This window comes from Stegostoma tigrinum, chromosome 13 (genome assembly GCF_030684315.1).
Source record: "Stegostoma tigrinum isolate sSteTig4 chromosome 13, sSteTig4.hap1, whole genome shotgun sequence".
Lineage (NCBI taxonomy): Eukaryota > Metazoa > Chordata > Chondrichthyes > Orectolobiformes > Stegostomatidae > Stegostoma > Stegostoma tigrinum.
In genome coordinates, this window is record NC_081366.1 from 10153475 (window position 1) to 10225563 (window position 72089).

Consider the following 72089-nt stretch of genomic DNA (forward strand, 5'->3'; position numbering starts at 1 on the left):
GTATAGACCTGGGGTTTCAAATGATAAGTTTATTTTGTGGACACACCCCATGGAACTGGAACCCTATGGAGTTCCAAGTAAGATATTGTCTCTAACCTATCCTCTGTATAGATATTTTCTAATCAACCTGTTCAAACATGCCATTACACATCTCAAGAGCAGCTGGGACTTAAACCCAGGTCTCCTGCAACTCCCCCAAAACTCAACAACCAGTTTAACACAGTCTATCCGTGACATTCAGCGTTCCCTACCGTCCCCTCCGACACTCAGTAGCAGCAGTGTGTACCATCGACAAGGGGTACTGTAGAAACTCCTTAAGCCTCCATAGCCAGTACCTTCCAAACCTCTGACCTGAACCATCTAGAAGGATAATGGCAACGAGTACATGAAAATACCATGATTTATGAGTCTCCCTCCGAACCACACAACATCCTGACTTGGAAATATATCACTGTTTCTTCAATGTTACTGGGTCAAAGTCTGGAAACCTTCTCCCAACAGCACTGTGGCTGCACCATCCCCTCAAGACCTGCATTGGTTCAAGAAAACATTTCCTCACCGCCTTCTGAAGGGAATTAAGGATGGGCAATAAATGCTGATTTTGGCAGTGACGCCAAAATCCCATGAACAAATACATTTGAAATCATGATTCAAAGAAAGTATGTGCTTGTTTCTGAGTCCATCTTCCTGGATCAACAGACAATAGACAATAGGTGCTGGAGTAGGCCATTCGGCCCTTCGAGCCAGCACCACCATTCATTATGATCATGGTTGATCATTCACAATCAGTATCCTGTTCCTGCCTTATCACCATAACCCTTGATTCGACTATATTTAAGAGCTCTATCCATCTCTTTCTTGAAAGTATCCAGAGAGTTGGCCTCCACTGCCTTCTGGGGCAGAGCATTCCATATATCCACCACTCTCTGGGTGGAGAAGTTTTTCCTCAACTCTGTTCTAAATGGCCTACCCCTTATTTTTAAACTGTGTCCTCTGGTTCTGGATTCCCCCATCAGCGGAAACATGCTTCCTGTCTCCAGAGTGCCCAATCCCTTAATAATTTTATACGCCTCAATCAGATCCCCTCTCATCCTCCTAAACTCAAGTGTATACAAGCCCAGTCGGTCCAATCTTTCAACATATGATAGTCCCACCATTCTGGGAATTGACCTCGTGAACCTATGCTGCACTCCCTCAATAGCAAGAGTGCCCTTCCTCAAATTTGGAGACCAAAACTGCACACAATACAATGATCAACATGAAGTGGTTTTTTATCTACAGTATCGGCTGATAAAACACCAACAATTCATACACATACCAGATCCTGAGGGGATTTGATAGCTGCCAAAGGGCAAATAGGACATACTGGTGTCACTTGTATGCTTCAGAATGGAACTCCAGTCCCACCAATAAATTCATTCCCCCATATTACTGGTTTCTTAGTGGCAGTTCTGCCTGCCAGTCTTGTGGGAGTAAATAGAATTAGGGTTACTAGTTTGAAATAAGACAGAGATGTGGATGGTTTCTTTTTCATTGGGTCTTTGGAACTTTTTCCCTTAAAAGGCAGTGGAAACATTGTCTTGAAATGATTTGCTTTGAGGCAGAGGGAGATTGATTATTGATGAGCAAAGTGTTCTCAGGGTATTCTGAAAATGGCCCAAATCCCTTTTGAAAACCACGTTCAAATCCACCCCCACCACATTCACAGGAGCTACGATCCACATTCTAACTACTTACTACCTAGAGTGTGTTTCCGGCATTAGAGAGGGGCATGCGAGTGTAGATGGTACTCCCAAGTAGGAAACTCAGCAGCCATAATACATTTGAAATCATGGGATTTTGGGGTCACTGCCAAAAACAGCATTTATTGCCCATCCTTAATCCCCTTCAGAAGGCGGTGAGGAAATGTCTTCTTGAACCAAACGTACTCCCATGTAGGAAACTCAGCAGCCAACTTCTGCACAGCAAGCTCCCACAATTAGCAATTGGATAAATGACCACATCAATAAAAAAAAGGAAATCTGAAACTAACACAGAGAATATGGCTGGAGAAACTCCTGAAGAGCAGTCACTCTGGACTTGAGATAATAGGAACTGTCCATGCTAGAGTCAGAGACAACACCTACACAGCGGGTCAGGCAGCATCAGAGGAGCAGGAAAGCTGACATTTCAGGTCTGGACCCTTCTTCAGAAAAAAAAGTAGCTTCAGAAATTCTTCAAGGATGCAGACCCGAAACCTCAGCTTTCTTGCTCCTCTGATGCTGCCTGGCCTGCTGTGTTCATCCAGCTCCACACCTTGCGACCACTGAGCTTGAAACGTTATCTGTTTCCCTCTCTCCACAAAAGGTCAGCAATCAGACTGGCCATGGTCTGTATTGAATGGCAGAGCAGGGTGGGGGCAGCGTGGCCGACTCCTGTCCCCATCCGGCTGGCTGGTGTGTCGAATTTGACACAAAACTGTGTTGACACAGCTGAGAGCGAACAGGCCTGCTCGGGGAGCGAATGAATGAATGAATGAATGAAGGGCCGACACTGACTGGCAGCTCCACTGCTCAATAGGAGAGGAGTCAGGCAGGGCCCGCCCATGCCCCTGAGCCAACTAGAGAGGAGAGGGCAGGGGGTCGGAGGCGGTTGTGTTCCAGGAGACTGGGAGGCAGAACTGGCAGGCAGGCATATTGCAGTGCACTTTAAGACTGGGTTCAACTAGCTGAGCCAGCACTGGGTTAACTCCAGCATCTTTTTGGTGCCGAGGAAATTTGAAGCAAGCCAGGGAAAGAAAAAGAAACTTTCAGTTTTTGGGGGAGGTGGAAAAGTTTGTAAAAAGTTGTTGAAAGTTTGCCCCAGCTGCGATGTTGGGATTGTGAGTGTCTTTGTTTTTTTTGGGGGGGGGGGAGGTTTGAGGGTGGGTGCTTGTTGGAGAGGTGTGTGGACATTATGGCTGTGTATACTCTGACCGGCTTCTCCTTGCTGAGTTTATTGTCTTTCGGTTATTTGTCCTGGGATTGGATGAAACCGGGTTTAAACGGGAAGAAAGTGCCCAGCCTGGATATGGGCAGTGCCAGGGCGAAGCCTCATATTGTCTTCATTCTGGCGGATGACCAGGGTTTTCATGATATCGGGTACCACGGTTCAGACATCCACACTCCGACCATGGACCGACTGGCCGCCGAGGGGGTGAAACTGGAGAATTACTACATCCAGCCCATCTGTACCCCGTCCAGGAGTCAACTCATTACTGGGAGGTGAGTTTCACCGCGGTCCTCCAATCCGCCTCCCTGCCTGCAACTATCGAGACGAAACGATTTGTCTAGCGCCTGCCGCCGCCTCAGGGCTTGCCAAACCCCTTCACAGCCCAAGAGACGGTGCCTGACCGCGGGCCGCTCGGCCAGGTGCCCGTGCTAGCGCTCTGCAAGGGCTCACCGGCACTACTCCCTTTTCTGTAAGTGGAGTGCAGGGGCTCCGGGGAAAAGGCCATGAGACTGGTTCTAATCATAGAAATCATTGGCGTCCCTACATTGTGGATGAAGGCCATTCAGCCTATCAATGCTGCACCAGTACCCTGAAGAGCATGCTATCCCCCACCCCGCCGATCTCAGGAGCCCCACATTTCCCATGGCTAGCCCACCTTGTCTGCACATCCGTGGAAGCTGTGCTCAATTTAACATGACCAATCCACCTAACCTGCATAGCTTAGGCACAGTGGTTAGCACTGCTGCCTCACAGTGCCAGGGATCTGGGTTTGATTCCACCCTTGGGCGACTATCTGTGTGGAGTTTGCACATTTTCCTACTGACTGTGTGGGTTTCCTCCAGGTGCTCTGGTTTTCTCCCACACTCCAAAGATGTGCAGGTTAGGGTGAGTTGACCATGCTTAATTGTCCCGTAGTGTCCAGGGACATGCAGGCTGGGTGGGTTGACTGCAGGAAATGTAGGGTATTAGGTATAGGGTAGGGGGTGGGTCTCGGTAGGATGCTGTTCGGAGGGTCAATGCATATTTGATAGCCCAAAAGGCCTCTTTCCACACTTTGGCATTCTGTAATTCTCGGTAATAGAATTGGTGCAGGCTTGATGGAGCAAATGGTCATCTTCTGCAATATAACAATCCTGTGATTCTTCTTCAGAAAATCATCTAATTTCCTATTGAAAACCATGGTCGAATCTATCCACCTAACTGTCCTCTGGGCAAACGCTGCCGAGCCAGTGAAACTCTCATCCTCTGAATGAGTAATTCATAGGCAGTGCATTCTAAATCCTACCCGCTCGCTGCTCTGCCTGCATTTCCTACATTACAGCTGAGGTTGTGAGTGTAGACAGTGGTCCAATGTAGGAAACTCAGCAGCAAGTTTTTACACAGCAAGCTCCCACAGTCAGCAGCTGTCAGCAAATGACCATGTCAATACAAAAACAGGAAATACTCAGCAAAGGCAGGCAAACTCCCTGAGCCAGGATGACAAGTTGATCTTTCAGGTGATTAATTGTGTCGACTGATCTTTGCTGTCTGAGGGAATTGAGGACGAGTCGCGCTGAAACCCAACATTCGGCCTGATCTTATTGAGTGGTGATGCAGGCTCAATAGGCCGAATGGTCTACTCCAGCTATTATTTCTGGTGAGATTTAATAGAGCCGTTCGAACTCCCGAAGGATGCAGACAAAGTATGTAGGAAAGAACTGTTCCCATTGACAAAATCGTTGAGAAGGAGAGGGCTTTCATTTAACATGATTGGCAAACGAACCAAAGATGACATGAAGAAATAATTTGTTTCATGCTGCAACTGGTTATGGTCTGGAATTAAGATCAGGCATTCCTGAAAGGCTTTTGAAAGGGAATAAGAAACATTTGTAGGGCTACAGGAAAAAAGTGGGACTTACTGAGTCACTCCTGCTGGCAAAGAGCCAGTATGTGTGTGATGGGCTGAATAGTCTCTTTCTGTGCTGTGGTTACTCTGTGAGTCTCCGATTCTCTACTCATGTAATCTGCTTTAATATTGATTGTGGTGGTTTGGAAAGATAAATGGAGCCCCAGATCAGCAGAGGGAAATCCCATTCCTCATCATTGCTCTGCCCATTATCTTTAAAGTAGCAGATCTACTTTAGACGGTAGTTGGAGTAATATCTAATTGTGGCACCGCACCAGGGGCATCAAGCTAGACTTTCTGCTTAAATCTCTGGTCTGAGACTCAAACACTCAATAATGTGCTGACCAGAAAGCCATGGATAAAGCTGATAAAAAGGGGAAATATTTTCATTCTGTTTATAAATATTTTGTAAATTTATGCCAGTGTATTGCTAAGTTTTATCTATTATTTGCCAATATTTCTCATGATAGATTCCTATTAATACTTTGACAAGAAAATTCTAGAGGTGCAGTTGTGCAGACAGTGCAAAAAATTTAGTCTGATAAGTTTGTACAGATGGCCTCCGTAATAAACGTGGGCACAGACAATTGTATTGGAAATCTGTTTGAAAGTAAATACATATAACATTTAAGTAGAGCTAAAATGTCTTCTGCAAGCAATTCAGTTATTCCTTGCAATCACCACAATGTTGTAGGTCAAATGACAGATGTATATGAATAATTTTGTCTGGCTATCTTCCACCTTTTCCCTTTGAAGGTTCCACAACTTACTTTTATAATGTAAACCTGCCACATTGTAATTACACCTTCCCTCCACCGGAGACAGTGCAATATCTCCAGTAGCAATAAGCAGCAACTACAAGATAACAAAGTGTGAAGCTGGACGAACACAGCAGGCCAAGCAGCATCTCAGGAGCACAAAAGCTGACGTTTCCGGCCTAGACCCTTCATCAGAGAGGGGGATGGGGGGAGGGAACTGGAATAAATAGGGAGAGAGGGGGAGGCAGACCGAAGATGGAGAGTAAAGAAGATAGGTGGAGAGAGTGTAGGTGGGGAGGTAGGGAGGGGATAGGTCAGTCCAGGGAAGATGGACAGGTCAAGGAGGTGGGATGAGGTTAGTAGGTAGGAAATGGAGGTGCGGCTTGAGGTGGGAGGAAGGGATGGGTGAGAGGAAGAACAGTTTAGGGAGGCAGAGACAGGCTGGACTGGTTTTGGGATGCAGTGGGTGGAGGGGAAGAGCTGGGCTGGTTGTGTGATGCAGTGGGGGGAGGGGACGAACTGGGCTGGTTTTGGGATGCGGTGGAGGAAGGGGAGATTTTGAAGCTGGTAAAGTCCACATTGATACCATTGGGCTGCAGGGTTCCCAAGCGGAATATGAGTTGCTGTTCCTGCAACCTCCGGTGGCGTCATTGTGGCACTGCAGGAGGCCCATGATGGACATGTCGTCTGAAAAATGGGAGGGGGAGTTAAAATGGTTCATGAATGGGAGGTGCAGTTGTTTATTGCGAACCGAGCGGAGGTGTTCTGCAAAGCGGTCCCCAAGCCCCCACTTGGTTTCCCCAATGTAGGGGAAGCCACACGGGGTACAATGGATACAGTCTACCACATTGGCAGATGTGCAGGTGAACCTCTGCTTAATGTGGAAAGTCATCTTGGGGCCTTGGATGGGGGTGAGGGAGGAGGTGTGGGGGCAAGCGTAGCATTTCCTGCGGTTGCAGGGGAAGGTGCCGGGTGTGGTGGGGTTGGAGGGCAGTGTGGAGCGAACAAGGGAGTCACGGAGAGAGTTCACCTGGGCCATCTCCAACACATCCCTCGCCTTCCTGGACCTCTCAGTCTCCATCTCAGGGAACCAGCTAGCAACTGATGTCCATTTCAAGCCCACCGACTCCCACAGCTACCTGGAATACACCACCTCCCACCCACCCTCCTGCAAAAATTCCATCCCCTATTTCCAATTCCTCTGCCTCCGCCGCATCTGCTCCCAGGATGTGGCATTCCACTGCCGCACATCCCAGATGTCCAAGTTCTTCAAGGACCGCAACTTTCCCCCCGCAGTGGTCAAGAACGCCCTTGACCGCGTTTCCCGCATTTCCCGCAACAAATCCCTCACACCCCACCCCCGCCACAACCGCTCTAAGAGGATCCCCCTCGTTCTCACACACCACCCCACCAAGCTCCGGATACAATGCATCATCCTCTGACACTTCCGCCATCTACAATCCGACCCCACCACCCAAGACATTTTTCCATCCCCACCCTTGTCTGCCTTCTGGAGAGACCACTCTCTCCCCAAGGATGCCACCCGAAGGTTGTAGGAACAGCAACTCATATTCCGCTTGGGAACCCTGCAGCCCAATGGTATCAATCTCCCCTTCCCCCACCGCATCCCAAAACCAGCACAGTTCGTCCCCTCCCCCCATTGCATCACACAACCTGCCCAGCTCTTCCCCTCCCCCCAGTGCATCCCAAAACCAGCCCAGCCTATCTCTGCCTCCCTCACCTGTTCTTCCTCTCACCCATCCCTTCCTCCCACCCCAAGCCGCACCTCCATTTCCTACCTACTAACCTCATCCCACCTCCTTGACCTGTCCGTCTTCCCTGGACTGACCTATCCCCTCCCTACCTCCCCACCTCTTCTCTCCTGTCCACCTATCTTCTTTTCTCTTCATCTTCGGTCCGCCTCCCCCTCTCTCCCTATTTATTCCAGAACCCTCACCCCATCCCCCTCTCTGATGAAGGGTCCAGGCCCAAAACGTCAGCTTTTGTGCTCCTGAGATGCTGCTGGGCCTGCTGTGTTCATCCAGCCTCACATTTTATTATCTCGGATTCTCCAGCATCTGCAGTTCCCATTATCTCTGAAGCAACTACAACATGATCAGTGAAGGCAGTCCCCAGACTGAAGAATGTTCTGTTCTTCAGTCCATTCACACATTGATTTGTAAGCAGGTTGGAACACAGTATAAAGCAGCCATTCATAAGCACAGCAAATGTTTGTACATTGGATCTTTACGATTCCCCTATAGGATCGCATTCATAATTATGAGCATTTAAAGTCAAACATTCATAAATCAGCAACCCGATGTAGACTGATATTTCCCATTATAAGTATGGCCATTGTATGATACAACATAAAATTATACTATACAACTTCAAACTAAGAATTTATATATATCTGTTCTTTGGGCTAGCGGTTACCTGGTCATTAATTTGACCCATCACCATAAAACGCCCATCGCCATAGCATGAGGTGGTCGCCCTAGTGGTAGTATCCCGAGGCTATTAATCTGAACGGAAAAGAACTGCAGACACTGGAAATCAAAAATCGCTGAGAAAACTCAGCATGTCTGACAGCAGCTGTGGAGAGAAAACAGAGTGAACTTTTTTCAGATCTAGTGAAGGAGGCTCAGTTTTCTGACTTTGTTATTAACCCAGAGACCCAGGTAGTGCAGGATAACAAGGTGTAGAGCTGGAGGAACACAGCAGGCCAAGCAGCATCAGAGGAGCAGGAAAGCTGACATTTCAGATCTGGACCCTTCTACAGAAAAAGAATGTTTTTTTCTGAAGAATGGTCCAAACCCGAAACGTCAGCCTTCCTGCTCCTCTGATGCTGCTTGGCCTGCTGTGTTCCTCCAGCTCTACACCTTGTTATCTTCGATTCTCCAGCATTGGCAGTTCCTATTATCTCTGACCGAAGCAGTGCATTGGGTTCAAATCTTGCTATGACAGATCTTGGAATTTGAATTCAATTTGTGAAAATAAAAAGAGATTAAGAATCTGACGATGACTGTGAAACCATAATGATCATTGCGGGGGAAGTCTCTTCTGGTTCACTAATGAAGTCTATCATCCTCACCTGGTCTAGCCTGCATGTGACTCCAGGCCCACTGCAATGTGGCCGACTCTCGATTATCCTCTGGGCAGGTAGGGATTGGCAATAATACTGGCCTGGCCAGTGATGTCCACATCCCATAAATTAATGAAAATCAGCAAAAGTTTAGAGGGAGATAGTAAGAACTGCCGATGTTGGAATCAGAGATAACACAGTGTGGAGCTGAATGAGCACAGCAGGCCAGGCAGCATCAGAGGAGCAGGAAAGTTGATGGTTCAGGTCAGGGCCCTTCTTCAGGAGAAAACTTAGCTTCAGAAATTATTCAGAAAAATTTTTCAGGAGAAGGATCCTGACCCGAAATGTCAATTTTCCTGCTCCTCCGAAGCAGCCTGGCCTGCAGTGTTCATCCAACTCAACACTGTTAACCCAGGGTTTAAAGGGATGTGAGCAAAATTCTGAAAAATAGGACTAGATTAATTTATGATATTTGGTCAGCATGGAGGAGTTGGACCAAGGGGCCTGTTTCCATACTGTAAATCTCTATGACTCTATGATTCTAATAATAAATGAATTAAAACAAAAATCAAAAACCAGCCATTTGATTTAAAATTCGCTTAATAAAATACTGCAGCTATTTATTTAAAGGATGAAAGTGGTTTTTAATTTTAATTCTGGTAGAAGCTTGAACTCCTCTATGGGGAGTTGTCTGATATCTGACCTGGTAAAAATCAAAGAATTGCAGATGCTGGAGATCTAAAACAAACATAAAACAGAAATTACTGGAACAAATCGTCAGATCTAGCAGTTTCTGAGGGGAGAAAACTGTTCACCTTTCGAGTGTCTTCCCGTCTTCAGAACAAAGTTGTGGGGTAGGAAATATTATGGAAGAATAAGTTTAAAAAAAACATATGGAATGGGAGATAATGGGAACTGCAGATGCTGGAGAATCTGAGATAACAAAGTGTGGAGCTGGGTGAACACAACAGCATCTTAGGAGTAGGAAAGCTGACGTTTCGAATCTGATGAAGAGTCTAGACTCGAAATGTCAGCTTTTATGTTCCTAAGATGCAGCTTGACCTGCTGTATTCATCCAGCTCCACACTTTGTTGTCTCGTATGGAATGGGATAAGGCTATGTCATAACCTACCTTAAGCCTGCTCCATTATTCAGAAAGATCACAACCGAGCTATCTCAATTCCATTTCACCGCCTGGTCCTCATATCCCTCGATTTTTGTGACGTCTAGTGATTTCTTTCCCGAATGAGAGCCCACAGCCCTCTGGGGTAGAGTAATTCAAAAGTTCACAACTCTCCAAGTGAACAACTGTCTCCCCATCTTCATTCCAAATGCTTCTGTCACTGGAGTACGAAACAGCCTCTCAGACGCGACCTTGTTCAATTCTTTGATAAATTTTATGCATTTTATGAACTTAACTCACTTCATGCTTCTGAAGGTGTGGCAGAACCCCATTTTGAGGTCATACATTAAATTGTAAATTTAAATTTTAAATTGTTTGATAAATTTCTGTGTCCACATCAGTTTTGTGCCAACTCTCATCGGAAGACAAAACCTTCCTGTAGCCATCAGTCCAATGCTTTCAAAGTAATGTCCTCCCGAAGGTGTGTGTCCTTCCCAGTGGGAGTGTAGTGGGTAGCATCCCCCTTGTTAAATCAGATGCTCCAGGCTCAAGTGGAGAGGTAATGGCCTACTGGTATTACCTCTAGACTATTAATCCAAAGACCCAGATAATGTTCTGCGGATCTGGGTTCAAATCCCATGGCAGACAGTGAATTTGAATTCAACAAAAGTATCTGGAATTAAGAATCTAATGATGACCATGAATCCTTTGTCGATTGTTGGAAAAACCCACCTGGTGCATTAATGGCCTTTAGGGAAGGAAACTGCCATCCTTACCTGGTCTGGCCTACATGTGACTCTAGCCTCGCAGCAATGTGGTTGACTCTTGACTGCCCTCTGGGCAATTAGGGATGGGTTCCCAGCCAGCAATGCCCTCATCTCGTGAATGAATCAAGGAGAAAAAAAGTCCAACTGCAAAGGTAAGAAAGATGTGTTCATAACCTGACAAAATAGCTTGAGTATTGTAAGAGGATGTCACATATTGTGGATTCTGTGGGAGGAGACTGAGGGTTATAATTGCTACAATTACCCAGGAGTTCCAGTGCAAGCACAGGGTGTAGAAGAGAAACAGGCCATGCGCTTCAAGAACCGGGCCGGTGCACCCATGTTGGGGTACAACACAAAGTAAAGACAGTGGTCCCAGAGTGCAGTCAATAAGGTGACCCACATTTCAAAGTTGGATACAGACAAATTGGAATGTTGGCCCTATGCAACTAAAGTGCTGTCATTGACTCTGTGTTTCTCATTGAGTTAGGACTTTGGACGCCATTGATGTTTGGTGTAGCTAAGAGTTGAGGCTCAGTGTAACTGAGGAACCGAGGTGCCAGAGAGCTGGAATCATACCAGTAGCTAGATGCTGGGGTGCGGCTTTGTGAATCTAGTGGGATCAAGTTTTGGAAGAAGAGATTGCGCAACTGGGAGATGATCAGCATTTGAGGAAGTATGAGGTGTGGGATCACAGCAATGTTTACCTGCAAATCTTCCCGATACACATCAATAGCAGGAGGGTAAAGAGTGAGAGAGGTTCCTGGTCAGCCCCGTGTTGAAACCTCTGATTTGATTTAATTTGATTTATTGTAGTTACATTTACCGAAGTATAGTGAAAAGTTTTGTTTTGTGTGCAGTACAGGCAGATTATAGCAAACAAGGAGTACAGATCATAGCGTGCCTGGAGAACGAAGCATACAAGGTTATGCTGCACCAGAGATGTGCAAAGCAGAAACAACATTAGATTTGAAGTTGGGGGGTGGGGGTCCATTCAGCAGTCTAATTACAACAGGGAAGAAGCTGTTCTTGAACCTGTTGGTGCGTGTGTTCTAGCTTCTGTATCTTCTGCCTGACGGAAGAGTTTGGAAGACTGTTTTACCGGGCTTGGAGGGGTCTTTGATGATGTTGGCAGCCTTTCTGTGGCAATGAGAAGTGTAAACGGAGTCCATTAATGGGAGGTTGGCTTTCCTGATGGTCTGGGCACAACTTTCCGTGGTTTCTTATGGCCCTGGGCAGAGCAGTTGGTGTACCAAGCGATTATGTACCCAGACAGTAGAAGTTGGTGAAAATCCTTATGGACATGTTGGATTTCCTAAGCCGTCTGAGAAAGAGGAGGCATTATTGTGCCTTCTTAACTGTCACATTTATGTGGGAAGCCCAGGACAGGCTGTTGGGTATCGTCACTCATAGGAACTTGACATTCTTAACCCGTTCTACCTCAGGTCCATTGATGTAGATAGGGGTGTCCCCTTAGAGATAGTAGGAACTGCCGATGCTGGAGTCTGAGATAACAAGGTGTGGAGCTGAGGGAACACAGCAGGCTGGGCAGCATCAGAGGAGCAGGAAAGCTGCTTTCCCGCTTCCCTGATGCTGCCTGGCCTGCTGTGTTCCTCCAACTCCACACCTTGTTATCTTGGGGGAAAACTTCCTCCTTTTTCTTTACTGAAGTCAATGATCAGTTCTTTTGTTTTGCTGACATTGAGAGAGAGATTGTTACCACTATCTATAGATCTACAGTATGATATGCAGGTATAAGCATGTGCTTTCAGTCAGTTGTAACTGTAATATCAGGAGTCTAAGCTGTACACTATACTCCAGGTGCCATTCCACTGAAGTTGTATGTAGCTTCAGTAAGACTGCTTTGCCTTTATATTCCATTAACACTTTGTAATAAGGTTTGAATGTTATTTATTTTCCTAATTGCTTACTATACCTGCATGTTCACGTTCTGTGGTTTATGTACAGGATGCTGCTCAATATCCATATTTCTGAGTCAGCATGGATAGGTATATTCTCCCCCTCTATTTTCCTTACCCAGGTGGATAGCTTCACACTCCCTAATGTTACATTCCATCCGTCGTACAGTCATACAGCCATACAGGCCTTTGGTCTAACCAGTACACTCCGCTTACACTCCTCATTGCCATGGAAAGGCTGCCAACATCATCAAAGACCCCTCCAAGCCCGGTAAAACACTCTTCCAAACTCTTCCATCAGGCAGAAGATACAGAAGCTAGAACACACGCACCAACCAGTTCAAGAACAGCTTCTTCCCTGTTGTAATTAGACTGCTGAATGGTTGGAAACAGACCTTTTCGTCTAACCAGTACAGGCTGGCCAAGTTTCCCAAACCTAACTTGGGTTGGCACGGTGGCTCAGTGGTTAGCACTGCTGCCTAACAGCACCAGGACATGGGTTCAATTCCATCCTGGGCCGACTGTCTGTGTGGATTTTGCATATTCTCCCTGTGTCTGCATGGGTTTCCTCCCACAGTCCAAAGATGTGCAGGCTAGGTAGATTGGCCATGATAAATTGCCCTGGGGTGTGTCGATTAGGTGGGTTTATAGGTGAATGGGTCTGAGTGGGACGCTCTCTGGGTTGGTGTGGACTTGTTGGGCTGAAGGGCTTGTTCCACACTGTAGGGATTCTATGATTGAACTAGCCCCATTTGCCTGCACTGGACCCATATTCCTCCAAACCTCTCCTATTCATGTATCCATCTTTTAAATGTGGTAGCTGTGCCAGCATCTACCACTTCCTCAGGCAGTTCATTCCACACATGAGCCACCCTCTCTCTAAAAAGGTTGCCCCTCAGGTACCTTTTAAATCTGCCTCCTCTCACCTTAAAAATACGCCGTCCAGCTTTGAACCCGAGGGAAAAGACCTTTGCTATTCACCTTATCTATGCCCCCATGATTGTAAGGTCACTTTCCAACCTCCTACTCTCCAGTGGGAAAAATCCCAGCCTATCCAGCCTTTCCTTTGCCAAATCACTTAACATCTTTTTTGGTATTCATTTCAAATGAGCGTCATTAGCTCGGCCAACACTCGTTGCTGTAATTGCCCCGAGAAATTGGTAGTGAGCTGCCTCCTTGAACCACTACAGACTGCATGGTGTAGGTGGACCCACAAATATTGACAAGGTTTTGAGGGGAGAGTTCCAGGATTTTGACCTATCCCATGCATCTGCTGCCCTTACCCTTCTGGATGGTTGGGGTGGTCTATCCGTTTGCAGCCTCTTCAATCTAGCTTACTTCCCCACTGAGCTTTGAAATGTCAGTAAACCTGAACCTCAATTCCATCCAGTAGTCTGATCTAAGTGATCCGGAATATGGCTTGAAACTAAATTACAGGATGAAAGGACCAAAGCTTCAAAGTAAATTAGGGCACTTGATGTTCAGAGTTATTTAGTCCAAGTGCAACAAAAAAGTGAAATGATTCAATAATATGAACAAAAAGTACATTTGGAATCATTTAAGAAATCTGTCTGACGCTTGATGGGTAAATGGTACGGTAATTCTGCGTTACCTTCCTGACATGTCTAATTCTATTTGTTCAGAATTAAAGTCTTTGGATCAGGAGCTCTGTTGGTCCTTGATGAATACATCTCAAATGAGATTTTCTTTGGAACAGGGGAGGTTACAAAGAGATTTGTTGGAGGTTCCTAACATCCCAGGGTTTGTTTTTTGATAAAGCAAAGATGGAGAAATTGTGTTTCAGTCAGTAACCAGAGGATATAGGTTTAGGAAATTTTGCAAAGTGACCTCAGAGAAATCAGGCGAATGTTTTTCACACAACGATTATTGCTGCTTTGGACCATGTTGTCAGTGGAAGTAGTTTGAAATATAGCTTTCAAAAGGGGAATTGGATTAACACTTGAAGGAGAACATCTGCAGGGCTACTAGGGAAGATCAATTGGATAAGCCAGCAGAGGCAGAAAGGCCTCCTTTTTTGATTTCTCTGAGAAATATAGAGAGAAAAATTCTGAAGTGCCAAGGGAACAGTTTGTTTTTGTTAACAAATTTTTAAAAATTTTAATTAATTGAAAAAAAACATACATACTTTATCTGGTGGCGCTGCATCTGAAAATAGAATTGGGAAGAATTCAGGGTGCCCAATCCATGATCACTGCTTCGTAGATATGATTTGACATCACATCTTATTATCAACCACAAACACTCAGTAATCTGAGGTGATTTAGTACTGCAGTCAAGAGTCAAATGGTTGGGTCTGTCGTTGTATGAAACTCAATAATCATGGCTCAGGGAGAAACAAACTGGCTCAAAAGTTTAGGGGAGGATTCAAGTATAGAGATGTGAAGGATTGTTCCTGAGCACCATGGAGTTGAATGCATACTCTCTTGATGCCATGTAATCCAAACCATTTTGATTTTTTCTTTGTTGAAACTGATAGATTTGCTTGGCCATTTCAAAGGGTAGTGCTCAAGAATCAACCGTTTTGTTGTGGGACCTTCTATAGATCAGATGGCGCCTTGATAAATAAGTTTATGTTTCCTTGTTAAATGGTGAAACCCACTGCGAGCTTATTTCATGTTAGATTGTGGTCACAGGCAGATATTAACAACCCTAGCGATTAAATTGGTCATTTTCACATTTGTGACAATCTGTGAAAACTGGGGACCTGATTTCCAGCACACTCTACACCTCAGGATCATGACACTCAACAGCAAGACAGATCATATGGGGCCACTCAGGACCCACTGACTTGCAGGAAAACCCTTAACTGCAAAGATTTAAATGGCTGTATTTTGACAGGGAAGCATCTGTCAGCATGTCCGTTGTTTTGCTGAGAGTTCCATGAAAATAAAAGGAGAAAAAAATCTATTCCTGCCCTTTCCTCTCATCTTAGTTTTAACGGCTGCAGTTAAATTAGGTCTGCCCCATCTACCTTCTCAGGTAAATATGAAAGATCCCATGGAGAAAAGAGCAAGGGCATTTTCCCTGATGTTCTGGCCAATATCTATTGAATGACTGCAAGATTCTGAGGTGCAGGGGGATCTGGGAGTTCTGGTGCATGACTCACAAAATGTTAGTTTATAGGTACAGCATGGAATCAAGAAGGGTAATAGAATATTACCCTTCATTATGAGAGGAATTAAACATAAAACTAAGGATGTTATGCTCCAGGGCACTGCTGAGATCAAATCTGAAATACTATTTGCAGTTTTGGTCTCCTTATTTCAGGAAAGTGGTAATTACATCAGAGGGAACTCTGAGGAGGTTTACTGGAATGATACCTGGAATGAGTGGGTTGTCTTCTGAGGAGAGGTTGGACAGATTGAGTTCAGAAGAGTGAGGGGAGATTTGATTGAAATGTTTAAATACTGTATGGTCTTGACAAGGTTGATGTGGAAAAGATATTTCCACTTGTGGGGGGAGTCACAAACCTCTTCACTCAGAATTAGGGGCTGCCCTTTAGGAACAGAGATGAGGAGAGTGGCTTCTGTGTGTTGTGTGACTTTGGAACTCTCTGCCTTGGAAGGTGGTGGAGGCAGAGTCATTTTTTATTCACTTGTGGGATACGGGCATCACTGGCTGGGACAGCATTTATTGCCCGTCCCTAGTTGCCCCATGAGAAGGTGGTGGTGAGATGCCTTTTTGAACTGCTGCACTCCACCTGCTGTGGGCTGACCCACAATGCCCTTAGGGAGGGAATTCCAGGGTTGTGACCCAGTGATAGTGAAGGAACGGCAATATATTTCCAAGTCAGATGATGAGTGGCTTAGAGTGGAACTTGCAGGGGGTGGTGTTCCCATGTATCTGCTTCTTTGACCTTCTAGATGGAAGTGTTTGAGAGTTTGGAAGGTGCTGTCTGAGGATCTTCGGTGAATTTCTGCAGTGCATCTAGTAGATAGCACAGGCTGCTGCTACTGAGTTTTGTTGGTGGATGTTTGTGAATGTGGTGTCAGTCAAGCGGCTGCTTTCTACTGTATGATATCAAGCTTCTCCAATGTTGTTGAAGTTGCAGCCATCCAGGCAAGTGGGGAGTATTGTCTTGCAGTCATGGCTTGTGCCTTGTGGATGGTGGACAGGCTTTGGGGAGTCAGGAGGTGAGTTACTTGCTACAGTGTTCCTAGCCTCTTACCTGCTCTTGTAGCCATTGTGTTTATGTGGTGAGTCCAGTTGAGTTTCTGGTCAATGATAACCCCAGGATGTTGATAGTGGGTGGCTCAGAGATGATAACGCTATTATAGAATTGAATATTTTTAAGGCAGTGCTGGATACCACCTTATTAATTGGGGGGGGGGTGGAAATGATGACTGGGGGTAGAGGGGAACATGGAATTCAAAACGCAACCAGATCAGCCATGATCTTATTGATTGGTATGAAAGGGCTGAATGGCCCTTGCTGCCCCTATTTCATAGGCTCACTTGTTTACCCCTCAACAAACATTTATATCCATGGTGGACGTCATATGGGAAGAACCTGTATGAAATGGATTCTCTGCCATTGCAGTTTAGGGGACCTTACAGTGTGCAAGATGGTTGCCACATTTTCTATGTAAAAAAAGAAATTGCCTGCAAAGTGATTAATGTCTTAATACCACAAATGCCTTCATGTCAACAGAATCTGTTTCCCTATGCTCTTGCTTTCACCTAGTACGAATGCCAAATATCTCCAACGTGTAGATTCCATACCTTACGGTCATTCATCCATTTTGAATTTGCATAAATAGTTATCACAGGGCTTTGTCCTTTCAAAATATAGTTTGCAGTAGCGATGACTTGTCATTTTTATCTGTCCACTTTGATTAAATTCCCCGCCCATATTTATTGCAAGATCCACCAGCTAAGTTGAGAAGTTAAAATAAATAAACAATTTTAATTATTAGATAAAAATTATTGCTCCTTTGGTCTCCAAAGTTCTCTCAGCAGAATGAAGATGAACAAACTGCTAGACACACCCCTGTGAAAATATGGCTGTTGGAAGCTGTATGTTTAAGGGGCTTTTTTGCGAGTCACTGGGTCCCAAGTGACTCTATGCACTCTATATCTTTGATCAGTGTCACGGCCTTGATGAGTAGAATATGCTGGAAATCAAGCCCCTAGTTTCAGCAAGTCACCACAAATGTGGTGACCAAATGAATCACGAGGCTGGTAAATGTTGAGAGAGATGATGGGAACTGCAGATGCTGGAGGATCCAAGATAACAAAGTGTGAAGCTGGATGAACACAGCAGGCCAAGCAGCATCTCAGGAGCACAAAAGCTGACGTTTCGGGCCTAGACCCTTCATCAGTCAGAGTCATTATATTCATCTTTCTGATGAAGGGTCTAGGCCCGAAAAGTTAGCTTTTGTGCTCCTAAGATGCTGCTTGGCCTGCTGTGTTCATCCAGCTCCACACTTTGTTAGCTGGTAAATGTCTGATGTGACCTCTATCTAAGACAAAATAAACTCGCAGCTGGTTCCATCATAAAACAAGGAAACAAAAACTTATTTGTTAAACTGGTCTGATCTACATCTGACTCTAGACTCTAGACCCACAGACTCTTAACTGCCCTCTGAAATGCCTAAGCAAGCCTCTTAGTGGCGCTAGCCTCAACAAAGAAATGTACATGCCATGTGGTATCGACTAAGGCATTCGAATCAACCCTGCAAAGATATACCTTACTAACATCTGCAAGCTAGTGCCAAGAGTGGGAGAGCTGTCTCGCAGACTAGTCACGCAACAGCCTGACATAGCCACACTCACAGAATCATACCTTGCAGACAATGTCCCAGACGCCACCATCACCATCACCGGCCAGACAGACTCAGCAGAGGGGGTGGCGCAGTGGTATATAGTCGGAAGGGTGTTGCTCTGGAAATCCTCAACATTGCCTCTGGACCTCATGAAGTCTCGTGGCTACAGGTTAAACATGGGCAAGGAAACCTCCTGCTGATTACCACATACCATCCTCTGTTGGATGATGAATTGGTATTCCTCCATGTTGAGCAATACTTGGAGGAAGCACTAAGGGTGTCAAGGATGCAAAATGTGCTCTGAGTGGGGGATTTCAATATGTACCACCAAGAGGTGGCTTGGCAGCAGCACGAGTAGGTGAAATTGTTTGGGTTGTAAAGGACATAGCTGTGAGACTGGGTCTGTGGCAGGTGGTGAGGGAACCAACAAGAGGGAAAAACATACTTGGCCTTATCCTCACCAATCTACCAGCTGCAGATACATCTGTCCCTGCCAATATCGGTAAGAGTGACACCGCACAGTTGTTGTGGAGATGAAGTCCCATTGTATTTACATTGAGAATGTCCTCCATTATATTGGGTGGCACTATCACAGTGCCAAATGGGACAGACCTCGAACAGATCTAGTAACACAAGACTGGGCATCCATGAGGCACCTTGGGTCATCAACAGTAGCAGAATCATACTCCAGCGCAATATGTAATCTCATGGCCTGGCATTTTCCCCACTCAATCATAATAATTAAGCTAGGGGATCAACCCTGGTTCAATAGAGAGATCAGGAGGGCATGCCAGAAGCAGCACCAGGCATAACTGAAGATGAGATGGCAACCTGGTGAAGCCACCAAACGGGACTACTTGTATGCCAAGCAACATAAGCAGCAAGTGACAGACAGAGCTAAGCAATCCTGATATCAATGGATTAGATCTAAGCTCCGCAGTCATGCCCCATCCAGTGGGGAATGGTGGTGGACAATTAAACAACTCACTGGAGGAGGAGGCTCCACAAATATCCCCATCCTCAATGATAGAAGAGCCCAGCACATCAGTGCAAAAGTTAGGCTGAAGCTTTCGAGTAATCTTTAGGTAGCAGTGCCAAATGGATGATCCATCTCGGCCTTCTCCAGTGATCCCCAGCATCATAGAGGCCAGTTGTCAGTGAATTCCACGTGATGTCAAGAAACAGCTGGAGGCAATGGACACTGCAAAGGCTACGGGCCCTGATAAGATTCCACCAATAGTACTGAAGACTTATACTCTAAGACTTGTCACTCCCCTAGCCAAGCTGTTCCAGAATAGTTACAACACTGGTATCTGCCCTACAATGTAGAAAATTGCCCAAATAGTCCTGTACACAAAAAGCAGGACATATCCAACCTGGCCAATTACTGCCCAATCAGTCCCCTCTTGATCATCAGTAAAGTGATGGAAGGTGTCAGTAACAGTGCTATCAAGCAGCACCAGCTCAGCCATAACCTACTCAATGACGCCCAGTTTGGGTTCTGCCAGAGCCACTCAGATCATGACCTCATCACAGGCTTGGTCCACACGTGGACAAAAGAACTGAATTCTAGGCGTCAGTTGAGAGCGAGAGCCCTTGACATCAACACTGCATCCAAATGACTGACACATCAGGGTCCCCTCGGAAAAGTGGAATTAATGAAAGCTAACGTGAACAACCAGGAGACAAGGGCACATGGGAACACCGCCACTTAAAAGGTCCTCTCCAAGATGCACACAACCCTGAGTTAAAAATATATCACTGTTCCTTCACAGTCGCTGAATCGAAATCTTGGAATTCCCTCCCTAATGTCATAGTGGGTCTACCTACAGCACATAGACTGCGGTGGTTCAAGAAGGCACCTTACCCCCACCTTCTCAAGGGCAACTTGGGACAGACAATAAATGCTGGGCCCAGCCAGTGATGCCCACATCCCATGAGTGAATGAGAAAAAACAGACTACTAAATCTCCCTTTTAAGAAGTGGAAAAATGGACTATCAATGACGTACATGCAAACTTTAAAAGCATACGCCCTTAAACCCAAAGACATGCATTCACAGATAAAACAGACAGGACAGGCATTTGCTGAAATATCGTGTGTGGAAAATCTAGGCAAAAAGGAACAAATTCTGTGGATCAAGAGTCCAAACCACAAACATGGAATGAAATGACTTTCTTGCAGTTCTTTGGATTTTTGACGCTGAGATTAAATTATTGATCATTGCAGCAATTCTCAACTCGATAGGCCGGCTTTTGGGCTGTGTTTTTTGCTTAAATTGTGGAATAATAGTAGAAGCACATAATCATCACAGTGCAGTACACTGGAGGCCCTTCGGCCCATCAAGTAGCTCCAAATATATTGAGCCAGGAATTCTTTTCCAGAATCTTTTAGCGCTGTTTGCTTTCCACCCACGATTTGTTGGGAGAGATCTGTCTTGCTTGAGGGGTGTTGTAGGTCTGAGTACAGTTGCCTTTGTCAATTCTGTTACAAACTGAAACTTAAAACCAATTAAAATGCTTTTTGCTGGGAAGCTTCTTTTTCAATCCAAAGTCACTTGATGCCAGTGAGATTCAAAATTGAATCCAGCTTCTCAAAAAATTGTATGCCCTCATGTCACCAATGATTGAACACCAATAGTTTCACTTTACTTTAAAGTTAGTAAAAAAAAAGTTCATTTTCTTACCATGGCAGTCTCAACCTCCAATTTCCCAGTTTATATTTCCAATAAAGACTTTTATCTGAGTAATGTCAGAAGGCACATGTGGATGGTCCTCTGTAAATGATGAGCGTGGTCTTTCTGTGAACCATCTCATGGACGAATAGTCCCCTGTGCAGGTCAGGCCAATCCACAAAGAGCAATTATTATAGAGGAAACACCAATAATCTCACTAGACCACGAATCTGGAGGACGAAGCTAATGCTTTAGGGACTTGGTTTCAAATACAACCACAGCAATGCAAGGAATTTGAATCCAATTAATAAATCTGGATTTTAGAGCTTATCTCCACAGTGATGCCACTAAGCTACTGTCAATTGTTGTAAAATCACAGCTGGTTCTTTAATCGGTTAGAATCATCAAACCCCCACAGCACAGAAAGAGATCATTCAGCCCATTGAGCCCACACTGACCCTTCAAGAAACATCCTAACCAGACCCACTGCCACTACCCTCACCCATAACCCTGCATATCCTATGGCTAACCCACCCAGCCTGCACATCCCTTGACACAGTGAGGCAATTGAGCATGGCCAATCCACCCTAACTTGCACTGTGGGAGGAAACCGGAGAACCAGGAGAAAACCCATGCAGACACGGGGAGAATATGCAAACAGACAGTTGCCTGAGGGTGGAATCGAACCGGGGTCCCTGGTGCTGTGAGGCAGCAGTGCTAACCATTGATACAACTTTGGGAAGAAAATCTACCATCCACATTTGGTCTGGCATACATGTGACTTCAGGCAAAGCAATGTTGTTGATGTTTATTTGCCATTTGAAATAACTGAGCAAACCACCCAGATCAAGAACAGTCGTTAATGTACGACAAATACTGGCCTTAACAATGATGCCCACCATCAGGTGAAAAAATAAAGCAACTTACAGATGAGGGAAGGAAGCTAAGTGGATTTTTGTTTATTTAGAACAGAGCCTGTATTTGGTTGGAATGAAGAAATGATTTAAAATGAGTAATATCGACAGAAACATGATTCATGTTGGGTGACGATTGAGTTGGCAAAGAGACAGTCATTTCACAATGCTTGTAGCCTGAATTACACTCTAATCAAAAAAGCACTTTTTGAAATATTGCAAATCAAAACCCTGAAAAATGCATTTTACATTAGGTAGAACTCTCAAAATGTTTAGCTCTCAACAACGCAAAGTGATGTCACTTAAACAGTACGTGTAACAAATAACTTGTCAACTCCCATTAGAACTTTTCAACTTTGGCATTGTTGGCCTTGCCTAAACTTAAAAAAAATGTTCTGAAGTGACGTTTAGAGCTGATTTATTGTAATCTCATCCTTGACACCCACTCCCTCAACCTATGTGGTATGTAATCAAGACTTATCCTCCAACACATTACAACGGGGTGCTGCGTTATCAGAGGTGACTAATTTCAGACGAGACATTCAACTTGTGAATAGGAGTGGGCCATTCAGCCCCTCCAGCCTGTACAATCAACAGTGTATTTGTAGGTATGGCAGTCAATTTGCACAAAGCAAGATTCTATTGATAGAACTGAAACGATCGCCAGGTCACATGCTTTACATGATGTTGATTGAGTGATAAATATTAGCCTTGGGGGAGAACTCTCTGGCTCTTGTTCAAATGAGTGCCATGTGATTTTTACATTCATGCCCCTGACAGTGTGGCACTCCCACAGTATGATGCTGGAGAATGTAAGGGCCACCTATTTTTCCTATCTGACTATAAACTGGATTGGAAGTTGGACTGTTCTATCACTGAAATACCAGCAGAATTTTGTAACGTGGACAGACGAAGTGAAGCCCATTTTTAGCTGAGCAAGGCAATGTCGCTTTTTGAAGTGACAAAAATAGAAGTTGCTGGAAAAGGTCAGCAGGTCTGGCAGCATCTGTGAGGAGGAAATTCAGAATTAGCATTTTGGATCTGGTGACCCTTCCTCAGAACTTGTTTCTTGAAGTAGTGAGAGAGACTGAGTGGCACCAGAAGATTTTGAGTTGTTGGAAAATGACCTGAAGGCAGCCTTCAAATTGGGTGAGTTGCAGTTTCCTCCTAACTGTCAGTGCAGCTGTGCAGTGCAGTGCAGGACAGGACAGGACAGGCCAGGGCAGGGCAGGGCAGTGTAGGTCAGGGCAGTGCAGTGTAGGTCAGGTCACGTCAGGACAGGACAGGGCAGGGCAGGGCAAGAAGGACGTTGAGAGCCATGGAAATTCCATACATCTCTCTCTCACTCTCTCTCGCAATCACTTCTCTCTCGCGCTCTCTCTCACACACACCCTCTCTCTCTCACACTCTCTCTCACTCGCTCTCTCTCTCAATCTCTCTCTCTCTCTCACTCTCTCACTTCCATCTCCTGATGTGAATAAAAAGTTAGGTAAACCGAGAAAGCTTAAAAAGAAAGAATTCTAATAAGAGAAGACCTAGGCACAACCAGTCAGCTGTTAAAGTGAGGACCAAAAATCACTTGCGGCAGCAATGTGTCATCATCGCTAAAGTTAGGGGGAACTATTGGAGACAATTTGACTGACCCTTGTGATTTGAACTTGTTTTTCAAAATTTGAATCTCTGCCAATATTCTTTCCATCTGTACGTATGTGTGTGTGTGTGTGTGTGTGTGTGTGTGTGTGTGTGTGTACTAAAGGGTTATATTCATTGCCATTCAGTGTGTCATAATGATTAAAGTTATTTTCAGTTAATAATGAAATAATGCTAAGTAGTTTTACCCTGAGTAGCGGCCAGTCAGGCAAATTGTAAAAACTGAAATGACTGAGGATACTGTAAATTAATAGAGGGATCGAGTTCCAGAACCAAGAGGTCATGGTGAAGCTGTACAAAACTCTGGTGCGGCCACACTTGGAGTATTGCGTACAGTTCTGGTCACCGCATTATAAGAAGGATGTGGAAGCTTTGGAAAGGGTGCAGAGGAGATTTACTAGGATGTTGCCTGATATGGAGGGAAGGTCTTATGAGGAAAGGCTGAGGGACTTGAGGCTGTTTTCATTAGACAGAAGAAGGTTGAGAGGCGACTTAATTGAAACATATAAAATAATCAGAGGGTTAGATAGGGTGGAGAGGGAGAGCCTTTTTCCTAGGATGGTGACGGCGAGCACGAGGGGGCATAGCTTTAAATTGAGGGGTGAAAGATATAGGACAGATGTCAGAGGTAGTTTCTTTACTCAGAGTAGTAAGGGAATGGAACGCGTTGCCTGCAATGGTAGCAGATTCGCCAACTTTGGGTACATTTAAGTCGTCATTGGATAAGCATATGGACGTACATGGAATAGTGTAGGTTAGATGGGCTTGAGATCGGTATGACAGGTCGGCACAACATCGAGGGCCGAAGGGCCTATACTGTGCTGTAATGTTCTATGAAACAAAGACAGAAATTGCTGGTAAAGCTCAGCAGGTCTGGCAGCATCTATGGAGCGGAATAAATATTTTGAGTCCAGAACAGACGTCAGAACAGACCTGGAACATTTACTCTGATTTCTCTCCACAGATCCTGCTGCTTGACCTGCTGAGCTTTTCCAGCAATTTCTGTTTTTGAAATTGATTATCTTGGTGACCTGATTGGGAATGTGTACATTGCGAGGGATTGTGGAATGATGATTGACAGTCTCCTTCTGGTAAGTGTCAGCCCTTTCTGTGCACTCCAGTTTCTGAAGCTGGACCTGAACCTATGACCTTGAACTCTCCAGTAAGTATGCCATCCTCTGATTCACAGTTGAAAGGAGAAACAGGAAGAGGCCAATTCAGCCCCTTGATTCTGATCCAGCATTCAGTTGGATTATGACGGCTCTACACCTTGACTTCATTACCCCGTCTTTGTTCTGTGCCCTTTATTCAAGAAACATCTAAAACCCATGCATTATAAGCTCCAATTGATCCCAATATCCACGGCCTTCTGGGATAGAGAGTTTCAGATTCCCATACCAATTTTTCCATGAAAAATATCACACCCTGACCTTCTGTCCTGGCTATCATTTCAGATTGTATTCTTTTCTTGAAATCAGAGGAACATTTTCTCCCTGTCTGCCCTACAAGTTAATTAGATGGTGGATTAGTCATGCCAAGTAGCCCCACAGCGTTCAGGGATGTGCACGTTAGGTGGATTAGTCATGGAAAATACAGGGTTTCAGGGATTGGGTGGTGTGCTGGGTCTGAGTGGGATTCTGTTCTGGGCGTTGGCGCAAACATGATGGACTGAATGGTCTCTTTCCACTCTGTAGGGATTCTCTGAGATAGTGCGCCTGTGGAGATCATGTAAGAAATCCACAATACCATCCACGTTGCCCTAGGTCAATATTTATTCCTCAGCCAGTGCCATGAAGCTGACCGTTTATCATATCACAGTTTGGGATTTGGATGTCGAGTGCTTTCACATAAGAACAGTCACTGCACTTTGCGACACATTACCAATTCATTAAATGGAAATGTTTTGGAGACACTGGTAAAGTGCTGGAGAGAGGCACAAGATCCTTCCTTCTAACTATTAACTGTTCCTTGGCAAATCATTTCCAAATGATAGGGCCAAGTGCCTGAGTGAACTTTGTTGTCTTGCATGCATGCATTGTGTGAAGAAGCTGTGTTGGTTCTGGAGATGAGATAATGGGAACTGCAGATGCTGGAGAATTCCAAGATAATAAAATGTGAGGCTGGATGAACACAGCAGGCCAAGCAGCATCTCAGGAGCACAAAAGCTGACGTTTCGGGCCTAGACCCTTCATCAGAGAGGGGGATGGGGAGAGGGAACTGGAATAAATAGGGAGAGAGGGGGAGGCGGACCGAAGATGGAGAGTAAAGAAGATAGGTGGAGAGAGTATAGGTGGGGAGGTAGGGAGGGGATAGGTCAGTCCAGGGAAGACGGACAGGTCAAGGAGGTGGGATGAGGTTAGTAGGTAGATGGGGGTGCGGCTTGGGGTGGGAGGAAGGGATGGGTGAGAGGAAGAACCGGTTAGGGAGGCAGAGACAGGTTGGACTGGTTTTGGGATGCAGTGGGGGGAAGGGAAGAGCTGGGCTGGTTGTGTGGTGCAGTGGGGGGAGGGGATGAACTGGGCTGGTTTAGGGATGCAGTGGGGGAAGGGGAGATTTTGAAACTGGTGAAGTCCACATTGATACCATTAGGCTGCAGGGTTCCCAGGTGGAATATGAGTTGCTGTTCCTGCAACCTTCGGGTGGCATCATTGTGGCAGTGCAGGAGGCCAATGATGGACATGTCATCTAGAGAATGGGAGGGGGAGTGGAAATGGTTTGCGACTGGGAGGTGCAGTTGTTTATGGAGAAGCGAGCGGAGGTGTTCTGCAAAGCGGTCTCCAAGCCTCCGCTTGGTTTCCCCAATGTAGAGGAAGCCGCACCGGGTACAATGGATGCAGTATACCACATTGGCAGATGTGCAGGTGAACCTCTGCTTAATGTGTAATGTCATCTTGGGGCCTGGGATAGGGTTGAGGGAGGAGGTGTGGGGGCAAGTGTAGCATTTCCTGCGGTTGCAGGGGAAGGTGCCGGGTGTGGTGGGGTTGGAGGGCAGTGTGGAGCGAACAAGGGAGTCACGGAGAGAGTGGTCTCTCCGGAAAGCAGACAGGGGTGGGGATGGAAAAATGTCTTGGGTGGTGGGGTCGGATTGTAAATGGCGAAAGTGTCGGAGGATGATGCGTTGTATCCGGAGGTTGGTGGGGTGGCGTGTGAGAATGAGGGGGATCCTCTTAGGCCGGTTGTGACGGGGGCGGGGTGTGAGGGATGTGTTGCGGGAAATACGGGAGACGCGGTCAAGGGCGTTCTCGACCACTGTGGGGGGAAAGTTGCGGTCCTTAAAGAACTTGGACATCTGGGATGTGCGGGAGTGGAATGTCTTATCGTGGGAGCAGATGCGGCGGAGGCGGAGGAATTGGGAATAGGGGATGGAATTTTCGCAGGAGAGTGGGTGGGAGGAGGTGTATTCTAGGTAGCTGTGGGAGTCGGTGGGCTTGAAATGGACATCAGTTACAAGCTGGTTGCCTGAGATGGAGACTGAGAGGTCCAGGAAGGTGAGGGATGTGCTGGAGATGGCCCAGGTGAACTGAAGGTTGGGGTGGAAGGTGTTGGTGAAGTGGATGAACTGTTCGAGCTCCTCTGGGGAGCAAGAGGCGGCGCCAATACAGTCATCAATGTACCGGAGGAAGAGGTGGGGTTTGGGGCCTGTGTAGGTGCGGAAGAGGGACTGTTACACGTAACCTACAAAGAGGCAGGCATAGCTGGGGCCCATGCGCGTGCCCATGGCCACCCCCTTAGTCTGTAGGAAGTGGGAGGAGTCAAAAGAGAAGTTGAGTCCACCCCTCTCACCCACTCCAACCTCTCCCCCGCAGAACGGGCAGCCCTCCGCTCCAACCCCAACCTCACCATCAAACCCGCAGACAAGGGTGGCGCAGTGGTAGTATGGCGCACTGACCTCTACATCGCCGAGGCCAGACGCCAACTCTCCGACACCACCTCCTACCGCCCCCTCGATCATGACCCCACACCCGAGCACCAAACCATCATCTCCAACACCATTCACGACCTCATCACCTCAGGGGACCTCCCACCCACAGCCTCCAACCACATTGTTCCCCAACCCCGCACGGCCCGCTTCTATCTCCTTCCCAAAATCCACAAACCTGCCTGCCCTGGTCGACCCATCGTCTCAGCCTGCTCCTGCCCCACCGAACTCATCTCCACCTATCTGGACTCCATTTTCTCCCCTTTGGTCCAGGAACTCCCCACCTACGTCCGTGACACCACCCACGCCCTCCACCTCCTCCAGGACTTCCAATTCCCTGGCCCCCAACACCTCATATTCACCATGGACGTCCAGTCCCTATACACCTGCATTCCGCATGCAGATGGCGTCAAGGCCCTCCGCTTCTTCCTGTCCCGCAGGCCCGACCAGTCCCCCTCCACCGACACTCTCATCCGCCTAGCTGAACTCGTCCTCACCCTCAACAACTTCTCTTTTGACTCCGCCCACTTCCTACAGACTAAGGGGGTGGCCATGGGCACCCGCATGGGCCCCAGCTATGCCTGCCTCTTTGTAGGTTACGTGTAACAGTCCCTCTTCCGCACCTACACAGGCCCCAAACCCCACCACTTCCTCCGGTACATTGATGACTGTATCGGCACCGCCTCTTGCTCCCCAGAGGAGCTCGAACAGTTCATCCACTTCACCAACACCTTCCACCCAACGTTCAGTTCACCTGGGCCATCTCCAGCACATCCCTCACCTTCCTGGACCTCTCAGTCTCCATCTCAGGCAACCAGCTTGTAACTGATGTCCATTTCAAGCCCACCGACTCCCACAGCTACCTAGAATACACCTCCTCCCACCCACCCTCCTGCGAAAATTCCATCCCCTATTCCCAATTCCTCCGCCTCTGCCGCATCTGCTCCCACGAAAAGACATTCCACTCCCGCACATCCCAGATGTCCAAGTTCTTTAAGGACCGCAACTTTCCCCCCACTGTGATTGAGAACGCCCTTGACCGCGTCTCCCGTATTTCCCGCAACACATCCCTCACACCCTGCCCCCGCCACAACCGCCCTAAGAGGATCCCCCTCGTTCTCACACACCACCCTACCAACCTCCGGATACAATGCATCATTCTCCGACACTTCCGCCATCTACAATCCGACCCCACCACCCAAGACATTTTTCCATCCCCACCCCTGTCTGCTTTCCGGAGAGACCACTCTCTCCGTGACTCCCTTGTTCGCTCCACACTGCCCTCTAACCCCACCACACCCGGCACCTTCCCCTGCAACCGCAGGAAATGCTACACTTGCCCCCACACCTCCTCCCTCACCCCTATCCCAGGCCCCAAGATGACATTCCACATTAAGCAGAGGTTCACCTGCACATCTGCCAATGTGGTATACTGCATCCACTGTACCCGGTGTGGCTTCCTCTACATTGGGGAAACCAAGCGGAGGCTTGGAGACCGCTTTGCAGAACACCTCCGCTCGCTTCTCCATAAACAACTGCGCCTCCCAGTCGCAAACCATTTCCACTCCCCCTCCCATTCTCTAGATGACATGTCCATCATGGGCCTCCTGCACTGCCACAATGATGCCACCCGAAGGCTGCAGGAACAGCAACTCATATTCCGCCTGGGAACCCTGCAGCCATATGGTATCAATGTGGACTTCACCAGTTTCAAAATCTTCCCTTCCCCTACTGCATCCCAAAACCAGCCCAGTTCGTCCCCTCCCCCCACTGCACCACACAACCAGCCCAGCTCTTCCCCCCCACCCACTGCATCCCAAAACCAGTCCAACCTGTCTCTGCCTCCCTAACCGGTTCTTCCTCTCACCCATCCCATCCTCCCACCCCAAGCCGCACCCCCATCTACCTACTAACCTCATCCCACCTCCTTGACCTGTCCATCTTCCCTGGACTGACCTATCCCCTCCCTACCTCCCCACCTATACTCTCTCCACCTATCTTCTTTACTCTCCATCTTCGGTCCGCCTCCCCCTCTCTCCCTATTTATTCCAGTTCCCTCTCCCCATCCCCTTCTCTGATGAAGGGTCTAGGCCCGAAACGTCAGCTTTTGTGCTCCTGAGATGCTGCTTGGCCTGCTGTGTTCATCCAGCCTCACATTTTATTATCTTGGTTCTGGAGATGGACAGCTGTGCAGGATGTATTTATCCAAAGAACTTTAACCAGGATATCCTGATGATCTTTTGCCAGGGCTGTGAGGCTGTCTCCACGCCACTCACTCGCATTGTTATGGCCTACTGTTCCAGCTTTAAAGTGTCTTTGGCCCTTGCTTAAAAAGGATGCTTAATTCTTGGGGACTATTAGATGATTATCCTCCTTAAAATTGTACGTAAATGTTTAAAGTCGACATGCACCACTGAAAATGATACTTAAAGTGACCACGCATTGTTTAAATTGAAGATACACTGCTGGTAGTAACTACTGTAGGTGCGTGGAATGGATGACGTTTAATAAAATATTCTAGCAGAAAGAAAGGCAGGAATGAAAGAAGGCCAGGAAAATAGTTTTTCTTAATTTAGATCCTGTAAATACAAGCACTCTAATCTTCAAGCACATTTATTAGAGTACTGTTAATGTTCATTTTTGCATCATCTTCTACAAACTGAAAAGAGGTTAAAATAAAATTAACTGTGGGTTCCAGAAGGCAGAACCTTTCCTCAGCCGGATGTAAAGCTGGTGTTATCTTTCCTTTCCCATGATAGACAGAAAATAAATGTTTACACCAAGCTGATATATTCTGAAGTCGGGCCAGAATTATAGGAAGTAAACAAATTAGGAAAAATACGGAAAATAGAGAGAAAAATGAAATATAAAATCTCTCCTGAATAAAACCGGAGGAAGTGCGGATGCTGTAAATCAGAAACAAAACAAAAATTGCTGGAAAAGCTCAGCAGGTCTGGCAGCATCTGTGGAAAGAAATTGGAGTTAACGTTTTGGGTCGAGTGACCCTTCCTGAGAACTCACCTCCAGAATCTCTCCTCCCTATGGCAGAGTGGGATAAGAGATTATTCTGTATGGTACTGAGACATTACAAGACAGAGAGCCCAGTCCCACTTCCTTTGGTCTTGTCCAGTGAAACTGTTTTGCCTCTCTCCTGCCCTTCACCTAATCTCACGTTATCCCTATTGTTCTTCTTCCCACCTTTCCCACTCCCATTTGTTGAAAAACTATTTCATTTCCAAGTTTTATTTCCAGTTCTCCTAATGAAAGATCAATGAACCAAAATGGTTAATCATATACAATACAATGCAATACAGCACCGGAATAGGTCTTTTGGTCCACCAAGCCTGTGCCAATTTCTGGCTCTTAGTTAGACCTACTACTTATTACCTGTGCACAGTTTCTATCCCTCCTGTTCACGTGACTACCAGAAATGCCTTAAACTTTGCTAATGTGCCTGCTTCCACTACCTCCACTGGCAGTGGCAAATGCAGGGCCATAGGGATATGGTAGGGAGGTGGGTCCGGGTGGGCTGCTCTACAGATGGTCCATGTGCACTCGATGGGCTGAATGGCCTGCTTTCACACTGCAGGAATTCAATGATACAAGTAATTAGACTCTAACAACAGATAAATAGTTATAAACTGTGCAGAGGTAGCACTACAAATTTAAAACTCTCATAAACTGTCCCCTTGAACATACACACACAAATAGAGTGGAAAAAATTAGGTTCTAGTCAAAGGAAAGTTAGGATGACCCTTGTGATTCTTATGCCGGTCAGAACATTGCTTTCCAGCCATCTTACTCAGAATGCTCCCATTGGTTTGCAAGAGACACAAAGTAGCCGATTAACCTACAATAAGGCCTCTGAATCATCAACAAGGTGTCACACTGTACAACAACTGTTAAAAAGAAAGATGGGCTGGCTTTCTTCAGGTTCAAAAGAGGGTTTAACTGCAGAGAAGAGAGAGAAAACTCCTGTGCTGGTTGAGACTAAAACACCAGACCCTGTCTTGTTCCCAATCCAGGAAGTTCAGTCACCTGAGAACCAATTACACTATTGCTGGGATGCAAATGGCTTTTGTCATCAATGACTGGCCACTAGTCCATAGTTCAATCAACTTCCTGTTAACATAGAACAGTACAGGCCCACGATGTTGTGCCAACCTATTACCCTACTAAGATCAAACAAGTACATACCCCACATTTTACTATCCTCCATGTGCCTATCCAAGAGGCTTAAAAGCCTCTAAAGTATCTGGCTCATCTATATCTTTTGCCAGCCAAATGTATCTACCTTGCTCGAGTGTCACTGCAGCTGTTTCAATTGCCGCCTGTTCAAACTGCTGTTTAAACAACACCTGCCATGAGTATCTAGTTAATTACTTTTCAAAACATACGGCAATTCGAGCAAAACAGGTAGTTTGTCAATGGTTCTTTCCCATTTCAGTCCACAATTTTTAAAAAACACAAAACTAAACAGGCTAGGTCTTTTCTTGATGTTTCTGAGAAGCAGAATAAATTTGAGAAATAGGGAGGAACGCCGAAGGATTGATCTCTGGGGGATACTTGAGGTAATGGTGCAGGAATGGGAAGTGATGCTTTTGCAGGTCGACTTGCTGTCTGTGACTAGGCTGATAAGAATGAAACCCAATGACAATTGTCCCACACCCTCTGGCAACAGAAGAGATGGATAGAGATAGTAGGAACTGCAGATGCTGGACAATCTGAGATAACAAGGTGTGGAGCTGGAGGAACGCAGCAGGCTTCGGGCCTAGGCCCTTCAGTCATTCTTGGTAAAAGCTACAGGCAGGTTGAGAAATCTACTTAACTTTGTAATTGTCTCATGTGTAACTTTGAAAAGAGCCAGCCCTTAAAATGTGGGAACAGAGTTATAAAACTGGAGTATTGTAGGGTGGGAATAGTTTACAGAAAGAGTGAAGCCTTTGAGAGAATTGCAAGTGAGGATGAGAAATATGTAATTGCTGGCTGCGACCTCAATTTTTTAATACATTTAGAGGATGTGAGTTTTATTGGCTAGGCTGGTATTTGTTTTCTATCCCTACTTTTTTTTATTCATTCACAGAATGAGGGCATCACGGACTAGGCCAGTATTTCTTGTCCATCCCTAATTGCCCAGAGGGCAGTTGAGAGGCAACCACATTGCTGGGGTCTGGAGTCACATGTAAGCCAGACCAGGTAAGGATGGCAGTTTCCTTCCCTAAAGCAAATAAGTGAACCAGATGGGTTTTGTTTTGATGATTGGCAATGGATTCACAGTCATCCTTAGACATCTAATTCCAGATTTTTAATTTGATTCAAATTCCAGCACCTACCATGGTAGGATTTGGACCTGGGTCCCCAGGATCTCTGGATTAATACTCCAGCAGTAATACCACTGGGCCGTCACCTCTCCTAACTGTATTTGAAAAAGCAATTGTGAGATGCCTTCTTGAACTGCTGCAAATGATTTGGTGCAGGTAACACATAGCACTGTGAGGGAGGGGAATCCCTGCTCAAAGTCAATGGGCAGTGTCTGTATGTGCGCACACATGTGTGTGTGTGTGTGCCTGCGCGTGTGTGACTGTGTACGTGTGAGTGAGTGTGTGTATATGTATGTATATGTGTGTGTGTGTGTGTGTGTGTGTGCACGTGAGTGAGAGAGAGAGTGTGTGTGTGTGTGTGTGTGAGAGAGAGCGTGCATGTGTGTGTGTGTATGTGAGAGAGAGAGTGTGTGTGTGATCGTAGGAGAGAGAATGTGTGTGTGTGTGCGTGAGAGAGTGTGTGTGTGTGTATGTGTGTGAGCGAGAGAGTGTTTGTGTGTGTGAGAGAGAGAGTGTGTGTGTGTGTGTGAGAGAGTGTGTGTGTGTGTGAGAGAGTGTGTGTGTGTGTGTGTGTGTGTGTGTGTGTGTGTGTGTGTGTGTGGGAGTGTGTGTGTGTGAGAGTGTGTGTGTGTGTGTATGAGAGAGAGTGTGTGTGTGTGTGTGTGAGAGAGAGAGAGTGTGTGTGTGAGAGAGAGTGTGTATGTGTGTGTGAGAGTGTGTGTGTGTCCGTGTGTGTGCATGTGTGAGAGAGTGTGTGTTTTGTGGGGGAAGGTGGCAGTGATCAGGATGGGGATAAGAAGTCTGAATCCGTAACTCAAGACCCAGAGCAGCAGAATTCTAGACGAGCTTAAATTTCTGGAAAGTAAACGTAGAGACGCCAGCCCCAACAGCTTTGGAATAGTTGGAATATAACACAGTCTGAGATCACAACCTTTTCCACATTATATTTTCCTGGACAGTGCGGCTTAGTTCTGCTTTCAGTGCTGCGTCTACCCACTGACCTATTTCAAGACGTCACACTCTGTTTACTGATGCGCTTTTACATTCTTAAAGAGCTGCTTTCACATTGGAAAGAGAATCAGAAATTAAAACCTGACTGGATATTTGTTCTTGGCGGCTGCTATGTTTTCAAAATACCTCTGTCCTCTCAGTGAATATTTGACTCCTGAACTCATCAAAATGAAAGTCTCCAGCAGCAGCAGTGGTTCGCCTGCTGCATTGGCGGAATCCTACTCTCTGAGCACCATGGCCCGTAGCTCATAGATTCAAAGATTACTTCATGAAATGAAGCTTCTCAGCAAAAGCAGGAGGCACTATTCCACCCCAACACTCCCACCCCCACCCCACCACTCCCGCCTCCTACCCACCAGGGCTGACAACAGCAGCCAGGCAGTAAAATGCCATCAGTTCACAAATAGGGCACCAAGAAATGACTGCAATGCTCCTGGGTGTGTAGAGAATTTGCAAATTAATGCAGGGATCACTTCCTTTCAGTTTTAGATTCTTCCCTCACCTAACACTCCAGCCTCAGTTTTTTCCATGAAAGCAATGGTGCGAAGGAATTTCTTCTCTCAGAGGAGAGGAAATCTGTGGAATTCTTTACCACCGAGGACTGACGTGGCTGGGTCATTCAGTATATTCAAGGATGAGGTAGATGTTCAATCAGTAAACGGGTAAAGGATTCTAGGTAAAAGGCAGAAAAGTGGATTTGAGGATTATCAGATTAGCCATGATCTCATTGAATGTGATGGAGAAATGATGGGCTGAATGGCCTACTTCTGCCCTGATGCCTTGTGTGCTGTGTGGCTGGAGTGCCAACCCCAGCAAAAAAGGTGTAACTCCTAAATGTTGGGCTTCAGCCCTCAGTGTTGGTACATGGAGCTGGGTTGCGGTTTCTGATTTGCAGCCACAGATGTTGCTGGGGAGCAGTTCCAGGTGCTGTGAGGGTGGGCAGCCAGACACTGAAGGGGCAACTGTTAAATACATTTATTTTAGAGTCATAAAGATGTGCAGCAGGGAAACAAGCCCTAATCCTAGCTCGTCCATGCTGACCAGATATCCTAAATTAATCTGGCCTCATTTGCAACCATTTGGCCCATATCCCTCTAAACCCTTCCTATTCATGTACCCATCCAGATGCCTTTTAGATGTTATAATTGTACCAGCCTCCACCACTTCCTCTGGCAGCTCATTCTATAAATGCACCACCCTCTGCGTGAAAAAGTTGCCCTTTAGGTCCTCCTTTTAATCTTTCCCCTCTCACCTTAAATCTGTGCCCTCTAGTTTTGGGCTCCCCCACCCCAGTGAAAAGACTTTGACTATTCGCTTAATCCATGCCTCTCATGAATTTACAAGCTGCAATAAGGTCACGCCTGAGCCCCTGACACTCTGGAGAAAATAGCCACAGCCTATTCAGCCTCTCCCAATAGCTGAAACGTTTAGCTTTTGATTTATATGAGTCACTACAGTAATGTAATTATTACATATTTCTGTATTTAGTTATTTTAAGTTTCTATTTAAGTTGTTTGCAGTTATTGAGAATTGGGTTCCTCCTGGGTGTGGACTGGACATCGAGTAAATTGCTTAGGCTTGTGGCATGCACATTTTCAGCCGTATTAGTGAAATTGCCCTAATTTAAAATTTTTTAAGTATATCATGGAATATTTCTAAATGCAAAATTTTTAAACGTTATGGTGTAAAGTCTTGCCCAATTTTGTAAAGTTGTGTGAGAGTTTACATTGGGTGATAGGCAAGACAATTTATGCAGAACCGTAATTCTTAAATCTGAGGCGAAGACTTTCTGAGCAAGGTGTCACATCTCGGCCTGTTGCAGAAATAATTAATTGTTTTTGCCAGTCAACAACTCTGTAATCATTGCATTGTATAATTACCAAACTTAAAAGGTGCTCCACGTAGACCTTGCAATATTTCGAGTGAACAATTCCAAAAGGTGGCAGTCGATGGTTTTTGACAGAGTAAGGGAAATGGATTGGAAAATGATTAGTCCACTCTGCTGCTGTGGGGATTGGGGTGAGGGGTGGTGGGGGAGCATTTTAGTTCGGCAAATCAGAAGATCACAGAGCCAATTAGCAGCCACCTAATAGGAAGGTAGCCAGTTAGCATTGGGCAAGGGAGTGGGCCACCGTGTCCAATCAGGAATCTAGATGACGACACCTGGTGGGGGAAGGATGAACTTGAAAGTCTGGACCACCAATATCAACCCAATCCACCCCACCAAACCCTCACCTGTTCTGTCCTGTGTATTTATGCTGCACAAAGAATTAGGATTGAAGATCAACCAATGAGGAGAAGGAAAATTAAGGCCGATCTTCACAAATTTGTCACGAATGAATAGTAACACTATAGGTCATAGAACTCCTACAGTGTGGAAATAGGCCCTTTGGCCCAAGAAGTCCATACTGACCCTCAGAGCATCCCAGCTAGAACCCATCCCTCTAATCTACTCATCCCTGAGCACTATGGGTAACTTAGCATGGCCAATCCACCTAGCCTGCACATCTTTGGACTGTGGGAGGAAACTGGAGCACCCGGAGGAAACCCACGCGGACACAGGGAGGAATGTGCAAACTCAACACAGACAGTCGCCCGAGGGGGGAATCGAACCCAGGTCCCTGACGCTGTGAGGCAGCAGCACTACCACTGAGCCAAGGCGACCATTGCAACTATTATTGCTATGTGGTTTTAATATACTTAATGTTATTTTGATTTTTGAATTTTGAACTAGTGGCATATTATTTTTTGTATATCTGAAGGGGTTAAATGATTTTAAAAACACAGCCAAGGAGAGGGATGTCAGAGGGGCTAATATGAATTAGATTATATTGGGAGGTTTTTTAATAGTTGTGCACTAGGTTTTCAATTTAAAAGATCAGGCATTGATTTCTGTTTTCTTTTACTTGGGAGAAATACTCATGGATTGAAAAAATAGACTTCTTAGTTTCCGTTGGACAATCTGCAAAAGCCTTGGCTGAATCTGGATATGTTGTTCCTGAAGAAGGGAATAATTTAGAATTGTTAAGCATTAGGTTAACACAATGTAAGTTGTTTAGTCTGAAAGTTCTAGACCAGAAGTGTTTGGTTAAGACCCTGAAAGGGTATTGTTTTAAGCCACAAAACTCAGATAACACGGTGTAGAGCTGGGACAACACAGCAGGACAAGCAGCATCAGAGGAGCAGGTTTCACACCGAGGCCCTTCTTCAGGATTCATTTTTGTGAAGAAGGGTCGAGGCCCGAAACATCAGCTTTCCTGCTCCTCTTATGCTGCCTGGCCTGCTGTGTTCATCCAACTCTACACCTTGTTATCTCAGATTCTCCAGCATCGGCAGTTCCTACTATCTCTGAAAGTCTAAACTCAGTTACGTGAAAACTCAAGAAAGAGGCTATCAGATTCTCAAATGAGCAGCAGTCAATTGTGACAGATGTTATAGAGAAGGGAATTCTCTCTGGTGAGGATACTGTAAAGGAGTGCTGTTGGGAATAAAGGAATTCTATTCTACTATGCATTTTGAAATCTATGAATTGTGTAAATACTATTTCCATGCTTCTTCATTTCTTCTGTGTAACAAATGTCTGTTTTACTATCAAATGCAATGCTTATGTTTCAGTAAAAGAATTCTGATTAAAACTAAAAAAAAGACAAAATTTGATCTATCAAACCAGCTTACAGTCTGAGATCTGACAGGCCTGGTTCACTAATGTACTTTCAGGAAGGAAGTCTGTTATCCTTGCCTTGTCTGGCCTATACTTGACTCCAGACCAACTGGAATTGGTTGACATTTAATATTTGACATTTGGACGACAGGGGATGGGCATGAAAGGTGATATTGTCAATGATGTCCCACATTCCATGCAAGAACAGCGATGTTGTAGAGATGGAGTTAAGTGGAGACAGCGCATTAGTGCCTTTGGATTCACAAAAATCCATCAATTTTAAATTAGTATTGACCTCAGTACAGAAGAAAGTTACAAATGTGCATCACCTTTTACATTTAGCCGCCTTTCTTAGTTTTGCTCCTGAAAGGCCTGCCTCTAGTTTTTATTGCATTTTTGCCTATATGTCTCTCACCAAAGACTTTATGTAAATGTTTAAGTAAATATCAGAGAAAGGAGAATTAACATTTCTGTAGAATAAAATCCACACATGTTCCTGCTTCTCTCTTCAAATCATTGACTTTTTCAGTGCCAGCCATTCGTAATATAATTCCCCATAAAGATGTTTTCATATTCCTGCAGACCTGTAAATCTCCCAACATTTCTGTCTGACTTGTCAAAATAAACTGACTGTAGAAGAGCAAGTAACAGAATCTGACAAGCTGAGGTGAGGTCTTGATCAAAGCGTTGGGTTTCACACTATTAAATATTTAGAGGCTTATTCTTCTGGAACTGTTTATGCTTTAATCCAGGTTGGTGAGCAAGAAGCAAAGGGTCTTTCTTATTCGTGGTGTCCCCACGACGCAAACTATGCACAGAAGGCGCTTGGAGCCTACAGTTAGTTTGAAAAAGGAATTTTCTTTCATTTGTCAACAGGATGTGGGCATCCCTGGCAGGAGTGGCATATGCTATCTATCTCTAAATGCCCTTGAGAGGGTGGTGGTGAGCCGACTTCCTGATCGTGACTGAGTGGTTTGCTAGTCTAGCTAAGGGTCAACCACCAGATTCTCATGGAGGGCCAGGGAGCTGAAACAAGTGGGTTTTTTTTTTATTATGAGAATCCAGCAGCTTCAGTACTGACAATAGCTTTCCATTTCCTTGGAAAACGAATTCTGAGTCTGTTCAATTAATTCAATTTAAGTTCTCCAGCTGTGTGGTAGGGCTCTTAAGCTTGAGGCTCCAAGTTATTGCGCCATGTTTTCTTACTGTAACTTTACTTTGCTACTGCCCTCGCTGACTGCAACTCAAAATGAGATGTGACCCAAGTATAAAAACCTGCTAGTGGCAGAGCTCTGGTGAATAATGATACTGAGGTACAACAGATAACACCATAAGATGTAGGAGCTGAATTTGGCCATTCAGCCCATCAAGTATTCTCCGTCATTTGATCACGGCTGATCTGTTTCTCAGCCCCATTCTTCTGCCTTCTCCCTGTAACTGTTGATCCCCTTACTAATGAAGAATCCTTTAAGAAAGAACTGAAAGAACGGCAGAGGCTGTAAATCAGAAGCAAAAACAGAAATTGCTGAAAGCAATGCTGCCAGCATCTGTGGAGAGAAATCAGAGTCGAAGTTTCAGGTCAAGTGACCCTTCCTCAGAACCTACCTATCTCTGTCTTAAATACGCTCAATGACTTGGCCTCCAGAGCCCTCTGTTGCAATGAGTTCACCGATTCACCACCCTCTGGCTGAAGAAATTCCTCATCAGTTCAGTTCTAAAGGGCCATCCCTTCATTCTGAGGCTTTGTCCTCAGATCCTCATCTTCCCTATTAATGGAAACATCTTCTTCGTGCCCACTTTTTCCATACCTCTTTGTGTTCTGTAAGTTTCAATCAGATCCCCACCCCCATCCTTCTAAACTCTATCAAGTACAGGCCCAGAGTCTCCAACTACTCCTCATATGATAAGCCCTTGATCACTGGAAACATTCCGGTATGGGCAGCGTTTATTGTCCATCCATAAGACCATAACAACACGGTTGGCACAGTAGCTCAGTTGTTGGTACAGCTGCTTTACGGCACCTGGGACCCGGGTTTAATTCCAGCCTTGTATACCTACTTGTGTAGAGTTTGCACATTATCTCCGTGTCTGTGTGGGTTTCCTCTGGGTGCCCCGGTTTCCCCCCACAGCCCAAGGATAGGTACATTGTCCATAGGAAATGTTACAGGGATGGGGTAGGTCTGGGTGGGATGCCCTTCAGAGGGCTAGTGCAGACTTGATGGGCCAAATGGCCTGCTTCCACACTGTCGCGATTCTATGAAACAAAGGAACAGGAGCAGGCCATTCAGCCCCTTAAGCCTGCTGCACCATTCATTAGGTTCACGGCTGACCTGACATTCCTGACACCCGCTTTCCCGCCTTTTGTGTAATCCTTGATTCCCCGACTGATCAAGAATCTATCTAAATCAGCCTTAAATATAGACACAGACTGACTCCCCACTGCTCTCTGTGGCAATGAGTTCCAAAAACTCACAATCCTCTGAGTGAAGAAAGTCCTTCTCATCTCAGTCTTCAGTTGGCACCCTTTCTTCTGAATCTGTGCCCTCTGCTCCTAGACTCATTTTCTTTTATTCACCTGTGGGACGTGGGCATCGCTGGCTGGAGCCAGCGTGTATAGCTTATCCCTAGTTGCCCTGGAGAAGGTGATGGTGTGTTCCTGTCTGGAACTGCCGCAGTCCTCCTGTTGTAGGGAGACCCACAATGCCAACAGGAAGGGAGTTCAGGGAATTTTGACCCAGTGACAATAAAGGAATGGCGATCGTATTTCCAAGTTAGGATGGTGAGTGGCTTGGAGGGAAACTTGAAGGTGGTGGTGTTCCCATGTATCTGTTATCGCTGTCCTTCTAGATGGAAGTCGCTGTACATTTGGATGGTGCTGTCTGAGGATCTTTGGTGAATTTCCAAAGAGGGGAACCAATCTCTCAGCATTTGCCTTGTCAAACACCTTAGGAATCCTGTAATAAGCTAGTCTCATTCTTCCAATGAGTAGGATCCAAACCTAATCCCTAATTGCCCTTGAACTGCGTAATTTGCTTGGCTATTTCAGGAGATGGAGTGAAAAGTCAACCACAGTGATGTGGGTCTGGAATCGCATGTAAAGTGGACAACCCAGATGGAAAAAGCAGTTACGCATGAAAGTAATACTTGGAAATGAATGTCCTCAGGCTCCTAACTGATGTGTACAAGAACAGTATGTTTCATTTGTCAGTTTCTGTTTTCTGGGGCAGGTAAGATTTCCTTCCCTAAAGGATATTAGCCAACTAGAGGGGGTTTTAAAGCAATTGATAGAAACATGGAGAATAGGAGTAGGAGTAGGCCATTCACCCTTCAATCTGCTGTGCCTTTCACTATAATCATGGCTGATCATTCAACCAGTTCCTGCTTTATCCCCATACCCTTTAGTCATTTTAGCCTAAAAACTATATGTAACTCCTTCGTCAAATCTTTGGATGTTTCTCAGCCATTTTCTGTGGCAGAGAATTCCACAGGCTCCCCAGTGTCTGGGTGAAGACATTTCTCCTCATCTCAGTCCTGAATGGCCTACCATCTACCTTTAGACTGTGATCCCTGGTTCTGGACTCCCCTGTCATTTGAAACATTTACTCTGTCTAGTTCCCCTGATGGTAGTTTCATGCCCGCCATTACTGACGCTAGTTTCAAATCAAAGGATGTAAATTACCGGGATTTGAAATCATGAGTATTGTACGTTGATGATTGATTTTCTGTTACATGTCCTGAAATACAGTGAAAGGATTTGTTTACAAGTGGTATGGGCAGTTCACAGTAAGCAAAGGATACACTGACCAAAAAAGACATAGACAGGTACAGGGATGATGGCGGTCTTCTTGAAGCAGGTGGGGACTTTGGTTTGTAGGAGGGAGAGGTTGAAGATGTTGGTGAATACCTCTGTCAGTTGGTCCATACGGGGTCCGAGTGCTTGGCTGGGTACACCGTCCAGGCTAAAGGCTGGGTGGCTGGATTACTAGCCCCGTGACATTACCGCTGTTGTGAAACAAGTCCTCACCACTGCTCACCATGGAGTATGAGCTGCCTGGTAGATAATCTGTCACCATTCACTTCCCTGGTAGCAATCTGGAAAGCCCGCCACGTTTTTGAGGGAAACACTTTAAGGAGAGGCACTTCAAGGGTTGGCGATTATGTCATGGGGACCAGAACCCCTTTTAGCATTTGAATTCAGTGGAAAACCTGGAATAAAGAGCTAGCCAGCTGATTCTTACAAAAATCTCTCTGGTTCACCAAAGCCTTTCAACGAAGGAAATCTGCTGCCCTTCTCTGGTTCAGCCCGCATCTGACTCCAGGTGTACTCGTAATGGTCCTCCAAAAATGAGGAAAAAGGGGGAAATGAATCAGCTGGCCTGAGCCCACGTCACGTGAACAAATATTTAAAATATCTGGCAAGAGGAAGCTCTTGTTTTAAACAGGAAGTGCATCATTGTGTGATAACAACTGGGGAACTAATGCAATAGACATCATTCCCGAGACTGTGAGGGAGACTGAGAAGTTAGGTTTTAAGATCCAGTTCTCATGTTGCTCTCATATACCTCTGTCAGTGTGGCCCCCGGGGCAATCTGTTCTTTTCACACACAACTGAGTGATTTTCCCATCACTAAAATCACTGCAAAGTGTTCTTTTTCACTTTTCTTTTTGTTGTCCTTTTAAACATTAGCCGCCAACAGTGAAACAGCCCTGTGACGGATTAGAGATTTACATGCAAAGCCCAATAAAGCTATAGCAAGCCAGCCCAAATGATGGGATGGTGGCGAGGGAGGTGGGGGGGAACGAAATCAAAATGGAAGAGGAGATAAAGCAATGCAGCCAAAGCACTCTTCAGGATTCCACCCTAGTTTGATGCTGCAGTCACAGATGGCCTAAGTGGATCTCATTACACTGGGTCATAGTATTGTAGAATTTGCCAGCTGATTGGTTGCACACTCTGCGTTGAGGTAAGGTGCTGTACATAATGAACGTTTCACTTTCTGTTCACTAATGGGCTCCCTTTGGTTTCTCTCCAGGTATCAGATCCACACTGGCCTGCAGCACTCCATCATTCGGCCCAGACAACCCAACTGCTTGCCCCTCGACCAGGTGACCCTGCCCCAGAAGCTGCAGGAAGCCGGCTATTCCACGCACATGATCGGCAAGTGGCACCTTGGCTTCTACAAGAAGGAGTGCCTCCCCACGAGGAGAGGCTTCGATACCTTCTTTGGCACCTTGACCGGCAGCACCGACTACTACACCTACGACAACTGCGACGGCCCCGGCGTCTGTGGCTTTGACCTCCACGATGGCGAGAATGTGGCCTGGGAGTACAGCGGGAAGTACTCCACCTCTCTCTACGCTCAGAAGGTGACGAAGATCCTCGCCACGCACAGCCCCAAGGAGCCGCTGTTTATCTACGTGGCCTTCCAGGCTGTACACACCCCTCTGCAGTCTCCAAAGGAATACATCTATCAGTACAGGTCCTTCGGAAATGTGGCTCGGAGGAAATACGCTGCCATGGTCACCTGCATGGATGAAGCCATCAAGAACATCACTTTGGCCCTCAAGAGGTACGGTTATTACAACAACAGCCTCGTCATCTTCTCGACTGATAACGGAGGACAGCCTTTCTGGGGGGGTAGTAACTGGCCCCTCCGAGGCCGCAAAGGCACCTACTGGGAAGGGGGTATCCGAGGCCTTGGCTTTGTCCACAGCCCTTTGATCAAGAAGAAGAGGCGGGTGTGCAAGTCACTGATGCACATCACGGACTGGTACCCCACCCTGGTGTCGCTGGCGCGGGGCAACATGACGGAGAGCCCACCTCTCGACGGGTACAATCTCTGGCCGACCATCAGCGAAGGCAAGAGGTCTCCCCGCGCCGAGATCCTGCACAACATCGACCCCTTGCACAGCCACGCCAAGTCTGGCTCCTGGGAGGAAGGGCACAACCTCTGGAATACCGCCATCCAAGCCGCCATCAGGGTGGGAGATTGGAAACTGCTGACCGGGGACCCAGGCTACAGCGACTGGATCCCACCGCAGACTCTACCCACTCTCCCAGGAAGTTGGTGGAACCTCGAAAGGCAGAGGGCAGGTCACCGGAGGTCAGTGTGGCTCTTCAACATCACCGCAGACCCTTACGAGCGCGAAGAGGTCTCCAGTAAGCACCCAAAAGTGGTCAAGAAGTTGCTGGCCAGGTTAGCTTATTACGACAGCACCTCCATCCCGGTGAGGTATCCAGCTGACGACCCCAGAGCTAATCCAGAACTCAACGGGGGCGCCTGGGGACCCTGGGCAAGTGAGGACGAGGAATATCAGCAGGAGAATGGGGTAGTGAAACATAAAAGCAAGAAAAAGTCCTGCAAGATCTGCAAGCTGAAATCATTCTTCAAGAAACTGAACACACGGATAATGTCCAACAGGATATAATGAATCAGGAGAAACAACTGTGTAGATTTGTGCGTGTGAGATCGACAATGAGCTCACCGTTTTGGAGTCTGTCAGTAAAAATGTTGACTTTCTTAGGAATTATTTCGGTTGCTTCCCATGCAGTTCACATCAGGATATGAACCTGCGTGCCTCTGGATTTTTCCACACTGCTTCTCTCCCCGCTCTTCCCTCTCTCAAATCCAGCACTTGGATTTGGTTTTTATCATTACAATTTGCACAGTCTCAATTTGCATTCCCTTCAGCACAGAAAGGAATGATCCAGTCGAGGTGTTAAAGACATTCAAAGAGTTTAATAGTTTCTCCACATCCTCATACTTCTCCCGGGGGGTGGTGTAGAGGTGTGGAACAATGTGAAAATTAGAATGAGTCTGCCAAGGGGATCCTCTGTGTTCTCCTTTGTGTGCTCCAGTGTGGGACATTTGGGGGTTTGTATACTGATTGTAGCTTGTGAAAGATCTCATACATAATGCTGTTGTGACCATTATGAGTGTATGCTTGCCTATTGGTTGGTCGAGTTCCAAAAGGTTCTTCCATTGATTTAACCATGTAAGGGCATCCTGTCCCGTTGTGGTTACCTGTCTGTCACTCTTCGCAAGTATGTTTCAACCAACTGTTCTCTTTCAGCTCAAATTGTTCTGTTCAATTCAGCAGGCAAACTGCAGTTTCAAACATCAGTATAATTGGCTAGTTTTGCACCCACCCAGTTTCCACATGACAAACTAGTTTAACCCTTTCCTTTGCCTACTGCAGCGACACCAGCATCCTAAGAGGGAATAGAATTAAGAAAACAGAGCACTTGTTTTAACCTTGGTGGAGCAAAAAGTCCACTTCTCCAGTTGGCACTGTTTCTGTCAGACAAATGATGAGATTGTTAAACGGGTTGGATTTAAAGGGTGAGTAACCCAAATGCAATTTAATTGTCAGTGTAAAACCTGAAGTTCAGTTGAGTGACTCAGTTGGGGCTATTCTGATACGATGGAATTCTTGGGAAATAAATAAAGTCAACCAATTATTTTTTAAAAGAGGTTTTGATGATGTGTATTGATTATAAAGACGGACACTGTAAGATAAATGAAACAACTGGAAGACCAGAATAACCAACCTTAATCCTTTGAGCTAATGGGAACTGCAGATGCTGGAGAATCCAAGATAATAAAGTGTGAGGCTGGATGAACACAGCAGGCCCAGCAGCATCTCAGGAGCACAAAAGCTGACGTTTCGGGCCTAGACCCTCTGATGAAGGGTCTAGGCCCGAAACGTCAGCTTTTGTGCTCCTGAGATGCTGCTTGGCCTGCTGTGTTCATCCAGCCTCACATTTTATTATCTTAATCCTTTGAGCAACTTGTTTTTTTTCTCTCTTGATACTTTGTCGTTCTTTCTTTCCCTCCTGGATGTTTGCAGCAACAGCTACACTTGAGGAGCTCAATGTTATCCAGGACAGGTCAACCTGCTACTTTTGGGCTCAATCCCTGAATCCTCCAGCATTGCTGCACAGTAGCTGAATTGTCTGCTATCTATCGGATTTAATTGTGCAACTGCAGCAACATTCAATCCAGGAATAAGCAGCCCAACATAAATGGTGCCTTCAGCATTCGCTTTCTTCACATCAACACAGTGTAACAGTGGTGTGTACCATCTAGAAGATGCAACAACCCACCAAGGTTCCTTCAGCAGCAACTTCCAAACCCACATGTTCTAGCACCGAGAGAGACAAGGGCAGCAGACACACAAAGACATCACAATCTCCAAAACAAAAAGGAAGTGCTGGAAAAACTCAACAAGGTCTGTCATGCTGTGAGAAGGGAGATTAAATAAAGAGCCTGGATCTTGGTCTACAGGGGCCAATTTCAGAGTTTGTGTACGATATAAAATTTGAGGGAGTTGTAAACTGTAAGTTGTGTGGAACTCCCAGAAGGATATTGACATTGTGGTGGAGTTGGCAGATAGGTGGCAGATGAAGTTTAGTATAAAGAAATGTGAAGTGATTCACCTCGGTGGAAGGAACTTGATATGGAGTACTTGGTATGAGTGGTTCTGCCATTCAATGGGATCATGGCTGATCCCACACTCCTCATGTCTCATAGAACATAGAACAGAACAGCACCTTCGGCCCACAATAAGATCAAACTATCCTGTAAACCCTACATTTTACTATCATCCACGTGCCTATCTAAGAGTTACTTAAAAATCTCCAAAGTATCCGACTCAACTACCACTGCCGCCAGCACATTCCACACGACCCCCACTCTCTTCCTGAACCCTGATCTGATGTTCTATCAGCGTAAAGGCAAGAACAGCAGGAACGTAGGAACACATCACCTCAAAACTCATATCATATCATAGCTACATGTCCATACTTGCCAACATGTTGGCTATCTACTGGCTGTTGTTGGGTCACCAGCCTGGGTACAATCGCCTCATACCATCAAGGTAGCCCCATCATTGTTCAGACAGGTCCATCCCAACAACTTTCACACTACAGTGACTGTTTAACAGCATCAAACTACTCATTATTCAAGAGAAAGTCCCATTCACCACCTCCTCAGGACAACTAAGAATGGGTGATCAATGCTGTTAGCTTGGCAGTGATACGTGTAATTCTTAGGAAGGTTCACTGGACCCGGAACGTTAACCGTGATTATTTTCTTCTCAGATGCTGCCAGAGCTTCTGAGCTTTTCCAGCAACTTCTGCTTTTGTTCCTGACATTCCACTTGCCTTTCCCATTACGCACTGAATTTGGATACCAGCTGTTTGTGATTCATGAACAAGGACTCCCAACATCCACTGTTCCATAGTTTTCTGCAGTCTTTCTCCATTTAATTAACATTCAGTTTCTCTATTCTTCCTGCCAAAGTACAAACCTCTCATTTCCCTGTCCTTATATTACATCTGCCAAGCTTTTGCCTAGTCACTTAAAACATTGACATCCCTTTTCAAATGTTTTGTCATCCTCACCACTTGCCTTCCTTTTTTTTGTCATTAATATATGTTGTAAATAATACTGTAAGAAAAAAAATCAAGTCACACCAGGTTTCATTAATGAACAAGTAAACAAAAACTTGTTTAATACAAACTTACCTTGTTGAGTTGAAGTTTTCTTTTTGCAAAATGTTTTGTTGGTGTTAGTTCTTTTCCAGTCACCAATGAGGAGAGGGGAATTGATCTTGTTTGTGGGCTTTTGGACTTTTGAGCCCCAACACACAGTCTCTCCTCTACCTATTAGTCCTGCAATAAACTGCTTTTCAAAAACCAATCCAAAACTGTTGCTGGGCAGTTTTAATTTCTCCAACCCAGGGCCACCTCACAGCCAATCTCACAAGAATATTGAATCCAGTATCTGAGAAAATGTACTTGATTGTGTGATCAGCAAGTTATCAGAAAGTTCCAATTTTCTTTTATTAAAATATGCTCCTGCAAGAAGTCCAAGCTGTTACTTTACAGTTTATATTTCAAATAAAAAAATACAGTCTTTACATTTGGATGTCACATTAAATCAATTCTGCCCACTGTCTGAGGTAAACATAAAAGATCTCATGGCCTTTCCCAAAGAAGAGCAGGGTGTTCTCCATGGCATGTGGGGAAAAATGTATCCCTCAACCAAGATTACCTGATCATTATTTCATTGCTGTTTGCGAAAGCTTCCTGTGGACAAATTATCAGCCATGATTCCTACATTACAACAGTGACCAGACTTCAAAAGCACTTCAGTGTCTCTAAAGTGCTTTGGAAAATCTGAATGTGATGAACTTGGAATGAGTGGGTTGTCTTATAAAGGAATGGTTGGACAGGATAGACATATAACTGTTCGAGTTTAGAAAAGTAAAAAACAACTTGATTTCCAGGGGCTAAGGGGGTGGCCATGGGCACCCACATGGGCCCCAGCTATGCCTGCCTCTTTGTAGGTTACATGGAACAGTCCCTCTTCCGCACCGACACAGGCCCCAAACTCCACCTCTTCCTCCGTTACATTGATGACTGTACCGGCGCCGCCTCTTGCTCCCCAGAGGAGCTCGAACAGTTCATCCACTTCACCAGCACCTTCCACCCCAGCCTTCAGTTCACCTGGGCCATCTCCAGCACATCCCTCACCTTCCTGGATCTCTCAATCTCCATCTCAGGCAACCAGCTTGTAACTGATGTCCATTTCAAGCCCACCGACTCCCACAGCTACCTAGAATACACCTCCTCCCACCCACCCTCCTGCAAAAATTCCATCCTCTATTCCCAATTCCTCTGCCTCCGCTGCATCTGCTCCCACGATGAGGCATTCCACTCCCGCACATCCCAGATGTCCAAGTTCTTCAAGGACCGCAACTTTCCCCCCACAGTGGTCGAGAACGCCCTTGACCGCGCCTCCCACATTTCCCGCAACACATCCCTCACACCCCGCCCCCGCCACAACCGCCCAAAGAGGTTCCCCCTCGTTCTCACACACCACCCCACCAACATCCGGATACAACGCATCATCCTCCGACACTTCCGCCATCTACAATCCGACCCCACCCACCCCTGTCTGCTTTCCGGAGAGACCACTCTCTCTGTGACTCCCTTGTTCGCTCCACACTGCCCTCCAACCCCACCACACCCGGCACCTTCCCCTGCAACCGCAGAAAATGCTTCACTTGCCCCCACACCTCCTCCCTCACCCCTATCCCAGGCCCCAAGATGACTTTCCACATTAAGCAGAGGTTCACCTGCACATCTGCCACTGTGGTATACTGCATCTACTGTACCCGGTGTGGCTTCCTCTACATTGGGGAAACCAAGCGGAGGCTTGGGGACAGCTTTGCAAAACACCTCCGCTCGGTTCGCAATAAACAACTGCACCTCCCAGTCGCAAACCATTTCCACTCCCCCTCCCATTCTTTAGATGACATGTCCATCATGGGCCTCCTGCAGTGCCACAATGATGCCACCCGAAGGTTGCAGGAACAGCAACTCATATTCCGCTTGGGAACCCTGCAGCTCAATGGTATCAATGTGGACTTCACCAGCTTCAAAATCTCCCCTTCCCCAACTGCATCCCTAAACCAGCCCAGTTCGTCCCCTCCCCCCACTGCACCACACAACCAGCCCAGCTCTTCCCCTCCACCCACTGCATCCCAAAACCAGTCCAACCTGTCTTTGCCTCCCTAACCTGTTCTTCCTCTCACCCATCCCTTCCTCCCACCCCAAGCCGCACCTCCATCTCCTATCTACTAACCTCATCCCACCTCCTTGACCTGTCACTCTTCCCTGGGCTGACCTATCCCCTCCCTACCTCCCCACCTATACTCTCCTCTCCACCTATCTTCTTTTCTCTCCATCTTCCGTCCGCCTCCCCCTCTCTCCCTATTTATTCCAGAACCCTCACCCCATCCCCCTCTCTGATGAAGGGTCTAGGCCCGAAACGTCAGCTTTTGTGCTCCTGAGATGCTGCTTGGCCTGCTGTGTTCATCCAGCCTCAGATTTTATTATCTTGATTTCCAGAGGCCTTTGGCAAGTTGCTGTACAGTAGGTTACAAAATAAACTAAGGGCACATGGTGTTAAAGGCAAGGCACTTGCATTGATAGAGATTGACTGACTGACAGAGGTGCAGAGTGGGGATAAAGGTGTCTTTTTCAGGGTAGCAGCTAGTCACTAGTGAAGATCTGCAGAGGACAGTGTTGGGACCACAACTATTCATGTTATACATTAACGCTCTGGATGAAGGTACTCTGGGTGCTGTAGCTAAGTTTGCAGATGACATAAAGGTGTGTGGAGGAACGGGCAGTGTTGAGGAAGTGGGGAGGCTGCAGAAGGACTTGGACAGGCTGGGAGAGTGGGCAACGAAGTGGCAAATGAAATAGAAAGTGAGAAAGTGTGAGGTTATGCACCTTGGTAGGAAGTATAGAGGCATTGATTATTTTCAAAATGGGGAAAGTTTGCTGAAATCTGAAGCACAAGTAGACTTAGAAGTCTTTGTTTAGGATTCTGTTAAGGTTACCATGCAGGTTCAGTTGGCAGCTAGGAAGGCAATTACAATGTCAGCATTTATTTAAAGACAGTTAGAATACAAGAGCAGAGATGTATTCCTGATGCTGTGTCAGGGTCTGGTCAGACTGCATTTGGAATATTGTAAGCAGTTATTGGGCCCCTTTTCTAGGATGAATATGCTAGCTTTTTGTGGGTCTAGAGGAGGTTTACAATAATGATCCTGGGGATGAAGGGCTTGTCATATGAGGAGCGATTGAGGATTCTGGGTCTGTATTCGAACTGCTGTGTTCTTCCAGCCTCCTGTCTGTCTGACTTGGATTCCACTATCTGCAGTTATTTTTATCTATATTCCAAGGAGTTTACGAGGATGAAGTTGGGGTGGCGGGGGTGGGGGGGGGGTGGGAAATCATTAAAATGTACACAATACTGAGGCGTCTGGATAGAGTGGACGTGGAGAGGATGTTTTCACTAGTGTAGGACACTAGGGCCTGAGGGCACAGTCTCACAGTGAAGGGACAACCCCTTAGAACTGAGATGAGGAGGAAATTCTTCAATCAGAGAGTGGTAAATCTGTGAAACTCATTTCCACAGAGGCCTGTGGAGGCCAATTCATTTTAAAGTATTTAATTACAGTATTTAAGACAGAGGTAGATAGGTTCTTGATGAGTAGGGGGAATCAAGGGTTACTGAGAGAAGGCAGAAAAATAGGGTTGAGAAACATATGACTCATGGTTGAAAGGCAGAGCAAACTTGATGGGTCAAAAAGCCTATTTTTTCTCCTATATCTTATGGTCTAATAGTCTTATGGTAATATGAATGATCCCCGGGGATGTGACGGGGTAGATGCAGCAAAGTTGCTTCTTGTGATGGGAGAGTTTAGGACCAGAGGCCATAATCTCAGAGTAAGAGATTACACATTTAAGACAAAAGTGTTTGGATATTTTAAGGCACAGATAAGCAGATTATTGATAATCAGGCAGGGGTGAAAGGTTATCAAGGTCAGAGGGGAATGTGGAGTAATCAGATCAGCCTTATTGAATGGCAGAGCAGACTCGAGGGGCTGAATGGCCTCTTCCTGCTCCTTATACTGAAAGCGCTATAGAAATGTAGGTTTCTTTCACACTGATTTTATTACTGGCCATCTCGCTGTAACTCCAAACTTCAGATCAGGTTCCCCATTGTCTTGCTAGTTTTACAAATAGTCATTTTCAACATGGGAGCCAATGGTCCGGTAGTATTATCGCTGGACTGTTATCCAGAGATCCAGGAAATGTTCTGGGAACGTAGGTTTGAAACATAAAACGGCAGATGCTAGAATTTGAATTCAATAAATGTCTGGATTTAAAAGTTTAATGATGACCGCTGCTAATTGTTGGAAAAGCCCTTCTGGCTCACAGAATGGGGATAAAGTGGTCTTTTTCAGGATGGCAGATGGTGACTAGTGAGGATCCACCGGGGTTCGTGTTGGGATCACAACTATTTATGATATACATTAACGACCTGAATGAAGGAAGTAATGCTCTTTAGGAAAGGAAACTGCCATCCTTACCTGCATATGACTCCAGACTCACAGCGATTTGGTTGATTCTTAACAATTAGGGATGGGCAATAAATGCTCACCTAGCCAGTGATGCCCTCATCCTGTGAATGAATTACAAAAAATGACATAAAGCATAGAAACAGGCCATTTAGCCCAACAGTCTGTTGCTGGAATATTATGCTCCCTTGAGCTTCATCCCAATCTAACTCCATCCCCTTCTCTCTTTTGTTCTTGCTTCCCATTTGATGCGATACATGCCACGATCACTCCGTATGGCAGTAATTTCCACCTTCTCATCACTTTCTGGATGAAGACATTCTTGCTGAATTCCTCATTACATTGTGTTAAGGATTATAAATTAAAATCCCCCAATTATACTTTTTTTTCCACAAGTGGGAACATGTTTTTCTATGACCACTCTGTGAGAATCTTTCATAATTTTAAAGTCTTCTTTAGGTCACTTCACAATTTTCACTCATTGAGAGAAGGATGGTTTACCCACCCTTCCTTAACATATAACCTTGCAAGTCTGGTACCTAAGCTCATTTGCAGTCTCTCCCACGCGACTATATCCTTTTTATAACATTGTATAATTTTGACCAGTCAAAAACACAGAAAGCACAATTCTACACTAATACTGTCCACTGAATACCCACTGACAGTAGTAGAATGAAAATGATCTTTTATATAGCAATTACTTGCCTTTCACTTTAGCACAGGTTTGAGCACAGCTCCCAGGAACGCACAATGTTTTGTTGCCATGTAGACTTTGACCTCAGTTTGCGAAGGGGTCACAGTGAACTCAATGTGTGACAAGAATATTGGATCGGTCAGACAATAGGCTTATTTGCTCATCAATTCCTCCTGCAGAAGTAAATGAAACAGGATTCTTTCTGAGTTTAATGCTCTATTCGTTTTTCACAATGAGCTGAAAATCAGGGGCACAGATTTGTATGAATATGTGTTCATATTGTAGGCTAATTAGAGTGTTTCTCTCTCTCTCTCTTTCTCAAATATCAAATCACCTGCATTTTGAACAGAGCTCACATTCCAACAGTGACTTGTATTTACATAGTGCTCTTAAATTTAATGCCCCAGGATGCTTCACAGACATTAACTGTTTAATTAGGTTTTTACACCAATCAGCAGTGGTTACATATTTGCCTTTTGGCTAGCTTTTTGTTACGCCCTGCCCCAGATTTTTTAAAAGTTGAAATCAAATTTTGCAATCTGCCTTGGTAGAGGTTTGAAATCATCTATCCAGTTATGAACCTGGTGCTCTGAGTTACTAGTTCAGTGACGTCACTGCTATTTTAATAGCAAATAGCAAGCTTTGGACAAAACCCTGCCCACCCCTCTTCCATCGGGCAAAAGATACAAAAGTTTGAAAACACATACCAACAGATTCAAGGTAGCACGGTGGCTCAGTGGTTAGCACTGCTGCTTCACAACACCAAGGACCCAGGTTTGATTCCACCCTTTGGAGTTTTCACATTCTCCCCATGTCTGTGTGGGTTTCCTCCTACAGTCCAAAGATGTGCAGTCTAGGTGGATTGGCCATTCTAAATTGCCCATAGTGTTCAGGGATTTGTAGGTTAGGTGGGTTATTTGGAATGGGTTTGGGTGGGATGCTCCAATGGTCAGTGTGAACTTGTTGGGCTGAAGGCATGTTTCCACACTGTTGGGATTCTATTTACATGAGGTATGATTTGACTGGATAGCATGCAAAACAATCATTTTCATTGTATCTCAGTACAATAATAAATCAAATCAAATCAAACACCAATACCTGATGTAGATGTTATAAATAGAGGCTGAAGATAAAACTTTGCATCCCTATACATTCCCTGACCACAGAAATTCACCAAAGGTCTCCAGACAGCATCTTCCAATCCCATCACCATTTCCATCTAAAAGGACAATGGCAGCAGATATGTGGGATCACCACCACCTCCAAACTCCCCTCCAAGCCACTCACCATCCTGACGTGGAAATATATTGCTGTTCCTTCACGAACACTGGGTCAAAATCCTCGACTCCCTCTCGAAGGGCATTGTGGGTCTACCGAGTAAATGGACTGCAGCAGTTCAAGGAGGCAGCTCACCACCACCTTCTCAAGGGGCAACTAGGGACGGGCAATCAATGCTGGCCCAGCCAGCGATGCCCACATCCCACAAATGAATGAAAAAAAGACTCTGCTTCCATCACCTTCCAAGACAGAGAGTTCCAAAGTCACTTAACACGTTCAAATTCACCTCCAAGCCTCACACCATCCTGGCTTGGAAATATGTCACTGTTCCTTCACTGTCACTGGACCAAATCCTGGAATTCCCTTCCTCAATGCATTGTGGGGCCAAACCACAGCAGGTGGACTGCAGCACTTCAAGGAGGCAGCTCACCCTGACCTTCTCAATGGCAACTTTTTTTAAAATTATTCATTCACGGGGTGATGACATCACTGGCCAAGGCAGCATTTGTTGCCCATCCCTAATTGCTCAGAGGGCAGTCAAGAGTCAACCATATTGCTGTGTGCCTGGAGTCACGTGTAGGCCAGACGAGGGAGGATGGCAGTTTCCTGCCCTAAAGGGCATTAGTGAACCTGATGGGTTTTTCCCCAACGATCGGCAATGGATTCATGGTCCTCATTAGATTCTTAATTCCAGATATGTTTATTGCATTCAAACTCCAGCATCTGCCATGGCAGGATTCGAACCTGAGTCTCTAGAACATTCTGTGGGTCTCTGGATTAACAGTCCAACGATAATACCACTAGGCCATTGCCTCCCCACAGGACAAGCAATAGATGCTGACCCAGACAGCGGCACCCATGTCCCACAAATCAATGAATGAATAAATTTAAAAATTCTTGCGGCTACATCAACAGACGACTTTTCTGCGAGCGCTACCCATATGAACAAGTCATCAGGCAACAGATCAATTAAATCTCTCATCTAGCGGAAGGCAGCAGAGGAACAGGAAGCTCGCTAATTGTACCTCATTCATTTCTATTCATTGATACAGACTTTCCTTACCATCTATTGACACAAACCCATCAGGTCAAAGGCATGAGCAGAATAAAAGACAAAATGTACAGTGAATGTTGTAGAATGAAGTAATCTAAATAACTCGTATAAAAGGTTAATTGACATTTCTGATGCGATAAAAAAACTTGCCAAGGAATGTTATAAATGAATTTAGGTCCCTGGAGCAACCATATGAAGATGTTAAGGAGCTGCTCCTCACTGGGTATAAATAGCACAGTGTTGGTGGAATTAATTAGATTGGAGAGGTGTTTGAAATTGATACAGAAGCAGAGAATAGTCTTTCAATAATACATCAATGAGATTATAGCCCAGTATATTACCATGCATCATTGTATTTAGTATGTAATAAACAGAGTTTTAAAGAAGTTTAAGGCTGAAGAGAGTTTTTGCTTTTGCTTTCTCCTCCAGCAGTCTGCCTTGAACCCAAGCTCACTGATGTGGACATGAAACCACACGCCAAAACAGGAAGTTATTAGGATAGGGGACCCAATGTTTAGTCAAAGCTGGAGGGTGTAAGGAGAGAGATGTAGAGGTTTAGAAAGGCAATTTCAGGCAGCTGGAGGTGCCGTAATCAAAATCCCAGATTGCAGCGAGACAGAATATAAGAAGCACAGAGACTTGTGGGGGTGGGGGAGATCACAGATATAGGGACGTGTGAGGCTATGGAGGGATTTGAAAACAAGAATAGGAATTTATAATTAAGGCATTACTCAGTCAGAATCAAATTTGGTCAGCTAAGGCCTGTGTGATCATTGAAATGGACTTGTTCTGATTCAGGATACAGGTAACAGCATGTTGAGATGCCTTAAGATTTCAGAGGGTAAAAAAAACATGGAAGGTCGGCCAGGAAATCTCTGGGTTCTGGGATTTAAAAAGTGATGGATGAGGGCTTCATCACCAGATGAACTTCGGCAGGACAATTGCTGGAGGTATTGGGAAGCAGTCTCAATGACGGAGTGAATAACCAGTCAAAAACTCAGCAGATAGCTAATCTAATGGTGAACTGCACTGTAAAGTGCCTCGAGCTTATCCTGAGGTCATGAAAGAAATAGGGAGAGTGAATGAATGTTTGGGTATGAGTAACTAAATGGGTGGGTGCTCATGGTTACGGGTGAGAGAATGGGTATGTGCATGGGTGAGTATGGATGGTTGTGGGTGAGTGGGTGAGTGAGTGAGGGTAGGTGAGTGAGTGAGGGTGGGTGAGTGAGGGTGAGTGAGTGAGGGTGGGTAGGGGAATGAGTGAGGGTGGGTAAGGGAATGAGTGAGTGTGGGTGAGTGAGTGAGGGTGGGTAGGGGAATGAGTGAGGGTGGGTGAATGAGTGAGGGTGGGCCGGGGAATGAGTGAGGGTGGGTGAATGAGTGAGGGTGGGTGAGTGAGTGAGGGTAGATAGGGGAATGAGTGAGGGTGGGTGCATGAGTGAGGGTGGGCCGGGGAATGAGTGAGGGTGGGTGAATGAGTGAGGGTGGGTCGGAGAGTGAATGAGGGTGAGTGAGTGAGGGTGGGTAGTGGAATGAGTGACGGTGGGAGAGTGAGGGTGGGTTGGTAGGGGTATAGGTGAGGGTGGGTGGGTGGGTGAATGAGTGGATGTGTTGTGCAGGAGGGTGACTGTGTGAGGTTGAGGGGGACACCCTCCTACCCTTCCTTTCCCACTCCTGCCACCATACCCCAGGTTAGAAGAGGAGAAACACCTCTGTATAAGGTTGCACCCCCGCAGAGCCCACCTACAATATTGTGTGAATCCCACCAAAGCCAGTTCAGAATGTGGCCCAGGCAGGGTGAACAAAGCTTTGTGTTGGTTAACTCCAACTCCTTAGCTCCAGAACTCTTCCCCAATGATCAGGGCTTAGGGCTTCAGTTTTTTTCATTCTTAAACTTTACTTCTAAACCAATAAAGCAAGAATGGTTTAATAGTTAGCTCTGCCGCGTGCATTTCTTTTAATGATCCTTTTAATTCATTAATCATTTAAATTATTTATGTGCTGTTTTAGAAATTTTATTCCAAAATTCATAATTATTTTTGTGGCAAAGCTTATCGTTCTGAAATCTGCTCACTGGCTCCCCAGAAGGGCGAACTATTCACATACTCTTTGCATTCCGGCCTCTAAACATGAAGATTGTTCGATTATGTGCTGTATAAATGCAGATCATTTCTAGCTTTCTCTCACTCAGCTTAAAGATGACCAGCATTGAAAAAGAAAGTGCATTTGCAACGTATTGATACAAAGGACATAACTATACATTGGGTTCTATTGAATCAGTGGATTATAATCAGGAATTTCTGACTAAGTCTGGTCTGATCACTAAAACCTCTAACTTAGTGAGGTAACTATGCAGACTTTGGTTCAGATTCTTACACCAAATTTATTTTGTAAATTACTGCAGGTTTCATTAATAAGATGCAAGACAGAATAATTGGTTTATGTTAAGCTTTTATGTGACTTATTAATTCCTTTGATTGATCAAGAATTCAAATGTATTCAGCACTTTTTCTAATTTCAGAACATCAAAAGGCACAATCCAGCCAATGAAGCTGTTATGGAGTGTAGTGGGATGGTACTATGGTTTTAAGAGGTGTATTTTGTCCTGGTCTTTTTATGAAGAAAGATTGAGACAGGAATAAGAAGCAGTCTGCTCCAAAGCCAATAAAGTAAACAGCAGCCTGAATGGGTAAGGTCAATCCCTGACTGAGCCAGGATTTGTTTTAAATGTTAGCCTTCAGTAGCAGTTGCTCAGGTCCTGAAGCTGGATATGGAAACTCTTCTTTTCTCTCTCTGTTCCAGCTAAAAGCTGGGGTTCTTTTGCTTCTGCTAAAATTGCATGTGAGACAATCTATTTTACTGAATTTATCTTTGCCAAGTGTGTGTTTAAGAGATGTTACTATATTGGAAAGTGTATTTTGCTCCTTGTCAAGTAGTTTGACCATTCAAATTGTATCTGGAACGCAATGCATTACACTTACCTTTAAAATCACAAAAAGTTAGGATCTAGGCTATCTTCTTAATATATTTTGAGGGGCTTTGGCATGGTCCATTACAGCAGTCACTGTTGTAGCACAAGAAGGAAGGTGGCTAATTTGCATACAGCAAGATCCTGCAAATGGAAATGAGCTAACAGTTTGATTTTCTAATTTTTTTCAAAGCTGTTTGAGGGAGAAATATTGACCAGGAAACCGGGGAGAACCTTCTGTTCATTGTGCTCCTGAGATGCTGCTTGGCCTGCTGTGTTCATCCAGCCTCACATTTTATTATCTTGGAATTCTCCAGCATCTGCAGTTCCCATTATCTCAGAACCTTCTGTTCAAAATGGTTTCAGTTTAACAGCTCATTCAAAGACAGTACCTGTGATAGATCAGCACTCCCATCAGTGCTGCACTGGGAATATCAGCCTGGATGTTGTGCTGAAGTGGCTGGAAGAGGGTCGGTGCAGATGCATCTTTTGCATTTGAAGAGAAGAGCGTGACCCATTCACAGATTGACTGTGCAGCCACTGTGGTTACAACATGAAAGAAGAACATTCTTTTCGTTAAATGTCGCGATGAAACAATTTTACTCCTAAAAATGGAAGCTTTTTGAGAGTTTGTAGACCTAATGAATGGGATGGTAGGACATCCACTGCAAATCATAAGGTGACTGAAACTATTCCAATCACCAGCCCTTTTGTTGTTAGTGCTTTCGCATTAACAACCCAATGCTGTTATAGTTAACATCTCTGACCTCACTGATCAGGATAAGGAATCCTTGGCCCAGGTTCTGGAAGACACAAGCTAATTGTAGCATCGAGGCACACGCAATGATGTCCTTGCTGTTCTCCTTGGGAGATGCCAGTACTGGGCCGGAGTGGACAAGGTCAGAAATCACACAACACCAGGAGATAGTCCAACAGGGATAACACAGTGTGGAGCTGGAGGAACATAACAAGCCAGACAGCACCAGAGGAGCAGGAAAGTTGATGTTTTGGATCAGGACCCTTCTTCAGATTGGCCCATTTCTGATGAAGGGTCCCAACCAGAAATATCAACTTCTCTGCGTGGCCTGCTGTGATCCTGCAGCTCCACACAGTGTTATCTCTGACTCCAGCATCTGCAGTTCTTCCTGTCTCTATAGTTCAACAGGTTAATTTGAAAACACAAGCTTTGGGAGCATCAACCCTTCTTCATACGTTAGTGGGACCACTTCTCTCACTCACACCACCTCTCTCACTCACACCACCTCTCTCACTAACACCACCTCTCTCACTCACACCACCTCTCTCACTCACACCACGTCTCCAACTCACTCCACCTCTCTCACTCACTCCACCTCTCTCACTCACACCACCTCTCTCACTCACACCACCTCTCTCACTAACACTACCTCTCTCACTCACACCACCTCTCTCATTCACTCCACCTCTCTCACTCACACCATCTGCCTCACTCACACCACCTCTCTCACTAACACCACCTCTCTCACTCACACAAACTCTCTCACTAACACCACCTCTCTCACTCACACCACCTCGCTCACTCACACCATCTCTCTCACTCACACCACATCTCTCACTCACACCACCTCTCTCACTGACACCACTTCTCTCACTGACACCACCTGTCTCACTGACACAACCTCTCTAACTCACACCAACTCTCTCACTCACACCACCTCTCTCACTGACACCACCTCACTCACTCACACCACCTCTCTCACGAGCAACACCTCTCTCACTCACACCACCTCTCTCACTCACACCACCTCTCTCACTCACACAACCTCTCTCACTCACACCACCTCTCTCACTCACACCACCTCTCTCACTCACACCACCTCTCTCACTAGCACCACCTCTCTCACTCACACCATCTCTCTCACTCACACCACCTCTCTCACTCACACAACCGCTCTCACTCACACCACCTCTCTCACTCACACCATCTCTCTCACTCACACCACCGCACTCACTGACACCACCTCTCTCACTAACACCACCTCTTTCCCTAACAACACCTCCCTCACTAACACCACCTCTCTCACTGACACCGCCTCTCTCACTCACACCCCCTCTCTCACTAACACCACCTCTCTCACTGACACCATCTCTCTCACTCACACCACCTCTCTCACTGACACCATCTCTCTCACTCACACCACCTCTCTCACTCCACCACCTCTCTCAATGACACCACCTCTCTCACTCACACCACCTCTCTCACTCACACCACCTCTCTCACTCCACCACCTCTCTCAATGACACCACCTCTCTCAGTAACACCACCTCTCTCAATGACACCACCTCTCTCACTCACACAACCTCTTTCACTCACACCACCTCTCTCACTCACACCACCTCTCTCACTCACACCACCTCTCTCACTCACACAACCTCTCTCACTCACACCACCTCTCTCACTCACACCACCTCTCTCACTAACACTACCTCTCTCACTCACACCACGTCTCTCACTGACACCACCTCTCTCACTCACACCACCTCTCTCACTCACACCACCTCTCTCACTGACACCATCTCTCTCACTCACACCATCTCTCACTGACAACATCTCTCTCACTCACACCACCTCTCTCACTCACACAACCTCTTTCACTCACACCACCTCTCTCACTCACACCACCTCTCTCACTGACACCATCTCCCTCACTCACACCATCTCTCACTCACACCACCTCTCTCACTCACACCACCTCTCTCACTCCACCACCTCTCTCAATGACACCACGTCTCTCACTGACACCACCTCTCTCACTCACACCACCTCTCTCACTCACACCACCTCTTTCACAAACACCACCTCTCTCACTCACACCACCTCTCTCACTAACACCACCTCTCTCAATGACACCACCTCTCTCACTAGCACCACCTCTCTCACTGACACCACCTCTCTCACTAACACCACCTCTTTCCCTAACACCACCTCTTTCACAAACACCACATCTCTCACTGACACCACCTCTCTCACTCACACCACCTCTTTCACTGACACCACCTCTCTCACTCACACCACCTCTCTCACTCACACCACCTCTCTCACTAACACCACCTCTCTCAATGACACCACCTCTCTCACTAGCACCACCTCTCTCACTGACACCACCTCTCTCACTCACACCACCTCTCTCACTCACACCACCTCTTTCACAAACACCACATCTCTCACTGACACCACCTCTTTCACTCGCACCATCTCTCTCACTAGCACCACCTCTCTCACTCACACCACCTACTTCACTCACACCACCTCTCTCACTGACACCACCTCTCTCACTCACACCATCTCTCTCACTCACACCACCTCTCTCACTGACACCACCTCTCTCACTGACACCACCTCTCTCACTGACACCACCTCTCTCACTCACACCATCTCTCTCACTCACACCACCTCTCTCACTGACACCACCTCTCTCACTGACACCACCTCTCTCACTCACACCATCTCTCTCACACTCACCACCTCTCTCACTGACACCACCTCTTTCACTGACACCACCTCTTTCACTCGCACCATCTCTCTCACTAACACGACCTCTCTCACTCACACGACCTCTCTCACTAGCACCACCTATCTCACTCACACCACCTACTTCACTCACACCACCTCTCTCACTGACACCACCTCTCTCACTAACATCACCTCTCTCACTCACACCACCTCTCTCACTGATACCACCTCTCTCACTCACACCACCTCTCTCACTAACACCACCTCCCTCACTCACACCACCTTTCTCACTAACACCACCTCTCTCACTCACATCACCTCTCTCACTAACACCACCTCTCTCACTCACACCACCTCTCTCACTCACACCACCTCTCTCAATGACACCACCTCTCTCACTGACACCACCTCTCTCACTAGCACCAACTCTCTCACTTACACCACCTCTCTCAATGACACCACCTCTCTCACTCACACCATCTCTCTCACTCACACCACCTCTCTCAATGACACCACCTCTCTCACTCACACCACCTCTCTCACTGACACCACCTCTCTCACTAGCACCAACTCTCTCACTCACACCACCTCTCTCACTCACACCACCTCTCTCACTCACACCACCTCTCTCACTCACACCACCTCCCTCACTCACACCACCTCTCTCACTCACACCACCTCTCTCACTCACACCACCTCTCTCACTAACACCACCTCTGACTCCACCACCTCTCTCAATGACACCACCTCTCTCACTCACACCACCTCTCTCAATGACACCACCTCTCTCACTCACACCACCTCTCTCACTGACACCACCTCTCTCACTCACACCACGTCTCCCACTCACACCACCTCTCTCACTGACACCACCTCGCTCACTCAAACCACCTCCCTCACTGACACCACCTCTCTCACTCACACCACCTCTCTCACTAACACCACCTCTCTCACTAGCACCACCTCTCTCACTCACACCACCTCTCTCACTCACACCACCGCTCTCACTCACGCCACCTCTCTCACTAACACCACCTCTTTCCCTAACACCACCTCTTTCACTAACTCCACCTCTCTCACTGACACCACCTCTCTCACTCACACCACCTCTCTCACTCACACCACCTCTCTCACTAACACCACCTCTCTCACTCACATCACCTCTCTCACTGACACCACCTCTCTCACTCACACCACCTCTCTCACTGACACCACCTCTCTCACTCACACCACCTCTCTCACTCACACCACCTCTCTCACTCACACCACCTCTCTCACTGACACCACCTCTCTCACTCACACCACCTCTCTCACTCACAGCACCTCTCTCACTCACACCACCTCTCTCACTGACACCACCTCTCTCACTAGCACCAACTCTCTCACTCACACCACCTCTCTCACTGATACCACCTCTCTCACTCACACCACCTCTCTCACTAACACCACCTCCCTCACTCACACCACCTTTCTCACTAACACCACCTCTCTCACTCACATCACCTCTCTCACTAACACCACCTCTCTCACTAACACCACCTCTCTCACTGACACCACCTCTCTCACTCACACCACCTCTCTCACTCACACCACCTCTCTCACTCACACCACCTCTCTCACTGACACCACCTCTCTCACTGATACCACCTCTCTCACTAACACCACCTCTCTCACTAACACCACCTCTCTCACTGACACCACCTCTCTCACTCACATCACCTCTCTCACTAACACCAACTCTCTCACTCACACCACCTCTCTCACTCACACCACCTCTCTCACTGATACCACCTCTCTCACTTGCACCATCTCTCTCACTCACACCACCTCTCTCACTCACACCACCTCTCTCACTGATACCACCTCTCTCACTCACACCACCTCTCTCACTAACACCACCTCCCTCACTCACACCACCTTTCTCACTAACACCACCTCTCTCACTCCACCACCTCTCTCAATGACACCACCTCTCAAACTCACACCACCTCTCTCACTCACACCACCTCTCTCACTAACACCACCTCTCTAACTCACATCACCTCTCTCACTGACACCACCTCTCTCACTCACACCACCTCTCTCACTCACACCACCTCTCTCACTGACACCACCTCTCTCACTCACACCACCTCTCTCACTCACATCACCTCTCTCACTGACATCACCTCTCTCACTCACACCACCTCTCTCACTCACACCACCTCTCTCACTCACACCACCTCTCTCACTGATACCACCTCTCTCACTCACACCACCTCTCTCACTAACACCACCTCCCTCACTCACACCACCTTTCTCACTAACACCACCTCTCTCACTCCACCACCTCTCTCAATGACACCACCTCTCAAACTCACACCACCTCTCTCACTCACACCACCTCTCTCACTAACACCACCTCTCTAACTCACATCACCTCTCTCACTGACACCACCTCTCTCACTCACACCACCTCTCTCACTCACACCACCTCTCTCACTGACACCACCTCTCTCACTCACACCACCTCTCTCACTCACATCACCTCTCTCACTGACATCACCTCTCTCACTCACACCACCTCTCTCACTCACACCACCTCTCTCACTCACACCACCTCTCTCACTAACACCACCTCTCTCACTAGCACCACCTCTCTCACTCACACCACCGCTCTCACTCACGCCACCTCTCTCACTAACACCACCTCTTTCCCTAACACCACCTCTTTCACTAACTCCACCTCTCTCACTGACACCACCTCTCTCACTCACACCACCTCTCTCACTAACACCACCTCTCTCACTCACACCACCTCTCTCACTGACACCACATCTCTCACTGACACCACCTCTCTCACTCACACCACCTCTCTCACTGACACCACCTCTCTCACTCACACCACCTCTCTCACTCACACCACCTCTCTCACTAACACCACCTCTCTCAGTGACACCACCTCTCTCACTCACACCACCTCTCTCACTCTCACACCACCTCTTTCACAAACACCACATCTCTCACTGACACCACCTCTCTCACTCACACCACCTCTCTCACTCACACCACCTCTTTCACAAACACCACATCTCTCACTGACACCACCTCTTTCACTCGCACCATCTCTCTCACTCACACCACCTCTCTCACTAGCACCACCTATCTCACTCACACCACCTACTTCACTCACACCACCTCTCTCACTGACACCACCTCTCTCACTCACACCATCTCTCTCACTCACACCACCTCTCTCACTGACACCACCTCTCTCACTCACACCATCTCTCTCACTCACACCACCTCTCTCACTCACACCACCTCCCTCACTCACACCATCTCTCTCACTCACACCACCTCTCTCACTGACACCACCTCTCTCACTCACACCATCTCTCTCACTCACACCACCTCTCTCACTGACACCACCTCACTCACTGACACCACCTCTCTCACTCACACCAAATCTCTCACACTCACCACCTCTCTCACTGACACCACCTCTCTCACTCGCGCCATCTCTCTCACTAACACCACCTCTCTCACTGACACCACCTCTCTCACTCTCACCACCTCTCTCACTCGCACCACCTCTATCACTGACACCACCTCTTTCACTGACACCACCTCTTTCACTCGCGCCATCTCTCTCACTAACACCACCTCTTTCACTCACACCACCTCTCTCACTGACACCACCTCTCTCACTCGCACCACCTCTCTCACTAACACCACCTCCCTCACTCACACCACCTCTCTCACTCACACCACCTCTCTCACTCACACCACCTCTCTCACTAACACCACCTCCCTCACTCACACCACCTTTCTCACTAACACCACCTCTCTCACTCACATCAACTCTCTCACTAACACCACCTCCCTCACTCACACCACCTCTCTCACTCACACCACCTCTCTCACTCACACCACCTCTCTCACTAACACCACCTCCCTCACTCACACCACCTTTCTCACTAACACCACCTCTCTCACTCACATCACCTCTCTCACTAACACCACCTCTCTCACTCACACCACCTCTCTCACTCACACCACCTCTCTCACTCACACCACCTCCCTCACTCACACCACCTCTCTCACTCACACCACCTCTCTCACTCACACCACCTCTCTCACTCACACCACCTCCCTCACTCACACCACCTCTCTCACTCACACCACCTCTCTCACTCACACCACCTCTCTCACTAACACCACCTCTGACTCCACCACCTCTCTCAATGACACCACCTCTCTCACTCACACCACCTCTCTCACTGACACCACCTCTCTCACTCACACCACGTCTCCCACTCACACCACCTCCCTCACTCACACCACCTCTCTCACTAACACCAGCTCTGACTCCACCACCTCTCTCACTGACACCACCTCGCTCACTCAAACCACCTCCCTCACTGACACCACCTCTCTCACTCACACCACCTCTCTCACTAACACCACCTCTCTCACTCACACCACCTCTCTCACTCACACCACGTCTCTCACTCACACCACCTCGCTCACTGACACCACCTCGCTCACTCAAACCACCTCCCTCACTGACACCACCTCTCTCACTCACACCACCTCTCTCACTAACACCACCTCTCTCACTCACACCACCTCTCTCAATGACACCACCTCTCTCACTCACACCACCTCTCTCAATGACACCACCTCTCTCACTAGCACCACCTCTCTCACTCACACCACCTCCCTCACTCACACCACCTCTCTCACTGACACCACCTCTCTCACTGACACCACCTCTCTCACTAGCACCACCTCTCTCACTCACACCACCTCGCTCACTGACACCACCTCGCTCACTCAAACCACCTCCCTCACTGACACCACCTCTCTCACTCACACCACCTCTCTCACTAACACCACCTCTCTCACTCACACCACCTCTCTCAATGACACCACCTCTCTCACTCACACCACCTCTCTCAATGACACCACCTCTCTCACTAGCACCACCTCTCTCACTCACACCACCTCCCTCACTCACACCACCTCTCTCACTGACACCACCTCTCTCACTGACACCACCTCGCTCACTCAAACCACCTCCCTCACTCACACCACCGCTCTCACTCACGCCACCTCTCTCACTAACACCACCTCTTTCCCTAACACCACCTCTTTCACTAACTCCACCTCTCTCACTGACACCACCTCTCTCACTCACACCACCTCTCCCACTCACACCACCTCTCTCACTAACACCACCTCTCCCACTCACACCACCTCTCTCACTAACACCACCTCTCTCACTCACACCACCTCTCTCACTCACACCACCTCTCTCACTGACACCACCTCTCTCACTAAAACCACCTCTCTCACTAACACCACCTCTCTCACTAACACCACCTCCCTCACTCACACCACCTCTCTCACTGACACCACCTCTCTCACTCACACCACCTCTCTCACTGACACCACCTCTCTCACTCACACCACCTCTCTCACTCACACCACCTCTCTCACTAACACCACCTCCCTCACTCACACCACCTTTCTCACTAACACCACCTCTCTCACTCACATCACCTCTCTCACTAACACCACCTCTCTCACTGACACCACCTCTCTCACTGATACCACCTCTCTCACTCACACCACCTCTCTCACTAACACCACTTCCCTCACTCACACCACCTTTCTCACTAACACCACCTCTCTCACTCACATCACCTCTCTCACTAACACCACTTCTCTCACTGACACCACCTCTCTCACTCACACCACCTCTCTCACTCACACCACCTCTCTCACTCACACCACCTCTCTCACTGACACCACCTCTCTCACTAGCACCAACTCTCTCACTCACACCACCTCTCTCACTGATACCACCTCTCTCACTGAGACCACCTCTCTCACTCACACCACCTCTCTCACTCCACCACCTCTCTCAATGACACCACCTCTCTCACTCACACCACCTCTCTCACTCACACCACCTCTCTCACTGATACCACCTCTCTCACTCACACCACCTCTCTCACTCGCACCACCTCCCTCACTGACACCACCTCTCTCACTCACACCACCTCTCTCACTCACACCACCTCTCTCACTAACACCACCTCTCTCACTCACATCACCTCTCTCACTGACACCACCTCTCTCACTGACACCACCTCTCTCACTCACACCACCTCTCTCACTCACACCACGTCTCTCACTGACACCACCTCTCTCACTGACACCACCTCTCTCACTCACACCATCTCTCTCACTGATACCACCTCTCTCACTGAGACCTCCTCTCTCACTCACACCACCTCTCTCACTCCACCACCTCTCTCAATGACACCACCTCTCAAACTCACACCACCTCTCTCACTCACACCATCTCTCTCACTCACACCACCTCTCTCACTCACACCACCTCTCTCACTCACATCACCTCTCTCACTGACACCACCTCTCTCACTCACACCACCTCTCTCAATGACGCCACCTCTCTCACTCACACCACCCCTCTCACTGACCCCACCTCTCTCACTCACACCATCTCTCTCACTCACACCACCTCTCTCACTCACACCACCTCTCTCACTGACACCACCTCTCTCACTGACACCACGTCTCCCACTCACACTACCTCTCTCACTGGCACCAACTCGCTCACTCACACTCTCTCACTCACACCATCTCTCTCACACACACCACCTCTCTCACTGACACCACCTCTCTCACTAACTCCACCTCTCTCACTGACACCACCTCTTTCCCTAACACCACCTCTCTCACTCACACCACCGCTCTCACTCACACCACCTCTCTAACTCACACCACCGCTCTCACTCACACCACCTCTCTCACTGACACCACCTCTCTCACTCACACCACCTCTCTCACTCACACCACGTCTCCCACTAACACCACCTCTCTCACTCACAACACCTCTCTCACTAACACCACCTCTCTCACTCACACCACGTCTCCCACTAACACCACCTCTCTCACTCACACCACCTCTCTCACTAACACCATCTCTCTCACTCACACCACCTCTCTCACTAACACCACCTCTCTCACTGACACCACCTCTCTCACTCACACCACGTCTCCCACTAACACCACCTCTCTCACTCACACCACCTTTCTCACTAACACCACCTCTCTCACTCACATCACCTCTCTCACTAACACCACCTCTCTCACTGACACCACCTCTCTCACTGATACCACCTCTCTCACTCACACCACCTCTCTCACTAACACCACTTCCCTCACTCACACCACCTTTCTCACTAACACCACCTCTCTCACTCACATCACCTCTCTCACTAACACCACCTCTCTCACTGACACCACCTCTCTCACTCACACCACCTCTCTCACTCACACCACCTCTCTCACTCACACCACCTCTCTCACTGACACCACCTCTCTCACTAGCACCAACTCTCTCACTCACACCACCTCTCTCACTGATACCACCTCTCTCACTGAGACCACCTCTCTCACTCACACCACCTCTCTCACTCCACCACCTCTCTCAATGACACCACCTCTCTCACTCACACCACCTCTCTCACTCACACCACCTCTCTCACTGATACCACCTCTCTCACTCACACCACCTCTCTCACTAACACCACGTCCCTCACTGACACCACCTCTCTCACTCACACCACCTCTCTCACTCACACCACCTCTCTCACTAACACCACCTCTCTCACTCACATCACCTCTCTCACTGACACCACCTCTCTCACTGACACCACCTCTCTCACTCACACCACCTCTCTCACTCACACCACGTCTCTCACTGACACCACCTCTCTCACTCACACCATCTCTCTCACTGATACCACCTCTCTCACTGAGACCTCCTCTCTCACTCACACCACCTCTCTCACTCCACCACCTCTCTCAATGACACCACCTCTCAAACTCACACCACCTCTCTCACTCACACCATCTCTCTCACTCACACCACCTCTCTCACTCACACCACCTCTCTCACTCACATCACCTCTCTCACTGACACCACCTCTCTCACTCACACCACCTCTCTCAATGACACCACCTCTCTCACTCACACCACCCCTCTCACTGACCCCACCTCTCTCACTCACACCATCTCTCTCACTCACACCACCTCTCTCACTCACACCACCTCTCTCACTGACACCACCTCTCTCACTGACACCACGTCTCCCACTCACACCACCTCTCTCACTGGCACCAACTCGCTCACTCACACTCTCTCACTCACACCATCTCTCTCACACACACCACCTCTCTCACTGACACCACCTCTCTCACTGACACCACCTCTTTCCCTAACACCACCTCTCTCACTCACACCACCGCTCTCACTCACACCACCTCTCTCACTCACACCACCGCTCTCACTCACACCACGTCTCTCACTGACACTACCTCTCTCACTCACACCACCTCTCTCACTGACACCACCTCTCTCACTGAGACCACCTCTCTCACTCACACCACCTCTCTCACTGACACCACCTCTCTCACTCACACCACCTCTCTCACTCACACCACGTCTCCCACTAACACCACCTCTCTCACTCACACCACCTCTCTCACTAACACCACCTCTCTCACTCACACCACGTCTCCCACTAACACCACCTCTCTCACTCACACCACCTCTCTCACTAACACCATCTCTCTCACTCACACCACCTCTCTCACTAACACCACCTCTCTCACTGACACCACCTCTCTCACTCACACCACGTCTCCCACTAACACCACCTCTCTCACTCACACCACCTCTCTCACTCGCACCACCTCCTTCTCTCACACCACCTCTCTCACTCGCACCATCTCTCTCACTAACACCACCTCTCTCACTCACACCACCTCTCTCACTAACACCACCTCTCTCACTGACACCACCTCTCTCACTGACACCACCTCTCTCACTCACACCACCTCTCTCACTAACACCACCTCCCTCACTCACACCACCTTTCTCACTAACACCACCTCTCTCACTGACACCACCTCTCTCACTCACACCACCTCTCTCACTGACACCACCTCTCTCACTCACACCACCTCTCTCACTAACACCACCTCCCTCACTCACACCACCTTTCTCACTAACACCACCTCTCTCACTCCACCACCTCTCTCAATGACACCACCTCTCAAACTCACACCACCTCTCTCACTCACACCACCTCTCTCACTCCACCACCTCTCTCAATGACACCACCTCTCAAACTCACACCACCTCTCTCACTCACATCACCTCTCTCACTCACACCACCTCTCTCACTCACACCACCTCTCTCACTCACATCTCCTCTCTCACTCACACCACCTCTCTCACTGACACCACCTCTCTCACTCACACCACCTCTCTCACTCACACCACCTCTCTCACTCACATCACCTCTCTCACTCACACCACCTCTCTCACTCACACCACCTCTCTCACTAACACCACCTCTCTCACTCACATCACCTCTCTCACTGACACCACCTCTCTCACTGACACCACCTCTCTCACTCACACCACCTCTCTCACTCACACCACGTCTCTCACTGACACCACCTCTCTCACTCACACCATCTCTCTCACTGATACCACCTCTCTCACTGAGACCTGCTCTCTCACTCACACCACCTCTCTCACTCCACCACCTCTCTCAATGACACCACCTCTCAAACTCACACCACCTCTCTCACTCACACCATCTCTCTCACTCACACCACCTCTCTCACTCACACCACCTCTCTCACTCACATCACCTCTCTCACTGACACCACCTCTCTCACTCACACCACCTCTCTCAATGACACCACCTCTCTCACTCACACCACCCCTCTCACTGACCCCACCTCTCTCACTCACACCATCTCTCTCACTCACACCACCTCTCTCACTCACACCACCTCTCTCACTGACACCACCTCTCTCACTGACACCACGTCTCCCACTCACACCACCTCTCTCACTGGCACCAACTCGCTCACTCACACTCTCTCACTCACACCATCTCTCTCACACACACCACCTCTCTCACTGATACCACCTCTCTCACTAACTCCACCTCTCTCACTGACACCACCTCTTTCCCTAACACCACCTCTCTCACTCACACCACCGCTCTCACTCACACCACCTCTCTCACTCACACCACCGCTCTCACTCACACCACGTCTCTCACTGACACTACCTCTCTCACTCACACCACCTCTCTCACTGACACCACCTCTCTCACTGAGACCACCTCTCTCACTCACACCACCTCTCTCACTGACACCACCTCTCTCACTCACACCACCTCTCTCACTCACACCACGTCTCCCACTAACACCACCTCTCTCACTCACACCACCTCTCTCACTAACACCACCTCTCTCACTCACACCACGTCTCCCACTAACACCACCTCTCTCACTCACACCACCTCTCTCACTAACACCATCTCTCTCACTCACACCACCTCTCTCACTAACACCACCTCTCTCACTGACACCACCTCTCTCACTCACACCACGTCTCCCACTAACACCACCTCTCTCACTCACACCACCTCTCTCACTCGCACCACCTCCTTCTCTCACACCACCTCTCTCACTCGCACCATCTCTCTCACTAACACCACCTCTCTCACTCACACCACCTCTCTCACTAACACCACCTCTCTCACTGACACCACCTCTCTCACTGACACCACCTCTCTCACTCACACCACCTCTCTCACTAACACCACCTCCCTCACTCACACCACCTTTCTCACTAACACCACCTCTCTCATTGACACCACCTCTCTCACTCACACCACCTCTCTCACTGACACCACCTCTCTCACTCACACCACCTCTCTCACTAACACCACCTCCCTCACTCACACCACCTTTCTCACTAACACCACCTCTCTCACTCCACCACCTCTCTCAATGACACCACCTCTCAAACTCACACCACCTCTCTCACTCACACCACCTCTCTCACTCCACCACCTCTCTCAATGACACCACCTCTCAAACTCACACCACCTCTCTCACTCACACCACCTCTCTCACTAACACCACCTCTCTCACTCACATCACCTCTCTCACTCACACCACCTCTCTCACTCACACCACCTCTCTCACTCACATCTCCTCTCTCACTCACACCACCTCTCTCACTGACACCACCTCTCTCACTCACACCACCTCTCTCACTCACACCACCTCTCTCACTCACATCACCTCTCTCACTCACACCACCTCTCT

The 72089-nt window shown here is 47.1% G+C and overlaps 1 protein-coding gene across 2 annotated transcripts; it reads left to right on the top strand.

Annotated features, from left to right (window-relative positions):
* The first annotated feature begins 2920 nt into the window (after positions 1–2920).
* LOC125458290 (arylsulfatase I) lies at positions 2921–45053 on the top strand. 2 transcript variants are annotated; one of them, XM_048543460.2, is made up of 3 exons: positions 32222–32238; positions 40485–40665; positions 42472–45053. In XM_048543460.2, the coding sequence occupies exons 2-3, from the start codon at positions 40589–40591 to the stop codon at positions 43865–43867; spliced, it is 1473 nt and encodes a 490-aa protein (XP_048399417.1). In that variant the 5' UTR covers positions 32222–32238; positions 40485–40588; the 3' UTR covers positions 43868–45053. The 2 variants fall into 2 exon arrangements, with proteins under 2 accessions (XP_048399415.1, XP_048399417.1); XM_048543458.2 differs by lacking the exons at positions 32222–32238; positions 40485–40665 and adding an exon at positions 2921–3242.
* Positions 45054–72089: the final 27036 nt, after the last annotated feature.

Coding starts and splice junctions, on each gene's coding strand:
- LOC125458290 (XM_048543458.2), top strand. CDS start 2,935: ATGGCTGTGTATACTCTGACCGGCTTCTCCTTGCTGAGTTTATTGTCT. Junction 3,243..42,471: donor AGTCAACTCATTACTGGGAG/GTGAGTTTCACC, acceptor GTTTCTCTCCAG/GTATCAGATCCACACTGGCC.